The sequence below is a fragment of the Euprymna scolopes genome, chromosome 46 (assembly GCF_053919585.1).
Source record: "Euprymna scolopes isolate OS-2025 chromosome 46, ASM5391958v1, whole genome shotgun sequence".
NCBI lineage: Eukaryota > Metazoa > Mollusca > Cephalopoda > Sepiida > Sepiolidae > Euprymna > Euprymna scolopes.
Genome location: NC_136527.1, coordinates 65,731,585 through 65,803,673, shown reverse-complemented (window position 1 = coordinate 65,803,673; position 72,089 = coordinate 65,731,585). Strand labels below are relative to the sequence as shown.

General features: G+C 33.1%; 2 long non-coding RNA genes across 2 annotated transcripts; both read left to right on the top strand.

Annotated features, from left to right (window-relative positions):
• The first annotated feature begins 2,947 nt into the window (after positions 1-2,947).
• Positions 2,948-18,265, top strand: LOC145271029 (uncharacterized). Its single transcript, XR_013865661.1, has 2 exons — positions 2,948-3,042; positions 8,588-18,265. It is a non-coding gene; the product is annotated as an uncharacterized LOC145271029 (long non-coding RNA).
• A 20,746-nt stretch (positions 18,266-39,011) lies between these two features.
• LOC145271392 (uncharacterized) lies at positions 39,012-58,240 on the top strand. The gene is made up of 2 exons (XR_013865848.1): positions 39,012-39,793; positions 54,862-58,240. It is a non-coding gene; the product is annotated as an uncharacterized LOC145271392 (long non-coding RNA).
• The last annotated feature ends 13,849 nt before the right edge of the window (positions 58,241-72,089 follow it).

Sequence of the window (72,089 nt, the reverse complement as noted above, 5' to 3'; positions counted from 1 at the left end):
TATATATATATGTAATATATAATATATATGTAATATATAATATAATATGTATGTAAAATAATATGTATGTAATATAATATATATATATATGTAATATATAATATATATGTAATATAATATATATATGTAATATATATATGTAATATAATATATATATATATGTAATCTATAATATATATATGCGTAATATACATATACTATAATATATATATGTAATATAATATATATACGTAATATATATATGTAATATAATATATATACGTAATATATATATGTAATATAATATATATATGTAATATGATATATATATGTAATATAATATATATATGTAATATAATATATATATGTAATATAATATATATGTAATATAGTATATATATGTAATATGATATATATATACAAATATATATGTGTAATATATAATATATATATAATTTATGTTATATATTACACATATATATGGACCCTCATCCGGTGTTTAACAATATCAATAGTGACAGTTTTCCTCCCTTGACACTTCACTTGCTAACCATCGAATGCCACTACTTCACCCTTCCCTATCCATCTTCTGACCAGGGTCGTGTGCACCATGGTAGTGGTACAGCAAGTATCGATCAGGGCCATAACTTCCCGTCATTCCACTACGATCTTCTGCTTGGGCATCTGCTGTGAATGCACCACTATTCCTGAACTCGTGCATTTCACCACTAAATGGCCTCTCTGATTGCATTTATAACACACTGCCTGTGGCAAGAACTTTCTGCAGTCTCTTCTCATGTGTGGTCTCCCACATTTGAAGCATGCCACCCGCGCATTCGGTAGACTCCTACCCACATCCTGCTGTACCGTTGCTGTTGTCCCCCCAGACTCCATGGGCTGGGTGCTCACCAAGATCTTTGCAGTTTTGAGCAGCTCACTCACATCCAGTGTCTCCACTCCCGGGACCTGCTGCAAATGTTTCGATATCTCTTCTGGGAACCCATTAATGAATGTCATTTTGACTATGTGACTCATGGCGTGTCTCCTGATGCCCGACAACTCAACCAATTTCCTTATCTCGTTCACGTAGACATCAACAGATTTACCAGTCCACCTCTTCTTCAACTTATTAAAAACCTCCAAAGGCCCCTGTGCAAAAGCTTTGATCAGTCGACCCTTGATGGCATCTGCGTCACCTGATCTTGCTTGCTGAGCTCCAAATAGAGGGCCAGTGCGTCCACTTCTAAAAACAGTGGTATTACTGTGGCCATATCGTTCAACATTGAATCCTTGCCACAAGGTCCACTTTTTTAAGCCACGCCCCCACATCTCTGTCGCTATTAAAAGGCTTAATTATGTTGCTTAAGCCAGCGTTGGTCATCGCCGAAATAGCTTGTGCCTCCCGAGTGGGATGGATTCACCTGAAACACACAAAAGGGAATAAATCCGAGAAAGTAGAATCTCCACTCCCGTTGCATCTACTCTCCTGCCAGATCTGGAATCTCTCTCCAGCACCTAAAAATGAAGCTCGTTTTGTAGTTTCCAGCTTCACGCGCACAAGATTTTGCGAGAACGCACATAATAAAATGCTGGCCGCCATCTTTGTTTTTCCTTTTCTCGGCCTGAACTCACTCGCTGGACGCTGCACTAGGTGTGCCAGAAATTTTGTGAAAGATATTTAATAATTCCACCCCGTCTTTCCAAGCTTATAACTCCTTGAAAAATGTAATTCAAGCCTTTTTTTTTTTTAATTAAAGGAGCAAGGACCAAGGTTTCATTAAAAAAAAAAAATAAAAAACAAAGAACGTGTTTAAAAAAAAAAAGAAAAAGGTTTTAAACTTCAGACTTTACAGGTAAATTTTTTAAAAACACTACTTTTTTGTTTTCAATTTGAATATATTATTTATTGATATTTTATCTTCGATTTGTGATATATAACACTTTGGTGAGTAAATTAATTATCTACGTTTTAATAGACATTTCCAAATTGGAGGCGTGAATTAATTCGACCCCCTGTTTTTCCAAGCTTATAACTACTCGAAAAATGTAATTCAAGCCCTAATGTTTTTTTTTCAATTAAAGGAGCAAGGACCAAGATTTCATTAAAAAAAAAGAAAAGAAAAAACAAACAACGTGTTTTTCTTTTTTTAAAAAAAGGTAAATTTCTAAAAGAAACACTACTTTTTTGTCTTTTAAATTTTAATATATTGTTTATTGATCTTTTATCTTCAATTTGTGATATATGAAACTTTGGTGAGTAAATTAATTATTTACTTTTTAATAGACACTTGAAAATGGGGGGGGACGTGAATTTTAAATAAAAAAACCGTTTAGCTAAAATATTATATTCGGTTTATTGGAAAGAGCATAAAATTTCACATTGACCCTGAAAATATCGTAAAAATAGAATCATTAGAAAAATTTTGATAGATTTTTAAAAAAATATTTCTATTACTTTTAAAACAACTTTAATAGTTTATTTTGGAAGTATATTCCATAAAGAAAATAAACAACCCACTTTTAAAAGAGAAATTACGAGTTTTTTTTAATATTTTATTCGCAGTTTCGTGTTAGGAGTGTCACGCTGCACACCCACGGTAAGACTTCTGTTTTTCTTAGCAACTTCTGACCACACTGACGTTAAATAAATATTAACATAAACTGATGCAATATTCACATTTTTATATGTTCGTTCTTGTTGTTCAATTTGATTTATGAATAAATCGTTTTCTCCATACAAACACTCAGTAAAATCTTTGTTTTTATCCCAACTCATATTAAGTGATTTGATTTTTTCATTTAACAATTAGGTATGTTTTTTATTGTTAAAAAGATACTAATAGATTTTAGAAATAAAATCGTAATATGTAACTGACACGTTACGATAAAGAAGTAATAAAAAATTAGAAATCATAATAAATAAAAATAATTATTTTAATTTTCTGCGAAATTGCTTTTCCGGTCGCCATTTTAAATGTCAACTTCCACGCGTCAAACTCATCTCGTTTGAATTAACATATTTTATTATTGTTTCTTTGTTGAAAACAGATTGCCAAACAAAATGTAAGTATCATTTGAATTTAAATACTTTTAAATGTTCTTTTTTACTATAGAGGCGCGTCCAAACCATTACGTTTCCTTTTTGCTCTGATATGATTTAAAAATGAGTCAACATTCCGTGTTTGCATATAAACGAATAATGGTAATCAGAATTCTCTGCACTCCGATATATTTTTTTAATTTTTATTTCTTTTGCAATCATGTAGTTTAACTCATTCTTATCCGCAATAACATAAACCGGAAGTCTATCTACACTGTGATAGAATGATTCTCGGGTTTGTATTAATGTACACAGATTCGAAAAAGTTGTCAAAAAACAAATATAAATAGAAATGAGTCAACATTCCGCAATAACATAAACCGGAAGTCGATCTACACTGTGATCTCGTACCCGTTCGTAACAGTTCCGACTTATTTCCTTTCAGTATTGACTTTAAATATATTCACCTTTATTTATTTATGGTAATCTCCAAAAATACCGTTAGGGCTTACAACATGGCCGCCAGAAGAGTCACGTGATCCGGTTGATCCAAAACATGAATCGTGCAAATGGAAAACGCAGCCTTGAAGGCAAACTTTGACAAACAATCACAATTTGTTTGTATTTACTTTTTTGTTGATATAATGTTGTTATAAAAATAGGCAAACTTTGAGAAACAATCTTAGGTTGTTTTTAGTTAAAACAGTGTTTATAAAAAGTATTTTATTCAGAACAAACAAGTTTGTTTGTCAAAGTTTGCTTTTAATTTGCGTTTTCCGGTTTCGTAATACGGCGATTCATGTTTTGGATCAACTGGATCACGTGACTCTTCTGGCGGCCATGTTGTAAGCCCTAACGGTATTTTTGGAGATTGCCTTATTTATTTATTGTAAGTAAATATAAATTTATTACTTTTATTATTGTTTTTTTTATTGCATATTTTGAAAATATGCTGTCTTTAAATGAATGTATTGCTTTCTAAATATATATATATATATATATATATATATATATATATATATATATATATATATATATATACAAATTACAATAAGTTTACTAAGGTAATCAAAATGGTAAACTTAAAATATATTATAAATATTAAAGAGTTAATATTTACAAGTAAAGTAATCTCAACCAGATGTAAAAGCCCAATAAAACCGAAAAGGAAATAGAGCTTATAATATGAACAAAAGATTAATAAAACATGTTAAAAAACGTCTTGAAAAAGAGTTAAAAACATATTTAATTTTAAAAAGGAAGCACAAGATAAGTGGATAGTCCTTAATCCGCGGAGTTTCGAAGAAATACTCTCCTTCTCATCAGAGGGCAGGAATTAGCAAAATGCGGGATCGGATTTTGCATGTAAAAGTATTTAATGAAACTACAAGTAAATCACAGATCTTACTTGGTTAAAAAAAGGGTGAGGTAAGGGGAATAGGAGGTAAAAGAAAAATGATAAAAAGATTTCACATGAATGGATAGTCCGGTGAAGGGTAAAAAATCCAAGAATGGTAAAATCCAAACACGGTCGAATTAAAAATTTCCAATCCAACAGGTAAGTTCCAAATAGTCCAAAATGATCCAAAGGGCAGAATTCCTTGGAAAAAATCACAAATGAAATGAGTTCCAAATCATTAAAAGAAAAGTTCAAATGTGTACAGAAAAAGCACTGGAGAGAATATTTAAAACACGTCTTAATTTACTTGATTCCTCCGGCCTTGGCAGACATGTTTTAAATATTCTCTCCAGAAAAAAAAACAGTGTTGGAAGTAGAATAGACCCTTGTCAAACACTGGCATTGATAGGAAAAGCAAATGAAGATCTAGTTACTCATAAGCATTGATCAGGAAGAAAAGATCTAATGTCAACAGCTTTACCACCAATATAATAATCTCAAAGTTTATGTAGAAGTCCAGGATGCCACACTTTTTTGAATACCTTTAAAATGCCAATGTCTCTACCCTTTCTCCCTTTTTATTAATAATTTGACAGAACCATTAAGTTACAACAGAACATAGATCAGCTATTGAACGAAAACTACAAAAGCTAATAAAGAGACCCAGACTTTCCAGAATATAAACAAAGTTTCCATTAAACAGCACTGAGACAAGAAGATTGAACCATTTTGAGAGAATAGTAGAAAGTTCAAGACTACAACGTTTGTGAACAACAAACCAGGACCGAACGCCTGAGACTCGTCAACACTAACAAGAATTTCAGCAACAATATTTTGATTAATAATTACAGAATCTAGAGATTAAACAATTTCTGAATTTTGGAAAGAAACTTTGCAAGAAAATCATCACAATTCTGAGAGAATTGTTATCAAAACGACATGCAAAGAGATCAGCTCTTTGATTAGAAGTTTAAATGATGAAAGCCATTAAAAAGAGTATGAATAACATACTTGCGACTATTTGTAACACTATTATAGATCCTCCAAACATCACAAGGACCAACCTTTGGAGATAAAAGAATCATGAATACTTTGAGAATAGCTAGCCGGAGCCATACCACAAATAGGATTCCATGGAACGTCATATAGGAAGTTTTGAAGTGCATCCCAATCAGTTTTACTGGAGTTAAGCGTCTTAATATGGAATGGATGATCTATTATAGGACAGAAGAGTGAAAAAGATCAGGAAAAGATTGTTAATGGATTTCATTATCAGGAAAACGTTTAAGGAAGGTGACAATTTTTGACGAATGATGAGATAGAAATGTTCAGTCATGAATACTTTGAAAATAGCTAGCCAACTTTAAATGTTGCTTTCTTGCATACATTGTTAACTCTTCTTTAGGACTGTCAGAGAACAATCGTGAAGGAACCGATTAAAGTAATGATTATGATAGGCAAGGGTAGAAGCACCAACAGATGAAGACCACAGAGGAGAATAAGGTTTGCTTTGAAACTGATGATGAAACTGGAAGGCAAAACTCAGTAACCTCTTTAACAGCATCATCTGGAGACATACCAAAACTAGGACTCCATGGAACGTCATATAGGAAGTTGTGAAGTGCATCCAATTAGCTTTACTGGAGTTAAGCGTCTTAATATGGAATGGATTTCATTATCAGGAAAACGTTTAGGGAAGGTGACAATTTTGGACAAATGATGAGATGAAAATGTTCAGACGGATTTCATTAGCAAGGTCTGTGCGATTAGAGTGTGACAGCCTAGCAAAATGGTGAATTAGTCTCAATAATGGCAAAAATGTGATATCTGTGCTAAAAACTGAACATCAGGAAGGTTTGACTTGAAACACCTGATGTAAGAAATAATAGTGTTCTTGTATGGATCTGTAGAAAGAATAATAAGTAAAAAGGTTTGAAAAGTAACATGACTTCAAAACAAATAAACCCTGAAAGAAATAACATTTGATCATCTGAGCTTCAAACATTCTAACTAAAATGATAAACACTTTGAGATAGCAATAGAGAAAAAACATATTACTAAGCTGGCCAAAAAATGTCTACCTCTAAAATCGTATTTTCACTAACTATAAACAATTGATTTTATCTCAATAAAGAAACTTTATAATACTGCAGAGGCGGGTCAGAGAAAATAACAAAAAGAAACAAATTGGAGGCAATATGAATGGATTTTTATAATAAAATAAAATCATCCAAAAATCATAATGAGATTGACGTCCTCAAAATTCTGTTAAAGATTTGCATTGCATGATATATCATTTTGTGAAGATCACAATATACGCTTAAGTATCGGTCGATAACTGGCGCTCACAGGCATCTCTATTGAATGGCTATCAACAACGCTTTGAATCTTTATTTTACCTTAAAAATCTGAATATATCTAATAGTATCTGAATTTATATTTTGATTGAAAAATTTAAATGTTTCAAATAATATCTGGATCTTTATTTTGATTTAAAAATCTGAATGTATCAAATATAATCTGGATCTTTATCTTCATTGAAAAATTTGAATGTTTCAAATAATATCTGAATCGATTTTGATTTAAAAATCTAAATGTGTCGAATAATATTTTAATCTTTATTTTGATTTAAAAATCTGAATGTATCAAATAATATCTGAATCTTTATTTTGATTTAAAAATCTGAATGTATCAAATAATATCTGAATCTTTATTTTGATTTAAAAATCTGAATGTATCAAATAATATCTGAATCTTTATTTTGATTTAAAAATCTGAATGTATCAAATAATATCTGAATCTTTATTTTGATTTAAAAATCTGAATGTATCAAATAGTATCATGATGTTTATTTTGATTTAAAAATCTGAATGTATCAAATATTAGTCTTGTTGTTTGAGGAAGTTAAGCATTTTCAGATTGATTAATAATTCTAACGTATAAGTGAGGAACATGAAGAGATTCTGTGTCGATAATTTTGCAGTTCAGTTCTTTTGAAAATTCTTTAAACCTTGTATCATAGTACTGCTCTCAGGAAATCCAGATTCACTACGCATTTGTCATAGAGTGCAGTGATCATCTCAGCAACTTATTTATTTATTCGTTTCTTTATGCTTTATATTTTTTGTTTTCAGTGGACTTAGTGCATAAAATGCATTGTTAATGTTATTTTTTAGTGAAATACCTTTTGTTCGGGTGTCGATGATTTAATTCTATGCCAATCATTCTAATGAGGTGAGGAGTGTTTTTGAGGTCAGATATTAGCATTTAATACACAAGATTCGAGCCTTGTTATTATGAATAACTAAAGAAATGAGGCCAGAAAAGTGGCTTTTTGTGAAGTATTGGAAAATCGATTTACACATGCATCCTAATATCCTGAATAATGTAATTTAATAATATGAATTGTTATGCAAGTCTATTTTACAAACGTATATCTTCCTGTGTCGATTCGGGGTCCTGGATATGACCTTAAACTATATCCAGTGGTGAGGCCCCAGCTTGTGGGCTGTGGGGAGTGTGGAGCCACCCTTTAATTACCATTGCTCCCAGGTCCACTCTGACCCGGAGTGGTAATCCTTTTAGGGTCCCAACTATGGGTTAAATAGAAACCGACGTGAAAATAACAAATATATTCTATTAAAAAAATTTTTCTTCAAAATCTTTGGATTCCGCATTAAATAACCCGAAAAGGGTTGATATGCCGTAAAACAAAAACAACCAATCAATCCTGTGTCAATTCCTATCATACTGTTGACATTGGCAAGCTATATATCATAATCTATTTTTATTTTCTATTTGTTTACAGATAATCCAATTAGAAAATTCATTCTTAAAGATTTAAATGGATTAAATAAAACAGGATAACAAAAACAATACAAATCTGAAATGATCGAAATGCTCTAAATGTCAAAGGTGCTTAATTTTTAGAAATAATTAAAGACATAAAGATGTAATCTTAATTTACTCATCTGCCCCATCTGATCTTCCCAAATTAGAATGTACAGTTTCAACATTACAATCATTTGTATTTTAACCATAGAATCCTTTGAACATGCGACAACACTTACTGCTGTAAATATATAATTGAACACTAAGGAGAAACAATTTTGCTTGCACTTATAAATTTAATATCTTAGTCTGATAGAACTCTCATCTTTCTTTTACAGAGAAACAATTATTCTGCTAAAATGCCGAAGTTAAAGTTTGAAGAGAAAGAAATTTGTTGCGATATATGTGGAAGAGGATTTTCACAGAAAGCAAGATTAAAACAACATATGCGAATACACACTGAAGAGAAGCAATATACTTGTGAAATATGCGGTAAATCATTTTTGGAGAAAGGAAACTTAAAAATACATGTCCGGTGCCATACTGGAGAAAAGCCATATTCTTGTGATGTGTGTGAAATATCATTTTCACAGAAATCGGGCTTAAGGACACACATAAGAATACACACTGGAGAAAAACCATATTCTTGTGTTATATGTGGCAAATCATATACAACTAAACAGAATCGAACTATTCATATTCAAAGTCATACTGGAGAAAAACCATATTCTTGTGATGTGTGTGGGGCATCATTTACACAAATGGCATCCATGCAAAAACATATTCGAATACACACTGGAGAGAAACCATATTCTTGTGAAATATGCAGCAAATCATTTATCGAAAGTGGGAAATTAACTAAACATATGCAAAGTCATACTGGAGATAAACCATACGAATGTGAGGTGTGTGCGAATTCCTTTACACAGAAAGCATCATTGAATAGACACATGAAAATGCACACTGGGGAGAAACCATATTCTTGTAAAGTTTGTGGTAAAGCGTTTTGGGAAAGAGGGAAATTAAATAAACATATTGAAACTCATACTGAAGAGAAGTGAAATATTTATGATTTCTTTTAAACTTTTGTCAACTTTAAATACACATAGCAACGGACACACAAAAGTGAAACTATATTCTTTTAAAATATGCAGTAAATAGTTTTTGGAGAAAGGAAATTTAAATAAACAAGAAAATCTAGAAATGGAATGCTAGCCACAAAAGTGAAACTATATTCTTTTAAAATATGCAGTAAATAATTTCCAAAGAAAGGAAATTGAAATAAATATGAAAATATAGAAATCGAATGCTAGACACAAAAGTGAAACTATATTCTTTTAAAATATCCAGTAAATAGGTTTTGGAGAAAGGAAATTGAAATAAACATGAAAAGATAGAAATCGAATGCTAGACACAAAAGTGAAACTATATTCTTTTAAAATATACAGTAAATAGTTTTTGGAGAAAGGAAATTTTAATAAACATGACAATATAGAATGATTGAATGCTATGCGTGATTTCCCATCAGTCTATCTGTACAATGATTTTTTAGAAAATCTTGACATGAGGATACTTCTCCTTTGAAACACATCTAATGCCAAGTGATATTTACTATTTGAAATCTACATAAGACCTTCTTTGCATGAGTACACACTGACAGTAATGTGGCTCCACCTTGTATCGATTTTAATACAAATAGAAACATGTAATCTAATCTAAATACTCAACTAAAACAAATTAATTCTGATCTAAAGAAGTCAGCAGTATTTATTAAAGATATACGCAGATAAAAATTAATTGATAAAGAAATCTGGTGTTGGTGTAGGAAAGAAGTACCTGAACTAAAATTAAAAAAGGAGACAAACAATATTGTTATGAATTTTTTTACTATAATTTATATTCCTGTAGATTTTTTAATTGGTCAGAATTGTTATTTTGCATCCACCAGATTTCTCCTTATACAATTGAGACAAAAAAATCAAAGACAATGTTAACAAATATATTACCCCCTTTTCCTTTTGCATGTTACTTGCTACAATTGCCAACTCACGCACACACTATTATATGCATATGCACATTTACAAAACATAAATCAATGGCTTTCTTACTGAACCATTATATTTATTAATTATTGTATCAGATTTTTCAGATCTGTTTATAATTCACGGCTCTTAACATTTATTACTGAACTTTGTCTACATTGAAAACTATAGATATCAAATGGACATTACATTTATTGTTTTTATCAAATTTAATTAATTGAGTAAACAAGTCATCATTATGATTTTTCAGATCTGTTTATAATTTACAGCTCTTAAATAATCGACTCTGAACATTGTAGCTTACTGTCAAGAACAGCATTTGAGTTCACAATCAATATTTGCAAGATTTACAAAAGATTGTAAAACACCAAACAACTGATGAACGATCAACAAAAGCCCTATCAAATAATCAAGCATGAAACTATATATATACTGTACTTTGGGGTAGTTGCGCAAATTCCGGGGGTAATTGCACTAAGTAAAAAAAGTGCTATTTATATACATGGTTGCCAAAAGAGCACTTTTAGCTAGTTGGCGCAATTATCCCAAAGTACAGTACACATATATATATGTGTGTGTGTATGTTTGAGTATGTGTGTGTGTGTGTGTTTGAGTGTGTGTGTGTGTGTGTGTGTGTGTGTGTGTGTTTGAGTGTGTGTGTGTGTGTGTGTGTGTGTGTGTGTGTGTGTGTGCACATATACAAAGGAATTCCGAAAGTAATTTTTTTTTCATGATCATCAGAAAATCTATATTTTGGTGCTTCCCACTATTATAACTTCATAAAAATTTAATCGAATTGACCTAACATGATTAATTTAATAAAGTAATTTCACCAATGCAACCAAGCAAAAATGACAGAACACAACGAGTGAATTGACATTCAATCATTTTCAATCTGCACATGTGGACATTGGTTGTCTTTTACTTCCAATAAAAACACTATGGACTCTTGCTTTCAGGTTATTCTTATTGAAATGCAGCATTGATAAAAATAAAAGATGGATAGAAACTTGCTCAATAACTGACACAACTGCACAGTATCGCTGTCATTTCAGTTAGAAGTAGCCAATTCTAACCAAAGCAGTCGTAAATTATATTATTATCTAATCATGACTTCGTATCATCTTCAAGCAAATGGAATGATTGAGTAAGCACATATAACCTTAATGACGACTATCATCACCAGATAAAGAATCATGCATTTCTGTTAATCTTCTAGTATTTCTTTATATCCAAATAACATCCACTGATTTCTATAATAACAGATTTCATGCTAATGCACAAGTATGTGATTATTAATGGATGCATAGGAAAACAAGCACTTCAAAATAAGAGATTTAACACAGACTATGCAGTGGATACCTTAATTATTGAACTAAGATGTACATTTATAAGGATTTTTGAAAGTGTGAACTTACAACATTATAAGATTTCATGCTAATGCACAAGTATGTGATTATTAATGGATGCATAGGAAGACAAGCACTTCAAAATAAGAGATTTGACATCGTTATATCCATATAACATCCACTTATTTCTGTAATAACAGATTTCATGCTAATGCACAAGTACGTGATTATTAATGGATGCATAGGAAGACAAGCACTTAAAAATAAGAGATTTGACATCGTTATATCCAGATAACATCCACTGATTTCTGTAATAACAGATGTCATGCTAATGCACAAGTATGTGATTATTAATGGATGCATAGGAAGACAAGCACTTCAAAATAAGAGATTTGACATCGTTATATCCAGATAACATCCACTGATTTCTGTAATAACAGATTTCATGCTAATGCACAAGTACGTGATTATTAATGGATGCATAGGAAGACAAGCACTTCAAAATAAGAGATTTGACATCGTTATATCCAGATAACATCCAATGCTGCAAGTCACTACTCATTTCTGCAATAACAGATGCTAATGCACAAGTATGCAATTATTAAGAACACTTCAAAATAAGAGGTGATCGTGTAAATAGTTTAGCTGAAGAGATGTGGAAAGTGGAGACACATACTATGCAGTGGACACCTTAATTATTGAACTAAGGATCTTTGGAAGTGTGAAAGCTTTTGGTTAAGAATGAAGAGAAATAAAACATCAATAGAAGCTTCGTATACAAGCCGACTCCAAGTTTAAGAGAAACAAGTCCTCAAATCTGGAATAACCATAAAGTATAGAAAAGTAAGAGAATGTTTTTCAATCATTATTTACAAAAAAAAAGTTATCCTTTTCAATCAAAAAACAAAATCATTCACTCATATCCTAATAAGCGAATGTATTTTATTAAGGATCAATCAGTATTTACAAAGAATAATCCTTTGAAATCAAAAACAAAATATTTTTCAATTAAAAAAAAAAATTAAACACAAAAATATCACTCACCTATCCTCTCTTCCCACACTATAAAAAACTGTTTTCGCATTAAACAAGATATTATTATAATGTACTCACACTTCGAATACAATAAAATATTTATGAACATACACTGAAATGGTAAAGCTTCGAATAGAAAAGACATAAGTAATTGAATTATCATGTTTTTAAATATTCAAAATCATGATAACCCACAAGGGATCTGCCAACAAACTGGTCATTACAGGACATTTTTTGAGATACACCTGTATATATGTTTTTCAAGAAAGATAAAAATGTAAAAAAAATATTGTTTTCCTTATGTAAAGTGACCAATGTAATTTTATCTGGGTAGAGAGTTGGGTAGTAACAACGTGTATGCTTCAGCACACAAAACGACATTGCTCAAAACAATGATGTAGCTGAAGTAAACGTCACCCAGGGCGGTCTATTCAAATGTCACCCCACTAACCCCCCCCACTTCACTCTATGATATAGGAGGGGACTATTTTAACACTAAACAATAAAGTCTTAATAAAATATACTCACACTTCGAATACAGTAAAATATTTATGAACATACACTGAAATGGTAAGGCTTCGAATAGAAAAAGCATATGTAATTGAATTATCATGTTTTTGGATATTCAAAATCATGATAACCCACAGGATGCTGCTTCTTTGGGGAAAAATAACTATTTCCTTTTTATTGTATTTGCAGTTTATTTCCGTTTTAAATTTATTTTGACGTTCGCAGATACATCTGTTTGTGTGCGTGTGTCTGACTACGCGTGCGTTACAAAACAAAAGAAGCTATGTAGGTTTGGTTGTGTGCGTATCTTTTTTTATGCATGAATTTCAAAACGAAAAGGTACTAAGCTTTTGAAAATATGTTGCTGCTGTCGAAAGTTTTAGACATACATACATATATTTAATGGGATTTAGATGATAAAAAATCAAAGTAATAGCTATAATAGTAGGAGCACTAGGAACAATTCCGAAAAAACTTTGAAAAAAGACAGGGAGAAATTGGAATCAGAGGATGGTTACAAAACTACAACGACTAACGATAATGAAAACGGCTTAAATGTTAAGGAAACCCCTTGAATGCGGAGAATAATACCAGTATACAATATAATGAAGAAGCGTTATAGGGAATGAAGAACACTGTAAGTTCTAGGGATTTGCCAACAAACTGGTCATCACAGTACATTTTTTGAGATACGCCTGTATATATTTATTAATTATTGTATCAAATTTTTCAGATCTGTTTATAATTCACGGCTCTTAACATTTATTACTGAACTTTGTCTACATTGAAAACTATAGATATCAAATGGACATTACATTTATTGTTTTTATCAAATTTAATTAATTGAGTAAACAAGTCATCATTATGATTTTTCAGATCTGTTTATAATTTACAGCTCTTAAATAATCGACTCTGAACATTGTAGCTGACTGTCAAGAACAGCATTTGAGTTCACAATCAATATTTACAAGATTTACAAAAGATTGTAAAACACCAAACAACTGATGAACGATCAACAAAAGCCCTATCAAATAATAAAGCATGAAACTATATATATACTGTACTTTGGGGTAGTTGCGCAAATTCCGGGGGTAATTGCACTAAGTACAAAAAAATGCTATTTATATACATGGTTGCCAAAAGAGCACTTTTAGCTAGTTGGCGCAATTATCCCAAAGTACAGTACACATATATATATGTGTGTGTGTGTATGTTTGAGTATGTGTGTGTGTGTGTTTGAGTATGTATGTGTATGTGTGTGCGTTTGAGTGTGTGTGTGTGTGTGCACATATACAAAGGAATTCCGAAAGTAATTTTTTTTTCATGATCATCAGAAAATCTATATTTTGGTGCTTCCCACTATTATAACTTCATAAAAATTTAATCGAATTGACCTAACATGATTAATTTAATAAAGTAATTTCACCAATGCAACCAAGCAAAAATGACAGAACACAACGAGTGAATTGACATTCAATCATTTTCAATCTGCACATGTGGACATTGGTTGTCTTTTACTTCCAATAAAAACACTATGGACTCTTGCTTTCAGGTTATTCTTATTGAAATGCAGCATTGATAAAAATAAAAGATGGATAGAAACTTGCTCAATAACTGACACAACTGCACAGTATCGCTGTCATTTCAGTTAGAAGTAGCCAATTCTAACCAAAGCAGTCGTAAATTATATTATTATCTAATCATGACTTCGTATCATCTTCAAGCAAATGGAATGATTGAGTAAGCACATATAACCTTAATGACGACTATCATCACCAGATAAAGAATCATGCATTTCTGTTAATCTTCTAGTATTTCTTTATATCCAAATAACATCCACTGATTTCTATAATAACAGATTTCATGCTAATGCACAAGTATGTGATTATTAATGGATGCATAGGAAAACAAGCACTTCAAAATAAGAGATTTAACACAGACTATGCAGTGGATACCTTAATTATTGAACTAAGATGTACATTTATAAGGATTTTTGAAAGTGTGAACTTACAACATTATAAGATTTCATGCTAATGCACAAGTACGTGATTATTAATGGATGCATAGGAAGACAAGCACTTCAAAATAAGAGATTTTACATCGTTATATCCAGATAACATCCACTGATTTCTGTAATAACAGATTTCATGCTAATGCACAAGTACGTGATTATTAATGGATGCATAGGAAGACAAGCACTTCAAAATAAGAGATTTGACATCGTTATATCCAGATAATATCCACTGATTTCTGTAATAACAGATTTCATGCTAATGCACAAGTACGTGATTATTAATGGATGCATAGGAAGACAAGCACTTCAAAATAAGAGATTTGACATCGTTATATCCAGATAACATCCACTGATTTCTGTAATAACAGATTTCATGCTAATGCACAAGTACGTGATTATTAATGGATGCATAGGAAGACAAGCACTTCAAAATAAGAGATTTGACATCGTTATATCCAGATAACATCCACTGATTTCTGTAATAACAGATTTCATGCTAATGCACAAGTACGTGATTATTAATGGATGCATAGGAAGACAAGCACTTCAAAATAAGAGATTTGACATCGTTATATCCAGATAATATCCACTGATTTCTGTAATAACAGATTTCATGCTAATGCACAAGTACATGATTATTAATGGATGCATAGGAAGACAAGCACTTCAAAATAAGAGATTTGACATCGTTATATCCAGATAACATCCACTGATTTCTGTAATAACAGATTTCATGCTAATGCACAAGTACATGATTATTAATGGATGCATAGGAAGACAAGCACTTCAAAATAAGAGATTTGACATCGTTATATCCATATAACATCCACTGATTTCTGTAATAACAGATTTCATGCTAATGCACAAGTACATGATTATTAATGGATGCATAGGAAGACAAGCACTTCAAAATAAGAGATTTGACATCGTTATATCCAGATAACATCCAATGCTGCAAGTCACTACTCATTTCTGCAATAACAGGTGCTAATGCACAAGTATGCAATTATTATTAATTATTAAGAACACTTCAAAATAAGAGGTGATCATGTAAATAGTTTAGCTGAAGAGATGTGGAAATTTGACACAGACTATGCAGTGGACACCTTTGAATTATCACGTTTTTAAATATTCAAAATCATGATAACCCACAGCAAGGGATCTGCCAAGAAACTGGTCATTACAGTACATTTTTTTTAGATACACCTGTATATATGTTTTTCAAGAAAGATAAAAATGTAAAAAAAACATTGTTTTCATTATGTAAAGTGACCAATGTAATTTCTTCTGGGTAGAGAGTTGGGTAGTGACAACGAGTATGGTTCAGCACACAATACAGTCTACGCAGTGGACACCTTAATTATTTAACTTAAGGTGTACATTAATAAGGATCTTTGGAAGTGTGAAAGAGTTTGGTTTAGAATGAAGATAATTAAAACATCAATAGAACCTTTGTATACAGGCCGATTCCAAGTTTAAGAGAAACAAGTCCTCAAATCTGGAATAACCATAAAGTATAGAAAAGTAAGAGAATGTTTTTCAATCATTATTTACAAAAAAAAAGTTATCCTTTTCAATCAAAAAACAAAATCATTCACTCATATCCTAATAAGCGAATGTATTTTATTAAGGATCAATCAGTATTTACAAAGAATAATCCTTTGAAATCAAAAACAAAATATTTTTCAATTAAAAAAAAAAATTAAACACAAAAATATCACTCACCTATCCTCTCTTCCCACACTATAAAAAACTGTTTTCGCATTAAACAAGATATTATTATAATGTACTCACACTTCGAATACAATAAAATATTTATGAACATACACTGAAATGGTAAAGCTTCGAATAGAAAAGACATAAGTAATTGAATTATCATGTTTTTAAATATTCAAAATCATGATAACCCACAAGGGATCTGCCAACAAACTGGTCATTACAGGACATTTTTTGAGATACACCTGTATATATGTTTTTCAAGAAAGATAAAAATGTAAAAAAAATATTGTTTTCCTTATGTAAAGTGACCAATGTAATTTTATCTGGGTAGAGAGTTGGGTAGTAACAACGTGTATGCTTCAGCACACAAAACGACATTGCTCAAAACAATGATGTAGCTGAAGTAAACGTCACCCAGGGCGGTCTATTCAAATGTCACCCCACTACCCCCCCCACTTCACTCTATGATATAGGAGGGGACTATTTTAACACTAAACAATAAAGTCTTAATAAAATATACTCACACTTCGAATACAGTAAAATATTTATGAACATACACTGAAATGGTAAAGCTTTGAATAGAAAAAGCATATGTAATTGAATTATCATGTTTTTGGATATTCAAAATTATGATAACCCACAGGATGCTGCTTCTTTGGGGAAAAATAACTATTTCCTTTTTATTGTATTTGCAGTTTATTTCCGTTTTAAATTTATTTTGACGTTCGCAGATACATCTGTTTGTGTGCGCGTGTCTGACTACGCGTGCGTTACAAAACAAAAGAAGCTATGTAGGTTTGGCTGTGTGCGTATCTTTTTTTATGCATGAATTTCAAAACGAAAAGGTACTAAGCTTTTGAAAATATGTTGCTGCTGTCGAAAGTTTTAGACATACATACATATATTTAATGGGATTTAGATGATAAAAAATCAAAGTAATAGCTATAATAGTAGGAGCACTAGGAACAATTCCGAAAAAACTTTGAAAAAAGACAGGGAGAAATTGGAATCAGAGGATGGCTACAAAACTACAACGACTAACCATAATGAAAACGGCTTAAATGTTAAGGAAACCCCTGGAATGCGGAGAATAATACCAGTATACAATATAATGAAGAAGCGTTATAGGGAATGAAGAACACTGACGCTGCATATCTATAAGTTCTAGGGATTTGCCAACAAACTGGTCATCACAGTACATTTTTTGAGATACGCCTGTATATATTTTTTCAAGAAAGACAAAAATATAAATAAAATATTGTTTTCATTATGTAAAGTGACCAATGTAATTTCTTCTGGGCAAATTAATCCGTTAATAAATATTTAAGATTTTTCCATCGCTCTTTACATGATATAATTGTCTACTCACTCAGGCACAGACTGTCTTACACATACACACTTAAAAACACAGGACTCACATACACACTTAAAAACACAGGACTCACATACACACTTAAAAACACAGGACTCACATACACACTTAAAAACACAGGACTCACATACACACTTAAAAACACAGGACTCACATACACACTTAAAAACACAGGACTCACATACACACACAGCTTGATTCCTTTCACTGTCATCTGCTAATTCTAAACAAATTTACAAACAACTTCATTCTAATTTTAATGCTCATAACATTTTTCAATGAAATTTCTATATTAAAACATAATGCACATCTGTTGAGCATTACTTTTATTGAGAAATTTAACCAACGTGTAATTTTTGTGATTGATTCAGAAAGTTTACGATTTTCACATCCATGAATAATTCACAGCTCTTAAATAATTCACGAAGATTGCCTAATTCTTATCTCGAAATATAATAAAGAGGTGCGATTATTCTGCTCTGGACCAAAATACAGATTCCACATACAGATGTCTTAAGTCTAGCCTATTAGCCACTATCTTACATAACTTTATAAAGACTTTTCTGACATATCCAAATGTTTAAATAAAATCCTAGATTACATCCGAGGAGTTACAGCATCACTATCGCATTAACCTATAGAGGAAGTAGTTCCGATTTTTACCCCTACCACCGCCACCACTAAACATTACAGATACTGTGGTTTCATCCTCCATAAGTGATTCATAAACTCATAGCACAGCCATTAAATTCTCGTCTGCCGATTCCAAAAATAATAAATTCTCCCTGAAATCCTTTCGGCTACTCTCATTGGCTTACACCAGAAATAAACCTTTATTCCAGAATACAATCCTATACACAAAAAGCAACGATCAGAATGCTATCCAACAGGGTGTCTACAGATACATGCTTACTTAGCCACTAATAATGATGATAATAATGATAATAATAATGATAATAATAATGATAATAATAATCATGATAATAATAATAATGATAATAATAATAATAATGATAATAGTAATGATAATAATAATGATAATAATAATGATAATAACACCAACCATGTGAAAAATCTTAAACGCACAACAAAGAGAACATCTATACCACTTCAATATCAAACGTGGTCAAAATCCTATGGTATAAATAAACTACAAGAAAATCTATGACAAAATCGCTCAGGTCTGTAGGTCATTAATAATATTAAGAAAACAATAGAAGCGTAAAATAGAAAGTAAAATGACTGACGTTAAATGGGCTGGTAAACAGCAAAACGAAATAAACCAAATACAATACGCAAAAGTCTAGCTAGAATTCGTCACTGACAACTTTATCTCTCAACTTCTAGCACGTCTCCCCCCACAAACTGACCCCATTCCATTTGCATACATGTGCAGTGGAAGATGAGTTCTCGTGAGATTCCACGAGACTACACCTTATAAATCCATGGCTGCCATCTTTAATTTCTTTTTCTCTCAGATCCCATCCGAAGGTAAGTTGTATGACTGCACGACACACACACACGGAGGCGCTTTCCTCTTTGATTATTACATTCAACTCTACACTTCCCTTGGTCTCCAGACCACACATTTGACATGGTGGACGTGGCACTCCTACGAAGGGGGATTGGCTGGACTACATCTTCATTGGAGCTCTCAGAAGATGTGTCGGAACCATTAGCATCAGCATTAGAATGTACAGTCATAGAATCAGGCTGGATTTCTTTATCTTTATTGGATGTTGGAACAATCAGCGTCAGTGTTGGGGTTCACAGTTGTACCATCGCAGGGAATAGGAAGGATCCACAGGTCAGCGTTGGACGATTCACCATTACTGCTACTCGCCCTTCACAGATATCCTTCACATAGCATGGAGTACCATTGACTAGAACGGCTTGCTCTCTGATAATGCCAGTGATTCACTCACTTTGGATCGATTATTGGGAGGCTTCACGCAAACAGTGTCCCCTAACTCATACGGCTCTCGGGTTTCCTGCCGATCAGGCAGACGAGCGTCAATGTCCTTGATGCACACTCGATAGCAATGGATCGCATTGGTGGGTGCACTTGCAGAAGTCATGCTGTAATGTGATCAACCTGAGGGAGCAATTTGCCCCCATTGGAGAGATGGGTATGCTAAGATAGCTTTAATCAATCCCGGATAACAGCAGATAGTGGATATAAATGTATATTTTATTTCATTGTCAAAATAGATATATTTGCTTATTGTTTGGAAGTCGGAGAGATATATTTTGTATTGAAAATTGACAACAGAAATCTGGGAATAATAACAATTGACATTGTCTGGCTTCGATGAACTCAGAGCCAAATATCGGACTGGCAGTTGATGACCTTAGAGGTCATGAGAATTTCATAGTGACTTAAATCTCAGATTGCAAAATTAGTGATAGGGCCGAATTGCACACCTGCAAAATTTGGGGTTTCCCAATTTTGTGGCATAATTTGATTGGCTTGGAGATTTTCCACCCCGACCACACACCTTACTATATTTCGTGAGTTTCGAGGCAGTTTCCAGCGAGAGTTTGTGCGCGGAACTTGAAGTAGCCACTCCGTTCCCTGAACACGTGACCCTCCCCTAAACCCGTCTGACGCTGTCTGTGAAGAGAAGAAAGATTTGAGACTTTTAAAAACTTACTAAGAACTGAACCATATATCTGTAAAAAGACCTGTAATATATTTGTGAAGTAGAATAGACGTCACGTGTCTGTTTTTCTTTCGTCTGTGGCTTCGATGTTCGGTTTCAGCATACAGAATTCAGTGTAACAACCCTCTGAGAAGAACCAGATGATTCGAGCCGAAGTTTCCAAGACAACAAGGGTTCTAGCGAACTTCATAAGAGGGGGTGTTACAATGCCATCCTTTAGAGTTGCATTATATCTATAGACTGCCTCTGTGATCGTGCATTGTTTTCTTGCTGCGATTCTCTTCATGCTTCGATGGAACTGCTCTGCTATGCCGTTGCCACTTGGTACATATGTGAATCTGTGTGTATGCATAATTTCCTGATTTTCCACTGGAGTACCAGGTTTATACCTTTTATCACCGCATCGGGCTCTGCCAGGTTGATATGAGCAGTGTCATTTGCAGGTCGTAACCAGCAAGCATCCTCAATCACGGCACCATTCTTCTCCAACAGCACACAAATTGCCAGAGAGCTCGCATCCACCCACACATTCAGTTTGTCTCCCTGCATGCACCAGTCTCCTCAGGCAGGGTCATCCCACTTTACCCTTACGATGGTCTCCTTCACTATGCAAACCAACAGATCATCGGCTGTTTCATCATCTCTGCCTTTGGTGACTGCGATTGCCCTCCTTTTTATGATGCCTGTTGCCACACAAGTCCATCCACACACTGGTAGGTGCCCCACAAGTTTTCGACACAGGTAGAATACTGCTCGCCTCGTGAAGACATCGGGCATTTCAGGAACTGCAGTTCTGCGCCTCCATTTCAAAAGCTAAAGACATGAACGCCATTCACTAAACGTTCTGAATCCTTGCACGTCAAACCAAACTCAGCTAGTTTGGCCCTCACATGTGATGATGACACAATGTCTTTATTCACATATATCTTATTAAGGTATGCCGATGTCCCATCTTTTATTGTCTCTTCCTGTGACAACGCAGTGTTAATAATGGTCTTCATTATTTGGGGTGCCAGGTACAGCCCAAAGCCTAGTCTGGTAAGGCAGTACCTTCTGCCAGCAAACACTACCGCCTGAAATTGCCACATTGTTTCACTGATTCAGACCTGCAGGTATGTTTTTCTTAGATCCAGCAGGGACACATTGGAACCCTGCTGGCGCCACTCTCATAACTTGCTGGCACAAACGTCAGCATCTGCCGTGAACGCATCAACATACGCATTCAGTTCACGATAGTCCATCACTGGCCTCACCTTTGCTTTGTTGTGCTGAGCGACCACCATCAGCGGAATCAGCCCTTTGGGAGGTCCAAGTTTCTCATAGGGGTAGGTAGGGCATCATTCAGCCATCCTTGATCCAATCACGAAGTTCCTCTTAATATGCAGGCCTTATTTGGTCGGGCACATGGTACTGTGTTACCTCATTTCGCAGTTTGGCTGGTTCCTGGTTTTCCGACCATTTCCACTGTCCAAGCCTTTTGCTGCTGGTCAAACTCGACAATAAAGTCAGGCTGATCAATCTCAAATTTCAAAGCAGCACACACTGGAACCTTCTCCTGAAACTGTATCACCCCCGTCTGCATTATATGAGCACCACCTAGGGCTCTGATGGCATCATAGCCTAGGAGCAGGTCAAAGCTCAGCAGTTTCTCGAGTACTACCAGCGCTTTGATGTTAACTGAATTTCCAGTTTTAGTGCGAATGTTCACAGTGCCCACCCCACAACATGTCCACGTCGCTCCACTGAGGATGGTTAATCTCATTGTCTTCTTCTTCCAAGTGCGGCAGAGGCCCGCACTCACTATGGTGCAAGAGTTGAAGAGTGCTGAGCACAATGTCTCATTGACATAGACCTGAATGGTCGGAAGCGCCTCGTCTAATTTCTGTTTGGGGAAGAGGTTGATGCTGAAACCTTGTCTCTGACCCCGTTTCCCGAACAATCCCAGGCCATATGAACAGTCTTATTTATTTATTTTTTTTATAAGGTAGTCACCACTTATCAAGGCCTGGAAGCCACTCGGGGATAAGGGTTATTGCGTGTACAGTACGTTAGTGTTGGATATTTGATAAAGTGTCTTACCTAAGGAGGCAGGTCATCATGCATTTGTTTACATTGGACTTGAAGACATCCAGGTTGTAGTCAGGCAACCGGAACAGAGTTTCACAAGCGTGCACTTCTAAGAAAGAAGCTTTGTTCATGGAATCTACGTTTTGATTTTGGCACAGATAAGGAGTGGGGAAAATTTTTGACAGTGGTTTCAGCTAAGCGGGTGTTTATCGTGAAAGATTGGCGAGGGGGGACCAGAGACTGGAGTTCAGATGAGCACCTGCCATGGCAGTAAAAATAAAACAAAGACAGGCTTGCAACGTCTCTCCTGTGGGACAGAGGTTGCAGGGAAGAGAAAAGGGCATCACCCACAAGCCACAAAGCCTATTTTGTACTCTGTCAAGGCAGGATAGGTTGCATTTAGCAGCTCCTGCCCAGATGTGGCAGCAGTACTCCATCCTTGGACGTACTTGGCTTTTATACAAATAGAGAATTGCATCAGGGGTGAGATGTCTTCTGGAGCGGTAGAAGGATCCTACCATTTTTCCAACGACCTTGGCAACTGACTTGATATACATATTCCATTTCAGGTCAGGGTAAAGGTCAAGCCCAGAAGCTTATCAAAACATGGAGCTTCCCCTAAACGAGAGCCACCCATTTCAATTGATGCCAGATGGGGATCAGAGCGTTGATGATGTAAAGATAGAAGCTTGGTTTTAGATGCACTAAAAGTAACCAGCCACCTCATCCCCCACTGTACCATGCGCTCAAGATCAGAGGAGAGAGAATCTGAGAGAACTTTGTCATTTACGGCCTTTGCTGTGTTGCCAAAGATGGTCATGTCATTAGCATAGATGTCAACGAATGATTTAAGTATGTGTTTTGGGAAACCATTGATGTATACCAGGAAGAGAGTTGGGCATAGGATGGACCCATTATGGACTCTAGCATTAATACTGAGGGCCTCTGATTTCTGCCCATCAACCACTACTCTTATGAGTCTATCGGAGAGAAATGATTTTATGATCGAGAAAACATTTCCAGTTATACCGTAGCTGGAAATCTTGTGAAGTAGGCCCTTATGCCATACCTTATCGAAGGCCTTTGATATGTCAAGAGCAATTGCCCTTGAGAGGAAGCATTTGTCAAGAGATTCGCTAATCCTATGATATATAAAATTTAGCACATCTGCTTTAGATCTGGCAGAGCGGAAACCATATTGCATGTCACTAAGAAGGTTATTTCTGCTGAAGTGGTTGACTACTTCTCTATTTAATATGGATTCCAGCAACTTACTCATAACACACAGGAGACTTATTGGTCTGTACTGAGAGAGAGAGGACTTATCACCTGAGTTCTTAAATACAGGGTATACTGATGAGGCTTTCCAGGGTCTTGGGAAGCACTTCTCTTTAAGACAACGCTTAAAGAGTTTTGTAAGTATGGGGGCAAGTTCTGGGCCATTTACTTTACTGGAATCAAGGTTCTTGATTAGCTTGGCAACATCACGCACAGATATGTGTATGTTGCAGAGCATGTTGTCCGTTATAGGAGGTAATGCAGGGAGTTGATGGCCTTCATCGCATAGGGTAGAATTAGCTGCAAAGTTCCTGATGCTGACGAGATGACCTCAGGTCCATTGATGATGGTTGGGATAGAACGCACGCTTCTGTTCAGAATCCTGTATGCTATTTGCCAAAACTACTTGGATTTAACGGACTGAGCATATAGATCTCTTGCATTTTTTATTACTCTTTTGCAGCGGTTGCTCGCAGTCCTAAAGGCAGCTTTAGTCTCAGTGCATTATTACATTGGTAGCAGCGAATAGCTGTCAGTCGCCGCCGGCAGTTCCTCGCAATGTTGCCCTGGTCATTGCACCTATAACACATGACTTCACTGCGCAGGCAGGCCCCTGGGACAGTCTATCCTCATTTAATGCGCGCTGTGCAGTAGCGACTACCAGTTCTTCCATCTCATAAGTATTCTTCATCACGGTCCTGACCCGGTTTACCAGTTCATTAAGGGACAATGAAGCTATGCTTGAGCTAGCCCGCAGGAGTTGCTTTGCTCTGGTTGAGAGCCCTGCCAAAAATTTGCATGTCAAGGCCCACTTAGGCAGCCCACCAAACAACACTGTCAATTTTGTCAGCTCGGCCAAATAAACGTCGGCAGTTTCACCAGGATGCAAGGTTCTTGCCTCAAATTGTTCCCAAGCAGTGGCGGGATCGATAGCGAACGCCTTGCATAATGCCGCCTTGATCGTTTCAAAATCCTGTTTTTCCTCAGGACTAAGCTGTTGATATACTGCAAAAGCCCTGCCAGACAGACGTAGAGGAACCACATGTTCAATGTTCTTCACACTAGACAACAGGCAATGTAGTTCCACATTCTCTACCCAGTCAGGTACCGGGGTCGAGCCGTTGAATTCCTGTATTAATTTAAGGTCGAATTTGTCCCCCATTATGCCGAAATAGCTTGACGTTTAACAGCAAAACAAAATAAACCAAATACAATACGCCAAAGTCCAGCTAGAATTTGTCACTGACAACTTTATCTCTCAACTTCCAGCATGTCTCCCCCAACTGCCTCTGCCAACAGACATTTTATCAGAAAACTGACTCCATTCCATTTGCATACGTGTGCAGTGGAAGATGAGGTTTCGCGAGCTTCCACGAGACTACACCTTATAAATCCATGGCTGCCATCTTTAATTTCTCTTTCTCTCAGATCCAAAGGTAAGTTGTATGACCGCATGACACATGGAGGCGCTTTCCTCTTTGATTATTACATTCAACTCTACACTGACATATGATTAGAGAGAGAATGTTTTCAGAATGATCACCATCACCGTTTATCATATTCATGATTTACCAAAGTACATACTCAGGAAATGTAACGCCAGATAGAAGTTTACAGACACAGAACAAAGTTTAAACCACCAAATGTATATGGACGACCTGAATCTTTTTTACTAAAAGCAAAACGAAGTTATAAATGTTAATAAACATGATCAGGATATTTAGCATTAAAATGGAATTCAGAATGGAAAAATATGCATCGCTAAAGATGAAAGAGGAAAGGGGGGAACTACCCACATAAAATGAGATAAGGAAATGATACTTACAAATACTTGTTAGTTTTAGAAGCAAAGTAAATCTAGAGAAATGAAAGAGAAGTTGGAAAAGAAAACAGGAAAAACGTTAGAAGCCAAATTATATAGTAGTAATCTAGTTAAAAGAATAAACTTCTAGGCATTAACGTCGTTAATGTCGTTAATGGAGTGAATAGAGTGAAGCAATCATTCAGACAGTCTCACCATAACGGCGTAGTTTCTTCCTTCGGATCAATTAGTGTCCTGCACGCCAGGCACAAACGAACCTCTTACGTCGAGAGCTACAGTTAGCCTCACTTTCATGTCAACACCATGATATGGATTTTTGCCATATAATATTGTTGATTGGTTATTCTCATAAAGAATGTCTACTCAACTGAAACTCCTGTTAAATCACTATTAAAACGCTGCATCCATACCGCGCTTATCACTGTTATGTATTCGGTTTCAGTTGTGTATAATGCAACATAAGTTTGCCTTTCTCCAGCTAACAGCCTCTTTCGTTAATCTGAACAAGTACCGTTAGGTTGAAATGTGACCATCTAAATCAACAGCCGAGTTTGCATCTAAGAATCCCAGGAATTTGGTTACCATCTTCTTGTTATATAAACAGCCACAATCTTGTGTACATTTTAGTTAATGCAAGATATGTTTCATAGACTTCCATTGTTCAATTATAGGTTGGGGATAAAATTTTGCAACATTTTCGACAGTGTTGTAAACATTAGGAAATCATGGTCAGTCGAATTACCAAAACTAGAAAGATTTGCAGACATAAAAGCTTAATAAACTCAGATAATTCACTAGTACATAAATACCCATTTTTATTGCTCAGTGACAAACATGAAAGGTCATACAAAATTACAATACAGATACTCAGAAGAGGTTGACGGTGTCTGTATCGTAGTGGGACAAAGTTCACACCCGGGTAAACCCTTACATTTCAGTTTAGGCCAAAATCATCTCTGTCCTTTTTTCTTCCAAAGGGAAAAAAACTCACCCGGTGTCTACACAAACCGGGGCTTCTTACCCAAATTCCCTACAATACCCCTTCCCCCGTCTGTCGACCAAAATCTTCGTTCTTATTAAGAACTTTGAAGAATTTTTTATGTCTCTCAATGACTTTATAAGGACCACGATGCGGTGGTTGCAGAGAATGTACCCTGGCCATATCCCGGATAAAGACATGAGTGCATGTTTCTAACCCCTTAGGGTCTGTGTTTTGGTTTACTCCTGATGAATAATACGCCATCTTGGGTATCTTTGTTGTCAGTCGGTCGACAAACGTGATCACATCCCAAACCTTTCTTGGAACTTCAAAAAGATATTGTGCTCGTAACTGCAATGTGGTTCTATATAAAGCTTCTGCTTCTGCTTCTGCTTCTGAGCACTCCATATCCCTCTTTACTGTGGTGTGCAACCCCAACAGTATTAGTGGAAGGTGTTCAAGCCATTTTGCATTGTTAGTAAGTTTCGCCCGTAGGGAGGCTTTCAAGTTGCAATGTGATCGTTCGACCATGCCGTTTGCCTGGAGGTGATAAGCCGCAGTGTGGATGTGTCTGGTGCCCAAAAGTTTCGCTAGTTTATGGAATAAATCTGACTCAAACTGTCGGCCTCTGTCTGTTGTTATGTTTTCAGGGACACTAAATCTTGCAACTCAGCCGGTAGGAATGTCCTGGCAGCTGTGTATGTCATTGTCTGGCATATGTAGAGCTTCGAACCATTGTGAAAATCTGCCGATACATGTCAGCAGATAGCACTGACCTTCACATGTAGGAAATGGTTCAGTGATGTCAATGTGTATGTGCTTGAATCTCTCATCTGGAACCGGGAATGTACCTAGAGGAGTTTGAGTGTGACGACCGATTTTGGCTTTTTGGCACTTCACACACATGTTTTCACCCATGCTGTTACATCTGCTTTGATCTGCGGCCAGACGTATCGGTCTGTTAGTAGCGTTACTGATGCATTAGCTCACGGACGTGATAGGCCATGCACTGCCCTGAATATGTCTTTTCGTAAAGAAGCTGGGATGTATGGACGCAATTTGTTTGTGCTTGTGTCACACAACCTTTTTGTTGCTGGCAGATGCAATGAAGTTGTATTGTTTAGCAGAAGATTTTGTAAGTGGTCACCCTTCTATTGTTCGTTAGACAAGGTGTCAATATCAATGGAAGGTTCCAACAGGAAAGAATTTACTCCTCGTGATAAGGTGTCAGCTGGAATGTTGTCTGCTCCCTTGACGTGCCGTATCCGATGTAAATTGGAGGATATAATCCATTTGGTGAATCTCTCTGGGAGAATAATTGTCTGAGGAAGACTGCAAAGCGCATAACAGAGGTTTTTGTTTTGGTCTGTGAGGATATGGAATTGCTGACCTTCCAGGAGTTGGCGGAAATGGTGTATTGTGGAGAAGGCAGCTAACAGCTCTCTGAAAAATGTACTGTGGCGTTTTTCTGTCTCTGTTTATTTCCTGGAGAAGAAGGAAATAGGTTTCCAATCCATATAACATTTCGTTGTAGAACCGCTACCATACCAATTGCAGACGCATTCACTGCAAGGCACAGTTCATGGTTGAATATGAGATATTAATTTGACAATTTCTCCTGCAACATAAACTTGATCTTGTTGAATGCTCCTATTGCATGCTGTGAAAATGCAATCTCACAGCTCTTCACATTTGTCAACAAGTTTGTCAATGGCAAAAGTACTTGTGCACAGTGAGGAAGGAACCTACAGTAAAAGTTTACTAAGCCTAAGAATTGGTGCAGGTATTTCCTAGTAGGAATAAGAAAATCCTGAATGGACTTGGCTGTTTCTGGCGAAGGGGAAATTCCCTCTTCTGAGATATGGTGTCCCAAAAATGTGACTTTGGATTGACCAAAAACACATTTTAATGGGGTTAGAACTACCCCATATTGCTTCAGGCGTTCGAATACTTGGCGCACGTGATCGATGTGTTCATGTCTATTTTGCCTAGCAATGAGTATATCATCTATATATTCACAGACGAATAGCAAATTCAACAATACCTGGTCTATGAACCGTTGAAATATTTGCGCTGCATTTCGTAGCCCAAAAGGAACTCGCAAAAACTCGAACCTTCCGAATGGTGTGATGATAGCCATTTTGGGAATGTGTTTGGGCTCCACTGGCATTTGGTGATATGCTCGGATTAAGTCTAATTTCATAAAAAAACGATTATTTTAGTTCACTGCTATTATGTCCTGGATGTGTGGTACTGGGTATCCGGTTTGGTAACAGCATTCAGTGCTCTGTAGTCATCACATGCACGCCATGTATCAGGGCCTTTGCTGAATAGATGAAGTGGACATGCCCATTCGCTCTTTAAGGGGATTACTATGCCTAACTTCATCATTTGCTCAAATTCATTCCTAGCAGATGCTATCTTTTCCGGTATTAAACACCTAGGTTTGTGATGGATTGGCGGGCCTTTTGTTTCGATATAATGTGTGATGGAGTGTGGTAAAACTTCCTTATGAAAGGAGGGTACAAAAATTGAAGGGTATTCTTTCAAGAGACTCAGGAAATCATTGTCCTGGTTCGCATGCGCCACTACTGGACATAATGGAGTACCAGCCCTGTAAGATGTGTTTCTGGATCTCTTAAACACTGGTCTGTTATATCATCAACCAAGCCGAATGCTTGCAAAATCAGTACCTACATCAGCCACTATAAGAAGAGTAAATGCTCTATGCATGTCCAAATTGAGGTCCATACACCTCTCCCCAGATATGTGTATTAATGAACCATTTATGGCTCGTAATGTGAACTTACAGGGAGGAGATTTCTTGTTGGCTGCAGTCACGAGAATGAGAGACACCTGTGCCCCGCTGTCCACTAAAAAGGATGTTCCCGAGTTTTATCTACCACATACAGACGCACTGACAGTTGATGCCGTAGTCTTCTGTTGGCGTAGGCGTTTCCCCAGACTCTTAGAGCTACAGAGTGGGATACATGATTTGCTTTGTCCCCAAACATTTTGTGCTTCCAGCACATTGTCCTATTCTGTCCCTTTTCTCTGGAATGGCTCGGAGCCCCACCATGCCTTTGCTTCTCTTTTAAGGTAAGCCTTGCAATGTCCTCCGCCATTTTATTTATACGAGCTTCCAATCTCTTCTTCCCTTCCATTAATTTTGATAGCAGCTCGTCCTTCTCTGACGTCTTAACACCAGTCACTGTTGACAACTGTGTAGACATTATGTCAGCTATGTGGTCGGCTATCTCAGTCAACCGTTCGAATGGCATGGACTCATCCCGTGCAGCAATTGCCACCTTATATTCTGGTGGTATGCGCTGAAGGAAGATGTGCTTGACAATTTTTTTTATCCATCGCCCCTTCAGCCAACTTCTGCAGGCGTTTTAAAAACTGTGATGGCGTGCTATCCTCCAGACTCTCCTGCTCCAACATCTGTGAAATCCGCCTGTGCATGGAAACTGTCACAGCTGTTGTAACTCTTTCCCAAAGGATGTCCGTGGGAGGGGATATTATTAATTCTCTCACCTCAGCGATAACGCCTTGAGGTAAGATAGCTGCTACCCGACAAAACTTATTTGCTGCCTGGATATCACTTTCTAGCTAAACAATAGATAAAATATAGATAAAATACAGATCTTACTGTGCGAAAAAAAAGCCGGGTCATTTCGTATGTCCGTCGGATTTAGAATGAATGTAAACGACACCATTTCACAATTGTTTATGATTATTTTTTTCTTATTTATTTATTTATTTATTTATTATATCATTATTTTATTTTTTTAACGAGTGGTGGTCGGTCGATATAGCACACTATAGTAGTACCTATTTACAATGTCTTCCTACGGGATAGAGTTAGACACCAGGGTCGTTTTTTAATGTGGAGAAAAGGTACAAAAATTAAAAATTGTCTCAGTCGTGAAGGATTTCTCCTCCACTGAAAGAGAAAAACAAATGGAAGTGCAGCATCTGAAGAACAGATACTACACTTTGATCACACTGTAGTAGTTAGTCGTTGTCGATACATGAGAAAAGAAGCAGGCAGCGAGTGACGTAGCTGTTCTTCAGCCAATTGTGATAGTATGAACCATTACCTCCCCTTAAAGAACTCTTCAGTAAAGAAGTCTCGGATATACCTTCACTTCCTTTTGACACGGAACGGGAGTTCAATAAAAAATGGAGACCGTATTCCGCTTCTCATAAATGAATCTCATGTTTTGGTATTCTTTTACATAATGTTTCCTGGTGGCAAGCGGTGGTGTTTCCCATTTGGGAAACCTTACGAACAGGTCGTCCCTATTATATACACACGTCAGTAAAAGAAATATATAAAACAAATAAAATAAGCAAATAAATGAATAAAATTGGCCACGTTCAGACCGCATCGGAAAAATTAATACTTGACGCCAAGCTTCAAACTGTGAGTAAGCATTGTTTTTCGTGTATCGTGGTTCAAATGCGATGAAAATAAATAAATACATATATATATATACACATTACTGTCATTAAGAAAAAATACATATGTTAGGAAGTACCTATATGCGCTTCCACGTTATGTAGAATTGTTATATGCGCTTCCACGTTATGTAGAATTTATATGCGCTAGCACGTTATGTAGAATTATTATATGCGTTACCACATTATGTAGAATTGTTATATGCGCTTCCACGTTATTTAGAATTGTAATATGCGCTTCTACGTTATGTAGAATTGTTGTATACGCTTCCACGTTATGTAGAATTGTTATATACGCTTCCACTTATGTAAAATTGTTATATACGCTTCTACGTTATGGAGAATTGTTATATACGCTTCCACGTTATGGAGAATTGTTATATACGCTTCCACATTATGTAGAATTGTTATATGCTCTTCCACGTTATTTAGAATTGTTATATGCTCTTCCACGTTATGTAGAATTTTTATATGTGACCACGTTATGTAGAATTATTATATGCGCTACCACATTATGTAGAATTGTTATATGCGCTTCCACGTTATTTAGAATTGTAATATGCGCTTCTACGTTATGTAGAATTGTTGTATATGCTTCTACGTTATGTAGAATTGTTATATGCGCTTCCACGTTATGTAGAATTGTTATATGCGCTTCCACGTTATGTAGAATTGTTATATGCGCTACCACATTATGTAGAATTGTTATATGCGCTTCCACGTTATGTAGAATTGTTATATGCGCTTGCACGTTATGTAGAATTAGCAACACTGGTCTTTCTTTTGTGCAACTGCTGTATTACATGAAAGGTAGCATATAATCTAGAAACAGGTCTTTATCAAACAAGCCAGTGCGAGGTATTCTTCCAAGAAAACCAGAAGGCGCATCCGCATCATTCAAAAAAGTATTTCTGAAATTTAATCCAAAGAAACACAAACAATAGTGCAATCACGTTCCCTACAGCTTCCATTGTTACTAATTCACCATTTCTGCACTGTTTAGAGATCCAACTTGCTTTTCTTCTTTCTCTCTGATAATGTGTACACAATTTTCCACAGTTGTGCAGCCAGTTTAATCGGAATTCAAAATATTATTAGCAGATAACTTGAATCGGTTGATAACTGCTGCCAAATAATATTATAACTGATCTATATTGTAGTGATTAAAAGCAATCGCTCAAGTTAGAGAAGCAGGTTTGGATGTTCTAGCAGCTACTTTGTGCCAACCATTAAATGAGTAGAACAAGGTTTTACAGGCCTTATTTTTCATTCTGAATGACATTTAGAATGACATTTTTTTTTCAAAGTCGAAGGCAATTACCCGACATTTCTCTACACTCAAACCAGGAAATTGTTTGGATGAGTGTGTTTTAGTATTTTTAATTAAAACAATCTGCCATTTCCCGTTATAATGAATTTTTCTGTTTTATCCATTGACTTCACAAGCGACACAATCATAATAATGTGACATGGTCGATGTTGAAGTTCGTAGAGGAGTACCAATAGTGAATTAGAGGAGTACCAGCAGTGAATTCAACAGCGACCCATTTCATCACATCGATGCAGGCTTGGATTTACTTTGCTTGTGTGTGGAATGTGATTCACACAGAATCCCCACCCACCCCGCCACAGATGACTTCACAATACGTAATGTGGCACGGTTGATGTTGAAGTTATATGATATTTTTCGTAAAGGAGCACCAATAGTGAATTAGACAGCAACTCATCTTTTGAAAATACTTCTGAGGCAACTAAAATAGAACAGATATAATGAAGATAAGAGTAATGTTCTTGCCTAAAATTAGAGGACTACTTAGTTTTTAGTTAATAATGAAGTCAACGAAAGGAAGACTCATTTTAACATTTAATAAACAACTTTATTTGTTATCTTCGTTATTAGTGGTAGTAGAATAGTACGAGAGAGAAACGAGTTCGTAGGTTGAAGTGTTCTCGTGGAGATAGAATTCATATATTGCCAGCGTGTTGAAGGAGAGAATAGTTCAGTCCACGCGTGCTTATAGCTAGTAGTCGCTGGAACAAAGGAAGCTGATTTAAGGTGAAAGAGGGCAAAGTCTTCAGTGTGTTAATGAGTTGGCGAGCGTGAGTGTGAGTTGTATGTTCTTTAACATGACAAAGAATGTTCATTTGGGTACAGCACGTGGAAATAAATGTGAGTTTGAAAAGAGCCATCGTTAGCTTGTAGTGCTCAGGTTCAGTCTGTGGCTTTTGCCCCAGGCTTATGTCACTTCCCGACAGGGTCAGGATCAAAGAGGGTAAATAGTTTCAGATTTCGCCTTTTATATACTCTGTCACGTGATAGAGAACTGGTTTGTGATTGGAAAAGCCAGGGAGAAAATGGATTTCAAATCTCGAGTCGTGAGAAGTAATTCCTGCCTGTATGTAGCGAGTGTCGGCTGGTACAATTTTTTTTTCAACAAACAAACTGATGTTTCCACTAATGTAAAAAGTTAACAAAAGAGCAAACAACAGAAGAGATGGAAATTATAAGAATATCCGCGAGGAGGTGATACTATGGCATCTCATGAGTTTTTGGTGTTATTCCAACTTTTCATTTAATGATCTGCAAAACACTTTTTTCACACTCAAACTCTCAAATATTAAACCGGCGTCAATTGGCCAGAGACATTTGGTGAAGTGTGAATTAATGTGATATCAGAGGTTTGTGGGGTTTCTGTTAAATAGTATACACGTTTTAGTTCATCTTAACCCTCTATTCATTTTACCTCAATCTCCCCCTATTTTGTTAAAAAATCAAACAATTCTGAAATAAAAAGTATTTTTAAGTAAAAACATTTTGGTACTTCTCTACCATTGTTCCTACTTCAATATGGGTGATTCCAATTTAGTGTGGAACCTGCTTTACTTCATGTAGAAGCAGGTTCATGAAACTGGATATGATCACAAAACCGCCAATCACCAGTAACCCTATGCCGATCCAAATACAGGTGTGCATACCCAACAAATCGAAAGCAAGATGGAGATTTTGAAGAAAAAGGCGAGGAGTTTCACATCATCTACTCCAGTTGCAGAAGAGAGTGGCACAAAATTATGATTATTTATAGCTTTAGTATCGTACTATTGAGCTATTAAAGAAACCTGGGGGAACTCTGCTGGTGTGTTTTCGAAAGAAGATCAAGATAACTTTGTAGCAATCTTAAGCGACATAAAACAAGTTTTGTTAATGTTTTTTTACTAAATTAGTGACAATTAATTTTTTTTTACTAAAGTAGGGACAATTAATTATTTTTTTTACTAAAGTAGGGACAATTAATTATTTTTTTTACTAAATTAGTGACAATTGATCAATTTTTTTACTAAATTAGCAATTAATTTTGTTTTTACTAAATTAGTGACAATTATTTTTTTACTAAATTAGTAACAATTAATTTTTTTACTAAGTTAGTGACAATTAATATTTTTCACTAAATAAGTGACAATTACTTATTTTTTTACTAAATTAGTGACAATTAAAAAATTTTTACTAAATTAGTACAATTAATTTTTTTTACTTTTACTAAATTAGTGATAATTAATTATTTTTTTTACTAAATTAGTGACAATCATTATTTTTCTTTTATTATATTAGTGACAATTATTTTTTTTTTACTAAATTAGTGACGATCCCAAATTTACTGGTGATCAGTCGCCTCAAAAAAGCTGTATCTTGTATGTTGGTTTTAAGCTTTGTTAAATTACATTTTGTCAGTTTGTTTTTCTGCTAACAAAGTTGAATTTAATTATTTTATTTTTCCATTAATAAATATTTTTATTTTTTCCATTAATTTAGTTTTCATTAATAAATATTTTTGAATTTTTCATTATTTTATTTTTCATTCATAAATATTTTTAATTTTAGCAATTTTTTTATTTTTCATTAATAAATATTTTTACCTTTTCCATTATTTTATTTTTAATTTAATAAATATATTAATAATTTTTTCATTATTTTATTTTCGTTGATAAAGATTTTAAAATTTTTTCATTATTTTATTTTTAATGTATTTTTCATTAATAAATATTTTTAAGTTTTTGATTAATTTATTTTTCATTTATAAATATGTTTTATTATTTCATTGTTTTATTTTTCATTAATAAATATTTTTCCATTATATTATTTTTCATTAATAAATATTATTAATTTTGCCATTATTTTATTTTTCATTAATAAATATTTTTTATTTTTTCATTATTTTATTTTTCATTCATAAATATTTTATTTTTTCATTATTTTATTTTTCATTAATAAATATTTTTATTGTTTCCATTTTTTATTTTTTATTCATAAATATTATAAATTTTTTCATTACTTTGAGTTACACCAAACATCGTTTTTAGATAGAACCCTAAAAAAAAAAAACAAAAAAAAAACGAGCGCATGCATGAATAAAAAAGTAAAATTCTTAAAAAAGAAAGAAAATGGATTCCTGTGAAAGTTTTAGCTACACCTACTATAACACAATTATTGAGTTTGGGGAAAATAAACAAGCAACCCAAAAATTCTTAAATGCACATGGTCTGCCCTACATGTGAATCAACGTATTTTTTTAGGAAAGAAAAAAAATTAGGGGTTCTGCAAAAAGACACTTGTAGAATTCACCCCTGCCTTACAATCAAAAAAGAGAAAATATTGCAACTTCAGTGTCAGTGACGAAAAGGGGACATTTATGGAACACTCCGGAATTCCATACTGGAGAGAACTTGAATGCCTTAAGGAGAGAACTTGAATGCCTACTAGATGCTGTCCTCGAGTATCTAAGGTCTCTCTGTACAGGGGTTTGTCAGAACAACCTGGCATGAGAATACTTTTCCCTAGAAATAAATCCTAACCAAATATTCAAAATCACATAGTATTTGCTGCCCAAATAAGATCTCCTCACTATGGCTAACTCACATAAGCTTTTACGAGGAATGGTGCACCTTATCCAAGTGATGTTACATCAAGTAACAGCACAAAGCTGGATAATCCACCAGACTTGATAAATTCCTGTCCTGGAATCCATTAAGACCAAGAGACTGAAACGAAAGTTATACTACAACAGATTGTAATAAACAAGCGTATGGTTGCAAGAAAAATACAAACGATTGAGTGAAGTTAAATATTTTTTTTTATTTCTCACCAAATTATGGCGTCGTCGTTATGATGGCTGGTCGGGCGTTGAGATAAACTCGTCAATGATCAAAGTTTTTGGTTTAGCTGTGAAGGCACAAATTTGGCTTAACGTGTGCGGCGATCCTTAGTAGCTAATGTTGCTAGCATGGGGTTGGTGAGTGGTGGTGATTTGGTATCAGCAAGAGAAGGAAAGATTAGATTTGTAACAAGATTGTGGGTGACATGGCAGCGGCGGGCAGTTCTGGCGGTCTGTGTGTGTAGTAAGTTCTGCGTCTGGTGTCGCTAGCTAGGGGTCAGCTGCTGACGGAAGAGCACGCCACGCTAAGGCTGATCTCTCTGTTGTCGAAAAAGGCTGGTAATTTTATAGTCATGAAGCGGACGTAATAGTAGTCACAGAGTTTTTTTTTTTATCGCTGCCCTGAGTTTCGCTTTTTGTTTGTGTTTGTTTTTCGTGCTTTAATGTGTTGTAGAGAATTGTCTGTTTGGTGTATGTGTGCATGTGTTATATCAATTTAAAGCTAATAAAATTGTGAATATAATCTAGTCGGTGTTGTGCGGGTGCAGTGTTTTGTGAATTATATATCCGTGTTTATATGCTATAGGAGTTGCGTTTACTGTGATGTTTGTGTTTTGTATTTTGGTTTGTTCTTTTGCTGTGGGGCTTTCTCTGGCGGGTTTCTTTGTTGAAGTAAGGTGCGAATTATTCTAATTATGTGTGTATCTAAAGAAATGGGATTTGAAGTTGTCATGTGTATTTATTGTGTTCATTTGCGTTGTAACGACGAACAGATCTGTCCTAGCGGCGCCATTATTGTTGCTGTCGTTGCCCTTGGTGGTTTCCGGTTTGTTCATGGAAATATGGAGGGATATGCGGTATAACAAATATGAAAATGGTTAATTGGGGAGAGGAAAACTATGTTCTCAATTTCTTTACTAACTCAGTGTTTGAGAAATAAAGAACTTAAATGGAACATTCGAATATCTATGTATCTCATATAGAGTTCAAGTGTTAGCCCCAGCTTGTGGGTCCCTTGATTTCTGAGAACTTCGACTGAAGTAAAATAAAACGAAACCTCAATCAGCACTGCAACTGTACTCACTATGTAATAAATCACTCAGAAAATTTGTGGACCCTCAAGACCCCAATATCCACACACAAAATATTGAGCGCTTGTGGAGAGACATCAAAGGGTGGCATTTGGGCAGCAGTACTTTGCCCGATTTCTCTTCATTAAAAGTAAGAAAGACACAAGCAAATTGTTACATCATTTTTTTACACAAGCCGGAATGTTATACAGGAATCTATTCGAGAAATAAAAGCAATAACGACAGTAAAGAAAGCAATCTTATCTACAATATTGTTTTTTGTTTTAAAATTTAAACTTCTTCTTTTTGGTTCCCCGCCAAAGGACGGTGACCTGTAAATTCACCCTTGTCTGTTCGTCTGTTTGTCCGTTCGGCTGTCTGCACTTTTCTCAATAACTACGCCTTGGAATTTAAAAAAATTTTGCGCAAACATTAAACATGATATGAGTAAAAAAGTAACAGAATGGATTTTCCAGGAAAACTCTGGTTGCTCCCATAGAAGTGCCTCTCGGGTTAAAATGGCTAAAATTGACACTTTTGTGCTTATTAAAAAAATTGATGCGTTGGATTTTTATGAAACTTTTTGAAAAGTTGTAACTAACTGATTTCTGTATAATTTTTTTGTCTATACTTTGCGATAACTCTTGGGTGTGACCCAGGTGCTCTTTTAGGGCTAATAAAAACACTCTATTTTGGGGAATATTTTATCATGTTTGTCCAAAAATTTTCTGTGTATGTCTATTTAGCATAGTGCTGAAGGCAAATTAAAATATGTTAAAACCTTGGGGACTTTTAGGGATAAATGGGGGGGGGGGGGCAATCATTTCTTTTTTTGTATGGTGCAGAATTCAAAAGTACACAGGCTAAGGCTTAAAACTGCACCGTTTGTACATTTTCACCAGGATTTGACGTACCCTGGGGACTTTGGTGGCTAAATGGGGAGGGGGGCAAATGCTGAACTTAGTCATTTTTTATAGCTTGTTTGCTGTGCATGTGCACTCACGGGGGAGCATGCACACTTTATTTATTCTATTTTAAATTCTTTACATTGGTTTTCGTTTTAATTGTTTCGCTTTGTTTTCAAATTTCATATTCGTTCTTTTTTTTCTTAGTTTTTACTAAGTTATTAAAAATGAAATCATTATGAAAAACTGAAAAAAAACAAAACAAAAAAAAAACACTGTGTACTGTAAGAAAATAAAAATAAAAAAAAGAAGATTGCTTACTTGGTGGCGCCGGCCTCGAGGGCGGAATTCTAATCTGAGTGGTTGAGAGGACGAGTCTCTTATAGACTTGGAGGAGTAGGGGGAGGCACAATTCTTCTGTTATAAAAGAATTGTGTCTCTGACTAGTACCAGTTCTGTTAAATGACTTACTGGTGAACGGTTGGCACAACTTAGTTACTCGCTGCTCGCCGTACTACAATACTTGTTACTCGACCCAGTAGGGGGGGGGGGGTCCGGGTCGCATAGGGCATCCTTTGCAACCTCTCGGAGCTTACGCTATCACCGGGTAATCTACGTTACCCTCTAAACAGTTTTTTTTTTTTCACAGTACTGTAAATAATAAGAAGGGACTTTCATGGAATACACCGCCGACACCGGCGATGCTTTTACTCAGCAGGAAGCGCAAGGCAAAATGAAATAGATTTCTTGATGATCATCGCCAATTCAATATATAAACTGTGAAGCAAACATATGTGTATGCGGAGGAAATGGGATCGCCTATTGCATTGTGAGTAATAACGATTATACCTACTTCCGCCATCACACCTTCGTCTTAACACGCCTAATTCGAAATGAATGATTTAGGCAATCTCTGTTAAAGATTGCAAAACACACACACACACACACACACACACACACACACACACACACACACAAAAAAAAAGAAAAACAAACAAAAAACCGAAAGAATTAGCTTTAAAAAAGATTTAATCTTTTGTTTATTTAACATAATCTTGTTTTACGTTTTCATGCAAACATTTCAACCACAACAAAACGTTATAAAAATGTAAGTATAATTTTATCTCATCACAGCTCATTTTTAGAGTTTCAGAAATTTAATTCCAGTTAATTTTGTTTTACAATGCAATGCATTGATGCAATATTTCTTTTTTTTTTTTTTAACACAGAATAAATATTTGATTTAAATTTATTTTTATTTTTTTCAGTAATAATTTCCTTTTACTACAAACAAAATTATTGTTTTTTCATCCTGAACTTTTAAAACCAAAATACGTATTGCTGTATTAGGAAAAGTTGAAAGGTATTTTGTTTTAAGGTTATAATTTTAAAATTATTTTGAAAACTATCGATTATTCAGATATTACCTAATCGATTACTTTTCATTCTTGATTTTCATACACGGAGATTGTTATTTCCAACCTTCATTTTTCTTGGTTCCACCTATTACACCGACCTTATAAAAATAAGGCATGTTTTATCAAGCAATCTGGAAAAGCAATTAGAAAGAATGATGGTACTAGTGCACTTATTGATCCTTGCGGAAATAATAACATTAGTTAGAAAGCCATTCTTAACATGGGGAGGGTGTTTTGTAACTAATCTGTACGTTACCAACCTTACAATTTTATAAAACCAGATATCGTAAAAACTTTAATTAAACTTGAAAATACTATTTAAAAAATAGTGCGGATCAATAAGTGCATTAGCACCACAATGATAATATTGATATTGATAAATGTAATCGTAAACTCGTAGCATTTTCTTGAACTATTAAAATATGTATATTTAAAAATAAAATATTAAAATATGTGTATTATAAAATATTAAAATATCTATACATATAAATACAAAATATTAAAATATCTATACATATGAATATTAAAATATTAAAATATCAATACATATAAATATAAAAATATTAAAATATCTATACATATAAATATAAAATATTAAAATATCTATACATATAAATATAAAAATATTAAAATATCTATACATATAAATATAAAAATATTAAAATATCTATACATATAAATATAAAATATTAAAATATCTATACATATAAATATAAAAATATTAAAATATCTATACATATAAATATGTACAGATACTACAATAAATAATAACCAAATTTGGAAGTTCAATCTTCCTAACAAAAGATTTCACGGAATAATATCAATTATTGTTTTGTAAAACAAAGGTAAAGACGTTTTATTTGGATTCATCAGATAACTGTTCTCATCTTCAGTGTCATTTTCACAACGTTTCGGTCGATATAACCTACAACCTTCTCCATGTGTTTTTTGTCAAACCGAGGAACATTTCTGTCGATCTTGGTAAGTTGGACAAAATTTTGACTGGAACTCTTTATTTACTTGATGAGGATAGCATGTTCTGTGAAGAAAAAGATTAATGATTGCTCGAGAAGAGAAGGATCGGCGCGCACTTACCTTGAATACTAACCAAGTATTGTTGCTGTTGTTATCCACCCTTTTAAAGTTATTTTGTGCTCCGGATCATGTGATAATTAATCATCTGATCCTTCCATTATATAAGAGGGGAGATTCCCTTTATTTTCTCTTTCTTTCACCACAAGTTGATTTGATTGCCGGCGATTGAACGTAAATCTTTTTCACTTTCATCTGGCGAGATACTACAAGACGGTTACGTCGCGGAAGTGGGGCAATTCTTCCGCAACCTAAGGTAAGTGCTTTTGCTTCCTTCTCGATCTAAGTGGTCATTGATTCTTTTCGGGAAATTAATTTTTTCACAGCTCTTGTTTCATTAGCCATGACTAGATAGAGATTCTAAGTAATTTACAATTGTATTTTTCAGTCATCCCTCACTGAGAAATGAAAAGAATATGACTTTTACAATTGCTTTTTCCAAGTATTCTAATCACTGCACCACGGATCCTTGCAGATAGTTCTAGTATGAATTTTGTGAGCCTTAAACCTATTTTATTTTTAGTTATTAATATCACTATTTATTATTAATTATATATATATTATTGTTTCCATATTACTATATATATATTATCTATTATAATTAACGAATCCCATATCATGTTAAATTCTATACTAGGAATTGACTGTCTCTCAGCATACGTGCTGCTTCTTTGAGTTGTTTTACACCCCACCCTGCTTCTTTGTCTATAATTTTTTCTTTGTTCCATAATGGTATCACTTTTCCTAGAAGATATGGTCAGCTATACCCGATTGTTCAATCTCTCAACGTATTATGGCTTTTCGATGTTCTTCTAACTGTACTTTAGTGGCCGACATGTATCACGTTTGTATAGTTTTCCACATTTACATGGGATCTCATATAAACAGTTCTTAGTCATGATTTTTTGTCTATGGGGGGCTTTACTTGCATAAGCTCTTTCCAGAGAGTTGAATGGCTTCAGAATATTGTACTGATGTCATATGGATTACATATTCTTTAAAGTTTCTCTGACAAGCCCTTCAAGTATGGTCAACGAACTGTAGTGAATTGCTGAGTGGTGTCATTTAGTGTCTGGTCCAGATCTCTAGGAAGTTGATTTCCATTGGTAAACATTTTGAACATGACACTCAATGTGAGAATAGTAGTCCGATGAATCCAAATAATGCAAATAACCAATCCTAATCTAAAAAAAACAGAAACGTAATGATAAAGACATTTCATCCAATCCTTCAACAAATTGTGGAAATTGTAGGAAGGAGAAATTCATTTATACCCGACAAATATGTTCTCTAACCAATTTTTACAAATATGTTGTCTAACTAATTTTTACAAATATGTTGTCTAACCAAATTTTATAAATATGGTATCTAACCAATTTTTATAAATATGTTAACTAACCAATTTTTATACATATGTTATCTAACCAATTTTTATAAATATGTTGCCTAACCAATTTTTACAAATATGTTGTCTAACCAATTTTGACAAATATTTTGTCTAACCAATTTTGACAAATATTTTGTCTAACCAATTTTTACAAATGTGTGGTCTAACCAATTTTTACAACTGTGTTGTCTAACCAATTTTTACAAATGTGTTGTCTAACCAATTTTTACAAATGTGTTGTCTAACCAATTTTTACAAATGTGTCGTCTAATCAATTTTTATAAATAAAGCTAAACAATTTTTATCATCACAAAAACAAGTCTTGAATTGGATCAAATTATTTTTTTGTTATTTAGTTTACAGTTTTCTGTCGTTAGAAGTGACATAAAACAGATAAGCCAAATACCCTCATACAATTAAAATCTGTATTCTTTATGGAAAACATAGGACAAAATGCAACTTACTGACCTGCATGTACACTGTATTTATTTGATATACATATTGTATTTTTTATTAGATAAAAAAGAAAATCAAATGTAGAAAGTTCTCTACAATTCAATTCTTCCCACACCAACTCCTCCTAATAGAATTTGCCACACTAACTCTTTCTGACTCACTTTGCCACATCTCAACTCCTTTTAATGCAATTTGCCACACTGATGCCTCATAACCTGCAAGAGTGCATTCTTGTACTCCAAGGGTTTCCAGTAAGATTATCTATACACTGTTTTCATATGCTTCCACGCATGCCAATCACACTTATCTCGCATGGTATTCCATTACTTTATGTCACACTTATCTGGCACGGTATTCCATTACTTTGTGTGGCCTACTGATTTTCATCACTTATGAGTGGTGAAATGTCTCATATTAGGTTGGTGCAAAAATAATGTCGTTTTTGACGTTCAACTTCAAAAGATCATAACTCCTTTCATAATAAACTTTATTAATTGAAATAAGAACCATTAGAATCGACACATTTTTGCCAACAAGAAACAAGTTTATTTATTGCATTAGCATAGAAATATTGAGTTCTGGAAGTGATGAAGCCATTGAAGGTCGATTCGGTATCATCTTAGCTTTTGAAGCATTTTTTGCACAGGAAGTTCTCGAGATGCTTGAAAAAGTGATAATCAGTGGGAGAGAGGTCTGGTCAATATGGGGGATGAGGCAAAATCTCGGAGCCCAATTCATTCAACTTCTGCAGGGTCAGTTGAGCAACATGTGGGCGAGCATTGTCATGGAAGAGAATTGGTCCCTCCATATTGACCAATCTTGGGCATATACATTGGAGCTTCTGGTGCATTTCATGAATCGTAATTGATTCCAGAAGTTGTGATGGATGAGACCGGCCGCAGACCACCACCAAACGGTCACCATAATCTTTTTTGGTGCAATTTCGGCTTTTGGAAGTGTTGTAGAGCTTCTCCAGCACCCAACCACTGTGCTGAACATCGCTGGTTGTCCTAGGATCCACTTCTCATCACACGTCACAATCTGCTCAAGAAATGGGTTGTTTTTTTGTACAGAAAGAGCATAGAAGATACCTCAAAATGACAATTTTCTTGATTATCTTCGATTCATGCAGCACCCATTTATCCAACCTTTTTGACTTCTCTATTTGCTTTAAATGGCAAACGACTGTTAAATGGTCGACCTCGTTCAAAGCAACTTCCATGTGGTTTTGCAAGGATTGGCTTCAATTAAGGCTTTCACATGTTCCTTATCAACTGCAGTCAGCTGGCTTCATCTTCGAGGCTTTTGTCACCATTGCAAAATTTCTTGAACCACCATTCTGCCACACATTTGTTCCTGAGCCAAATGCATCATTGATATCACAAGCTGTCTCGGCAGCTTTTCAGCCTAGTTTGAACTGGAACAAGAAAATTGTGCGGATTTGAATTTTGTCCATGCTGTCAAAAAGCTTGCAAAAAATGAAGAGATTGAGAACAGTAATGAATAACACGATTCAATAGAGCGAAAAACTTGTTTCAAAATGATAACATGGCTATACATATCAATGAATTAATTTAGAAATTATAGATAAAAGTAACATATGTGAGAAAACGATATTGTTTTTGCACCAACCTTATACATCTTTCAGGTAGATTCTTAACCCAGACAATATCTTGTCATGTGTGAATTAGAAAATGTATCAGGCACAAATGCGACATCTAACCATCACCTGTCTATACTCTAAACAAGAATCTCATTAGTTGTGTTAGCTAGGGTGGTCGAGGCTGGTTTATCATATTTGGCATAATATTGTGCCAGTATACTGCATCTATAATCAGCATTACTATCCGCTTTTCCTGATGGTACGTGGACATACCGAAATCATACATGTACACCTCATATCCAAGCAAACAGCAAATATCTTTAAAAATGCTGTACCATTGTCCATAAGCAGCCCATTTATCGGCCCCCATTCACAAAGCATTATTTCAAACTGTTTGAAGATGCTAGCAGGGTCTTGGTGAGGCATGGTCTTTCAGATGGCACAATGACTGTGGTAGCAATCTATAAATATCAGGTAAAACCAATTTTCAAAATAAGTTACATTCATCACAATCCTGCTTCAGTTTTCCATATCACACCTGCGAGATTTCCAAAGATTCAAGTTGTCTGGCATCCTCAATCACATTTCAGTTTCAGATCTCCCTATCAATCATACCTCCGCTTTCTATATCCCTAGGTCGGTCAGTTTTAAAAAAGTGTAGTGTTCTTTTTAAACTAGGGTGCCCGCTATATCAGTGGATGGTCTGTATCTGCAGAACATTTCAGTCTTTGGCCTAATACACACAGGTTCTGTCAATATATGGACTTCATGCAGCTATCACTGTGGTACTCTTGTATTCTGTTTTGCTTGATTATCATGAGATTTGATCAGCTTCACATTGAGCTGCAGTTCATATTCAGAGACCAACTTTTGGAGTGACGTAAGATGCTGATAAACATTTTCGCCTTTCATTATAGTGCAAGGTTTACACTTCCCAGCACATCATCACATCATCACGCTCATGTTTGTGGATGTTATTTCTTCCTCTGCTGATCAGCACCAGTATGCATCTTCACAAACCATCGCTCTTAACAACGGCTCTAGTGGCTGAGTTTGCCTTTCATTTTACAAAAGCTGTGATAACACATGCCAACCACATACTGGGAAATATTAAATGCCTATGAGAGAGAACTTGAATGTTTACTAGACACTGTTCTCGAGTGTCTAAGATTTCTCTGTAAAGGGATTTGTGGCATGAGGATTATTTTACTTATAAGTAAACTCGACTAAATATTCAAAATCACATTGTATTCACAGCTCAAATAAGATCTCAGTTTGGCTTACATGTAACAGCTTATTTGTTGAATAGTGCAATTTCTCCAAGTGATGTTGCTTTTAGTAAAAACACTAACTAGCATCAGTAAAACATAGAGACTAAAATATTTTTATTATATATTTAACTGGTCAATTAGTAAAAGGAAAATTAATATTCTTATCTTCTTTAAGTGTTTTAGATGTAAGCGAGAATATAAAGGGATTTTCGAATATCTATGTTACAGAGATCAAATGTTAGCACCTAGGAAGTGGCCCCTTGAATTCTGAGTAATTTGACTGAAGTAAAATGAAACAAAAGTAAGAAATGCACAGTCAGCTTTCAGCACACTGAAAAGACAATGTGTCGCGTTAGATTATTAGGGACTACCAGCAATTCACTTCCATGGCACTAGAAAAGTTTCCCTTGCTCCTACTAATCGTATTCCTAACATGTGTGTCTGTTACCAGCTGTTCTAGAACATTACTGTCTAGATAAAACTGCTCCAAATATTCTTTGACAAATAACAAATCCTAATCTAAAAAAAAACAGAAACGTAATGATAAAGACATTTCATCCAATCCTTCAACAAATTGTGGAAATTGTAGGAAGGAGAAATTCATTTATACCCGACAAATATGTTCTCTAACCAATTTTTACAAATATGTTGTCTAACCAATTTTTATAAATATGGTATCTAACCAATTTTTATAAATATGTTGCCTAACCAATTTTTACAAATATGTTGTCTAACCAATTTTGACAAATATTTTGAAGCATTTTTTGCACAGGAAGTTGTCGAGATGCTTGAAAAAGTGATAATCAGTGGGAGAGAGGTCTGGTGAATATGGGGGATGAGGCAGAATCTCGTAGCCCAATTCATTCAACTTCTGCAGGGTCAGTTGAGCAACATGTGGGCGAGCATTGTCATGGAGGAGAATTGGTTCCTCCATATTGACCAATCTTGGGCATATACATTGGAGCTTCTGGTGCATTTCATGAATCGTAATTGATTCCAGAAGTTGTGATGGATGAGACCAGCCGCAGACCACCACCAAACAGTCACCATAACCTTTTTTGGTGCAATTTCGGCTTTTGGAAGTGTTGTGGAGCTTCTCCAGCACCCAACCACTGTGCTGAACATCGCTGGTTGTCCTAGGATCCACTTCTCATCACACGTCACAATCTGCTCAAGAAAGGGGTTGTTTTTTTCTACAGAAAGAGCATAGAAGATACCTCAAAATGACAATTTTCTTGATTATCTTCGATTCATGCAGCACCCATTTATCCAACCTTTTGGACTTCTCTATTTGCTTTAAATGGCAAACGACTGTTAAATGGTCGACCTCGTTCAAAGCAACTTCCATGTGGTTTTGCAAGGATTGGCTTCAATTAAGGCTTTCACATGTTCGTTATCAACTGCAGTCGGCAGGCTTCATCTTCGAGGCTTTTGTCACCATTGCAAAATTTCTTGAACCACCATTCTGCCACACATTTGTTCCTGGGCCAAATGCATCATTGATATCACAAGCTGTCTCGGCAGCTTTTCAGCCTAGTTTGAACTGGAACAAGAAAATTGTGCGGATTTGAATTTTGTCCATGCTGTCAAAAAGCTTGCAAAAAATGAAGAGATTGAGAACAGTAATGAATAACACGATTCAATAGAGCGAAAAACTCATTTCAAAATGATAACATGGCTATACACATACCAATGAATTAATTTAGAAATCATAGATAAAAGTAACATATGTGAGAAAACGATATTGTTTTTGCACCAACCTTATACATCTTTCAGGTAGATTCTTAACCCAGACAATATCTTGTCATGTGTGAATTAGAAACTGTATCAGGCACAAATGCTACATCTAACCCTCACCTGTCTATACTCTAAACAAGAATCTCATTAGTTGTGTTAGCTAGGGTGGTCGAGGCTGGTTTATCATATTTGGCATAATATTGTGCCAGTATACTGCATCTATAATCAGCATTACTATCCGCTTTTCCTGATGGTACGTGGACACACCAAAATCATTTCCATATCACACCTGCGAGATTTCCAAAGATTAAAGTTGTCTGGCATCCTCAATCACATTTCAGTTTCAGATCTCTCTATCAATCATACCTCCGCTTTCTATATCCCTAGGTCGGTCAGTTTTAAAAAAGTGTAGTGTTCTTTTCAAACTAGGGTGTCCGCTATATCAGTGGATGGTCTGTATCTGCAGAACATTTCAGTCTTTGGCCTAATGCACACAGGTTCTGTCAATATATGGACTTCATGCAGCTATCACTGTGGTATTCTTGTATTCTGTTTCGCTTGATTATCATGAGATTTGATCAGCTTCACATTGAGCTGCAGTTCATATTCAGAGACCAACTTTTGGAGTGACGTAAGATGCTGATAAACATTTTCGCCTTTCATTATAGTGCAAGGTTTACACTTCCCAGCACATCATCACATCATCACGCTCATGTTTGTGGATGTTTTTTCTTCCTCTGCTAATCAGTACCAGTGTGCATCTTCACAAACCATCGCTCTTAACAACGGCTCTAGTGGCTGAGTTTGCCTTTCATTTTACAAAAGCTGTGATAACACATGCCAACCACATACTGGGAAATATTAAATGCCTATGAGAGAGAACTTGAATGTTTACTAGACACTGTTCTCGAGTGTCTAAGATTTCTCTGTAAAGGGATTTGTGGCATGAGGATTATTTTACTTATAAGTAAACTCGACTAAATATTCAAAATCACATTGTATTCACAGCTCAAATAAGATCTCAGTTTGGCTTACATGTAACAGCTTATTTGTTGAATAGTGCAATTTCTCCAAGTGATGTTGCTTTTAGTAAAAACACTAACTAGCATCAGTAAAACATAGAGACTAAAATATTTTTATTATATATTTAACTGGTCAATTAGTAAAAGGAAAATTAATATTCTTATCTTCTTTAAGTGTTTTAGATGTAAGCGAGAATATAAAGGGATTTTCGAATATCTATGTTACAGAGATCAAATGTTAGCACCTAGGAAGTGGCCCCTTGAATTCTGAGTAATTTGACTGAAGTAAAATGAAACAAAAGTAAGAAATGCACAGTCAGCTTTCAGCATACTGAAAAGACAATGTGTCGCGTTAGATTATTAGGGACTACCAGCAATTCACTTCCATGGCACTAGAAAAGTTTCCCTTGCTCCTACTAATCGTATTCCTAACATGTGTGCCTGTTACCAGCTGTTCTAGAACATTACTGTCTAGATAAAACTGCTCCAAATATTCTTTGACATGAACTGCAAAACACGTGTTGATGGGGGGGGGGGCAAGATGGTCTGTTTATGTTATAGACGATTCCATCCTCATGTTAAATGAATTGAATGGTAAGTAATTGAGAAGCAAAAGATAATGATGAGTGAAAGAATGTAGATGTACATAAATATACATGAGAAATGATAAGGATATAGATAGTAAGAATAAGAGTTTGTTGAGAAATGAGTAACGTTACTTGTGATTGATGAGAGGTTAAGGGCGCTTGCTGGGTGGCCATTCCAACCAGAGCGGTTCTTGGTTACATATTGACTGGTTGAGAGTTCAGCAGAAAAGAGAGAGAAATATAAGAAACAGGAAGTCATGTGTCTGTGTCACTCTCCGGTTATCAGAGTTCAAAAGTGACAATCGAGTTAGCCTGGGAGTTTCTAGTAGCAAAATATTGTTGATATAAGCAAAGATGCATCAATGATCTCATCCTGGCTTAGAATATCAGTAACAATGGCTTAAAGACATTGAGGCCAAATAATAGGCAGGTAAGAAAATGTCTTTGTCCCTTGATTTCTATTATTTGAAACAAATGAACTTGGCAACATGTACTCGCAGTTTAGTTCCATTGCATACGTCTTAGTTCCTGAGATACATCTAGTACTGCAATGTTTGACTTTGCTATATATGTGTCAATATATTCGTTTAGTTCCCAATAATCCATAACCTGTTTATTTTCCTGCAAAATAGCTATGAGATGAATTAGACCATTTGGAGGTTTGAGTTTATCTTGCAGATATGGAAGTATCCAGGCATTTTAATCCCCAGCTGTTGTTCCTGATCATACTTTGCTCGAATTTGTGCAAAAGCTGGATAATCCGCAAGTCTGTTCTTTCAATATAATTGTAGATTCATTGACAGCCCATTTCCATCTCTGTGTAGTCTTGTCGCACTCTATGTTGAAATCACGTTTATGGTAATGGAAGCACAACTTATTCGATTGCACTTCATCTGTACAGCACCAGTTACAGCCACTTTTCCCAAATTTTAATATGTCTGCAAACACATCTTTCACAGTCATATGAACTGCCAGACAAATGAACCATCAGAATGATACACTCGATACACTTTACTCGACCCAATCCGTGTCAGAACTTCGACATAATTTGATTCACTGTAACACAGCTCCTCTTAATGCAGTTAACTGCACCAACTCATTGTAGTTCAATTTAGTTCACGTGTTACGAAAGATCTACCATGCTACACTTTATATCTCACAAGTCAACCTTATATTGCACATGGGTGAGTGAAATCTTTTCCAGCATTTCCTTACATCCTTGTTTGGTTGTTTTTTTCTTAATTTTTCCAAGTATTATTATTTTTTTAATTCAGCCAGACAAATAAATATTTTTTGTCATAAATTGGTTCATTTTATGTAGACAAAATCTTTTTTTCATATTATATTTTGCCTTCCGATGTGGTTTGTTATACCTTTTGTTTCTTGATCTATGAAAGAATGATTCACTCTGAAATGGCTGCAAACAATTTTCCTGTGCATATTTTTCTCATATACTCTTATTATGTTCTTTTGTTTTCTTTTCTGTTTTTCTTTTAAAGAAAAACATAAGACGAAATTAAACTCACTGATGCATATGCACTGCGATTATCCCATACACATTGTATTTTCTGTAATTTTTCTTATTTTTCTTCATGTTTTCTAAATATTAAAATATTTTTTTGTTTTTACTTTAGTAATGTGGAAAATAATATGATTTTTATATTTTTTTAATGTAAACAATTTTGTTGCCATGGTTTGTAGTAGACTTTATTGCTGGCCATCCTTGCTGATCACCTCTTTCTTTTAGTGTCAAAACTGAATGTCGCTGAACTGGCGACTGACGTCACTTTATTTGAACAGAACTTATTCCTTCACCATTTATTCCTAAATGATACCTACTTAAACACTTCTTTTTGAAAAAGATTACATGCAGTCTAAAAGGATATATAATATAAAAATGACAGAAGATTATTAGTTTATTTTGATGTCAGGTTTTATACCCAGATGCATCATCTTACATAGGTTGTCTTGATTGAGACAGAATCAGATATCACAGCTGAGAAAAAATCACTTTGTTGCATGCGTTATAGCAAACTAGGTTCATTGTGTCATTATTCTGGTAACCAAGTGGCAGACTCATACGATGAGGAAGTATAGTTCAGCTTAATGATAGGAAGTGCACCATCTTATCGTTATCTTCCCCTTTGTTGTTCTGAGGATTACTTATTGAAAATGTTACTTATTGAAAATGTTACTGAGTTTGTTACTTATTGAAAATGTTACTGAGTTTGTTACTTATTGAAAATGTTACTGAGTTTGTTACTTATTGAAAATGTTACTTATTGAAAATATTACTTATTGAAAATGTTACTTATTGAAAATATTACTTATTGAAAATGTTACTTATTGAAAATGTTACTGAGTTTGTTACTTATTGAAAATGTTACTTATTGAAAATATTACTTATTGAAAATATTACTTATTGAAAATATTACTTATTGAAAATATTACTGAGTTTGTTACTTATTGAAAATGTTACTTATTGAAAATATTACTGAGTTTGTTACTTATTGAAAATATTACTTATTGAAAATGTTACTTATTTAAAATATTATTTATTGAAAATATTACTTATTGAAAATATTACTTATTGAAAATGTTACTTATTGAAAATGTTACTGAGTTTGTTACTTATTGAAAATATTACTTATTGAAATGTTACTGAGTTTGTTACTTATTGAAAATGTCACTCAGTGAAGAATGTTACTGAGTTTGCTCTGGGATCTTTTTGTACATTTTGAGAATGACCCTTTTACTGTAGCCCCTATTCTGTGGGGATGAGACAGATTGCTCTTAGCCTAAAGTGTGGGACCTATTTGATTAGAGACTCTATTTACGACCGTGTCTTAGACTAGTCATGTAGCAGTCTTGGCAATATTCTCAATGTTGCCTGTGAATGTTAAGCTGAGATAAGGTTTTATTTTTCATTGTAATCATTGGTGGAAAATGGTTGTTGTAATTGTTACAGGAAAAGAGTATAATCTTAATAGCATTAATGACAACTATCACAGTACGCTTTAATTAAAGACTGAAGATCATTTTCTGGGGTTTCTGCCATTGACTTCAATATGTGTACAACTGTTTTCCTCGTGTTTTTTATAGACTGGTATCATCAGCAAATATACCCATCTCAGACACAATTTCATCGTTCATGAATATCAGAAATAATAAAGGTCAACCCATCGACCCATAGGACACAACTATATAAATATCGTTTTTGAGAACCCATTCATGCCAGACCTTATCAAATGCTTTGGATATATCAAGGGTTATATGCTCTTTCTTCTTCTACCTTATCTAGTGTATGATATATGCATTCAGCGATGATGATAAATATATCTGCTGTTCCTGATATTCATAAATGACCTCCCCGACAAAATTGCCTCTGAGATGGGTATATATGCTGATGACACCACACTCTATAGCAGGCACGACAGGAAAACAAATGAACATATATCTAAAGTAATGGCAGAAACACTAGAGGATGACCTCCAATCAGTAGTGGAATGGAGACAAAAATGGATGGTAACGTTCAATGCCACCAAGACAAAACTGGTTTCATTCAATAATTACAAGAAACCTTCTCTACCACCTATAGCAATGGCTAACGACTCTTTATCTGAGAGTACGTCTCTCAAGCTCCTTGGCCTAACGTTCACAGGAAATATGAGTTGGAACAATTACATCGAGGGCATTGCCAGGGCCGCTGCGAGGAAGGTGGGCTCTCTCTACCGTGCTAGAAAACTTCTAACACCCGAAAGTATCCTGTACCTCTATAAGGCCACTATTCGCCCATGTATGGAGTATTGCTGTCATATTTGGGCCGGTGCATCGGCTACTAGTCTCTCGCTCCTTGACAGGGTTCAAAAGAGAGTCGCAAATCTGATAGGCCCTAAACTGGCATCTAAACTTCAGCCTCTGTCCCATCGTCGAAACGTTGCATCCCTCTGCCTGTTCTACAAGTATTATAATGGTGAATGCTCTGAAGAACTGCAAGCACTTGTGCCCTCACGACGTGAACACCCTCGACAGACCCGACGAGCTGCAAAATCCCACCCCCACACTGTAGAGATCCCTAGATGTAAAAGATCTTTCTACTCCAGTAGTTTCTTCCCCAGAACTGCTAGACTTTGGAATTCCATTCCAGGTCACTGCTTCCCCAACTGTACTGACATGCATAAGTTCAAGTGCAACGTGAACCAACATCTCGCTGCCCTAATCCCTACATAGTACCCCAGTAGATGTTTCCCCTGATAGTAGCCCCCTACACCAAAGTGGCAATGTGCCTTGTTTGGGGTGAAAATGTAATTAAAAAAAAATTAAAAAAAATATCTGAAAAAGAATGTGCTTTTCTAAATCCACACTGTTTATCAGAAAAAAAAAGCTTAGCTGTTACAAAATAGATTAGTTTGATTGTTGATTTAAGACTTAGAGATTTTAAAGAAGTGAGGAGATTAATGGGACCATAACTTAATGCATCAGTTATTCTACAAGAATTCTTATATACAGGTACAGTGGAGGCAATTTTTCAGCTATCAGGAAGCAAGACATTTGTTGAAAAGTTTGGAGAAGGCATTTTTTAATTAGTATGGTAGGGATGAGATCAGGCTTAAATGCATTAGAGCTGTGGGGTTAAAATTTCACGAATATGAGGTGTGATCAACGCGTGTGGATTTTGTCCACAAAAAAATTGGAAAGTGTGGCTTGAGATCTGTAGCAGAATTGGTGGTCCACTGCTGGACAAGCATGTCAGCATTCTCTCTTGCTGTACAATCAGACCCATGATTGTTGCTGTACAATCGGACCCATGGTTGTTGCTGTACAATCGGACCCATGGTTGTTGCTGTACAATCGGGCCCATGGTTGTTGCTGTACAATCGGACCCATGGTTGTTGCTGTACAATCGGGCCCATGGTTGTTGCTGTACAATCGGGCCCATGGTTGTTGCTGTACAATCGGACCCATGATTGTTGCTGTACAATCGGACCCATGATTGTTGCTGTACAATCGGACCCATGGTTGTTGCTGTACAATCGGGCCCATGATTGTTGCTGTACAATCGGGCCCATTGTTGCTGTTTTTGTTGTTTGTTGGATGATTAGAAATTGTTGATTTTCATCATTCAGGTCATTATTATAAATTTTCCAGTTAAAAAGTTTCCAAATTTTTTTACTGATGAAAAATTATTAAACTTTATAATTAGACGTTTCTGTAAACATTGTATTCATTTTGCATTTTCATTTTTCACTTTAATACAATTTTTTATAATTCTAAATGTGCATAGCTGAAAATTTGCATCATATGAAGGATCATCTACTATTACAACATTTCTAAAAGAAACTGATTCATTAATGACCCACATGTAATTTAAGGATACTGAAAAAAACGTATACCCTAAATTATTTTTGTCACAAAAGATAACTTTCTAGCAATCACATATGTATGTAAATAAAGCATTTATTAATAATTGTTGGATATAAAATTGACTTTTAGTTTGTCACAAAATAATAAGTATACAGTTTAGTTAATTTAATGTAATCTTAGTTATTCTTTAGCAAAACAATGAATTATTTCATATTTTGTTATGTTTTATGTATTTACAGATAAAATGGCTCAGTTAATTTAAAAGAAACTGTTTTCCTGAAAATTCAGTGGATCTTTATTTTTCAAAATATTTCAACTAAACACATGGCTAAACACAATCAAGAGAAACAACTTTTGTGTGGATCATTATTTAATGCTAAATCTAATTTGAATATTGACACGCATGAAAAGGAACACTTTTTATGTGAAGTATGCAGATCTTCATTTTCTAGAAAATCAAGTTTGATTGAACACAATTGTATACACAATGTGGAGAAACCATTTTTCTGTAGAATATGTGGATGTTCATTTTCTCAAAAATCCAAAGTCAACAGTCATATGCGTACACATACTGGAGAGAAACCATTTTCATGTGAAATATGCGGATGTTCATTTTCTTTTTCATCAAATTTGACGAGGCACGTCCGTATACACACTGGGGAAAAATCATTTTCTTGTGAAACATGTGGATCTTTATTTTCTCAAAAATCACATTTGATTGAACACTATCGTATACACACTGGTGAGAAACCATTTTCATGTGAGATGTGTGAATATTCCTGTTCTCGCAACTCACAGTTAAAGGACCACATGCGTGTACATACTGGGGAAAAATCATTTTGCTGTGAAATATGCGGGACATCCTTTTCTGATAAATCAACTCTTAAACTCCACAGATCTATACACACTAAAGAAAAAACATTTTCCTGTAAAATATGTGGCATTTCTTTTACTTATAAATCAAATTTAATTATTCATAATCGTGTACATACTGGAGAGAGACCTTTCTCGTGTGAGATTTGTGGATCTTCATTTTCTTCGTCATCAAATTTGATAAGACACGTTCGTATACACACTGGAGAGAAATTTTCTTGTAAAACATGTGGATCATTATTTTCTCAAAAATCACATCTGATTGACCACAATCGAACACACAATGGTGAGAAATCATTTTCATGTTTAATATGCGGATATTCTTGTTCCCGCAATTCACATCTTAACAGTCACATGCGTACACATACTGGGGAGAAACCATTCTCATGTGAAATTTGTGAATCTTCTTTTTCTAAGAAATCAAATTTGAATCGTCACATGCATAGACATACTAAGAGTAATTTGGAGAGAACTTGAATTTCTACTAAACACACTCCTCACGTGTTAAAAATCTTTCAGGAAAAGCTGGCATGTGAATAATTTTTGTTACAAGTAAACCCAGACTTAATATAATATTCCAAATAACATGCTATTTGCTGCCTAAATAAAATCTGCTCAGAATGGCTAAGCCATACTGATTTTTACAAGGAATGGTGCACCTTCTTTGAGTGTTGTTACCTCAAGTAACTGCACAATATTGAATACTTTATCAGACGAGATAATTTTTTGTTCTGGAATCCAATATGACCAAGAGAATGCAAGAAAGACATACTAGAAAATGTTAAATGTTGGGGAGAGAAAAAATAATGTTCTCAACTTTTTTTTACAAATTCAACTTTAGACATGTAAAAGAGAATTTAATTGAACACTCGAATGTAGCTCACATAGAGATTAAATTTTTGGGCCCTTTGATTTGTGCAAACTTCAGCTGAAGTAAAATGAAACAAAAAAGGAGCTATTAAACAGCATAGTGACATGAGACAAGAAAGTGAAAAAAACAACCTTATAAATTATAATGCTGGGAAAGACATGAAAAGGAAACTGGAATCTCAAGAACGTTTTCATCTTTCCAGTGATTATAAAATTAACTGGAAAAAAATATCAAAAACTACCTTGCTAATATACCTGATGAACCACGAGCAAGAGATATAGAAACAATTGCATTTTAACGTATGGTTTGAATCATAAACATGCATTTTTCCGTTGAAATATGACAGTGTTTTAATACAAGAACGTGTCATCACTAGCATTGAACTATCAGTCGTTAAAAATACAACTCCACATAGCTAACTATGGAGGTTAAGTTTACTATGGAAAGATGACAAATAGACAAATGGATGATGCTGGACTGCTTACTGTTTATTGCGTGAACTCTTAATAGTTTTACGTTTATTACAATAAAACTTATTGATTAACTGTGTGTTTCTTTCAGTCTTTACCATTTGGGATTATTAATGCATTTATTGGCATCCTGATTTCACGACAAAACAGTTGTCAAATGGAAGATTCAAAACAACTTACGAAATTACAATAGTTGATGAAAAAACTCATGAAGGAGAACAACAAGACTCACGTTTATTTTTTTACTTGGGAGTTATTACTTATCATGGATTGAAGGCCACTCGAGGATAAGGGATAATGAATGTAAGGTGATTAAGAATGGCAATACAATGGTATAGCAATTATGTTGAAAGATTTGACAAGCAACGATGAATAAAATATTCATATGAGTAGATAATATTGACATTGGAAAGTTTTTCACTTTTTTTTTTGTTTTAAAACGAGTTTATAAAGAATTTTCAAGTGATTTTTATATAAAACCTATTTCCTCTGCACTCTTTGACTGGTGATAGAATAGTAATTCTGCTACATAATAAATTTAGATATATTATAAAACATGTATATTACTTTTAGGTGTGTGGTGTGTTGCTTGAATTTGAAATATTAATATTTTTGAAACTTATCAATCATTTGTGTTACAATATTCATATTTTTATAAAAGCAACAAAAAACACTAAAATAATTGGTGTGCATGAATGGCAGAAAACTCATGCAGAGTCATAGTTTTAAAAGCGGATTTTTCATAATTATTTTTAGGTTTCCGATTACTTGTTGATTGTATTTGAAATATAAAAGTCTCAAGTTAATTTCCAAAAAGAGAAAAATATTTTACATGTGAAAAAAGAATTATGAAAAATATTTTACATGTGAAAAAAGAATTATGAAAAATATTTTACAGGTGAAAAAAAGTTATAATGAAAAATATTTTCACAGCGACATTTGAAAACTGACAAGCACAGTTAAATTTTGAAGTTAAATAAATTCATTATAAAAATCCCTTCAACGATACATATTAGTTTCCTTAAATTATTTCAAAGATAATAGGTATAAAACCTAAGATATTGAATTAAATTAAAAAAAACACCTTGTTTGTACAAAAAATCGCTTAATTAGCCCCCAAAAGCTGGAGATTTGGATTCCACGTAACCAAAACAGGTGAAAAGTCGTCTAGTATGAGTTATATGGAAGTGCAAAATGTCAGAAAGTCAAAAGGCTATCTGAAAATGACGTCAGGTTGTTGAAGGGAGGTAGGGGTGTAAAACCAATCGGTTTTCTTTTTTTCTCAACCATGTATCTATACATTCCTATCGTGAACATTTGTATAATTTTACCATTTTTTTAAAATTTAATTATCTTTGTGTTCCGGCTTTGAAATAATAAAAAAAATATGATTATATAAAATTATGTCACGCCGAAGATTACGTGTTTATTCATGCAAAGAAAATATTAGAATTTAAAATTAAAATTACGTTAAAAATTGACATTCATTTTGAAGGTACTTATTTTTTGCAATTATAAATTATTTTGATTTAAAATATTAAATAAACAACGCTTAATTCAATGATAATATAGTTTGAGAAATTAATCTTCTTCGAGTTATATCAAATTCATTAATACAGACTTTATTGGCTTTTTTGTAATGTTCCTGTAATTTTTTTTTCAGTTTTACGATTTACGATGCTTTATTTTCAGAAAAAAAATAATAAAAAAATAATTTTTAGTACTGAAAACCATAACTTTAATAAAGGTATTTTTGTGTAAACGAAATAATACATTTCCAGTAAGATTTACATAAAAATAATGAGTTCATTATATTCCGTAATTATTATTTAATAAATACTGAAATTTTCATCAACGTTGGTTAACAACGTTGATGAAAAATTTTTTCCTGTTTTTTTTAAATGAATTTTTACGTAATGTGAGGAGTAATAATGTTCATACATGTCATCGACATTCAGTTTGCACATATGCATCACAATAACACGAAACAAATCTTAATTATCTGTGTTTTGTTTTCAATTAAAATAAATGTTTTTTTTTTAGATTTTGTAAAATAATTAGAATTTCAAAAACAAATAACAGAAGGTTTTATTGTTTTTTTTCTTCAGCAATAAATGAAAAGTGAACCTTTGAACAAAAATAAATTATTTTTTTCAAGCAAACTTTTCAATGAACAATCTCGCTGAGAGAAAATTGCTATCTTGAAATACAAACTCGTGTAATAAATAAAAATAATCATTAAAATTTCTAAATAGATTAGAACACTAATCTGCCTACCCTCTCTTCTGAGTGCAAGTCTTCAAAATTTTTCTCTAAAAACTACATTCCATAATCGCAACAAAAAAAATAAAAATGACGAATTTTAATAAAATTTTGTGGCTCTTCTATTTACACCTTAGCTTTTAAAGAAAATAATATTTATATCTGAAATAATAATGATGATAATAATAAATGAAAATAAACAAAATAGCACAAAAAACTTATGTCCTTAAGTGTTAAGTTAAAAAATTAGTAGTATGCCAACAATCACGCAAATTCCCCCAGTATTTTCGTTGTAAAAATCTAAAATTCACAATTGCAAAAAAAAAAAAAAGACATTTTGCGGTCCTGGATATGACCTTAAACTATATCCAGTGATTAGGCCCCAGCTGTCGGGCTTTGGGGAGTGTTGAGTCACCCTTTAATTTCCACTGCTCCCAGGTCCACTCTGACCCGGAGCAGTAGTACCTCCCAACTATGGGTTAAAGAGAAACCGACTTGAAAGCAACAAATATATTCTATTAAAATGTTTTTCTTCAAAATCTTTGGATTCGGCATTAAATAACCTGAGAAGGGTTGATATGCCGTCAAACAAAAACAACCAACCTTAACATTTAAAGAAAAAATATAACAGTTCATAAAAAGAAAAGGAAACTGTTTTACGGTTGTTGAATGATGGAACAGAAATTTAAATTTCGTTCCATTTTAAATTTGATACAGTTTTACATTATATCCAACTCATCGTTCACATTCGACATGTCAAATTTTATAAGTTTTTGGATAAACAAGGTTGGGGGAGGTCTATTCCGAAAGCCGTTCTTAACATGGGGAAAGTTGAAGTGTTTATTCATTGTAAACATACCGGAAAACCTATAAAAGTCGGCATTTCCACTGTGAACGGTGAGTTGGACTTATATCAAAATATACAAACAAAGGTTTACCAAATTGAGGTTTTTTGTTTAAAAATTAAAATATTTCGTTTTAATAAAAATTTATTTTTCTAAAAAAAATCTTTCGATTGCTGAATCTTAGTCTTTCAATTACTTTCGTTTTTTTTGGGGGGGCACAATAAAAAAGAAAAAGATTAAAACAGAACGAAATTTAAATTTCTCTTCCATTTTTACAACAACCGTAAAACAGAGCATTCTCCGCAAGTTTTACTAAAGAAAATAAACAAAATAGTACAACAAAACTTATTTATTTACGTGGTAGGTTCACCATGCAAATTCTTCCGGTATTTTTCTTGTAAAAGAGCAGGTGATTTCCCAAATAGCCAACAACACAACACAAGGGAGAAACTGAGGTAAATGTTTATTTCAACTGTAACACAACGCCGACCATTCTAGTTTGTGATTTTAGCAGGTTCTTGCGGTCGCTGACAACGAATCTGCTATTAAAACCTGTCGCAAATTTACCATTTGCATGGTATTAACGCCTGAACCCTGCGCCATTTAACCACCTTCGTTAACACGTGAGCGGTTCTTACTGAAATGTACATTCGTGTGTGCATGCACGTAGTCATGTGACGGTTCACAAGGTGCATAAATACATCATGGACATTTTAAATCACATATAATAAAAAAAATAATTTTCACCTCATTTAATAGTAAAAATAATTCATTTTCACGAGCGGTTTACAAAAACGTATTTTTATATTTTTAGGGATTTCTTTGGAAGGGGATAGAACTTGTATAGTTTTTAACAGATGCACCTCACAAATGTAAACAAAATTTTTGTGAAATATTAAACAATTTTTCTGCTCGGTTTATGTTGGCACGTTACTTTCGGAAAAATGGCCAATTAAACTGCAGAAGCAGTCTATACAAGTTCTATACTTGAATCCACCCTGAAAAAAAAGAACGAAAAACATGAAAATGTTTTTGTAAACCGCTCGTGAAAACTTAATCTTTTAGATCAATAAAAACTGTAACAACACAAAAAATGAACCACCTTTTCGTTTTTCTTTTTTTTAACTTTCTAATAGCGCAAAATAGTTCCAGGGTTCAGAAGTTAATACCATGCAAACAGTAAATTTGCGACAGGTTTAAATGCTAGATTCATTTTCAGCGGCTTCGATAACCTCTAAAAACACAAACTAGAATGGTTGTCGGCGTTGTGTTACAGTTGAAATAAACATTTACTGAAACGGAATGAATAAATACACCACAAATGGAGGGAAGCAAAGGTTGGGTAAGTTACTCTTCCTTCTATCTGGATAGAGTTTTTGGTAATGTCCAAGATCAGTGTTTGGAAAAAATAAAGTTACTGAAAGTGGATACTGTTGATTTTGTAACTCAACTGAATGGAACTGAGTCAAGACAACAAACGAAACCATTTATTTAAAAATATTTAGTTTTAACACTTCTTGTTATATTAAAAAAAGTTAAAACACTTCTTGTATTTATTTAAAAATATTATTTTAGTTTTAACACTTCTTGTTATATTAAAAAAAAAGGTAATACACTTCTTATATTGTCAAATAATAAAACAAACATTTTATTCGGAAAATTGATTTAGTTTTAACACTTGTCTTATGGCGAAACAAAAACAACTTACTCATCAACTTAATCTCACCAACTATCTTTAAACACATCTCAGATACCGACTGCGACAGTACAGCCATGGATGTTCTAGAAGGAGCCTTCATCCAGGTCAAAAATAGTATTTTTCCGGCACCTACTAGCTACTCCTCGACAGTAACTCGATGAAAGCATAGACTATTACATCCAGGTTTAAAAAAAAAAAAACTTGCCAAGGGCTACAAGTTCCGAGCAGTTACAGAAATACAGGTTAGTAATAAATATATCAGAAACGCCTTTATCAAATTATATTCGACAAAGAAAATAGGCCACTAAATTTTAAAACTATTTATGACTACACTCGAGACAGCTCCAAATTAATTAGCGTTTTACTCCCAACATTACTCCTCGGTAAATGCAACTATTTGGACCGATGAGATTCAGTCTATAGATGACAGAGAACATTTAGTAGCCGCCGTCTCACGACAACAATGTTCCTTTTGTGGGAACCAGAGACATAACAGGAGTAAGTGTCTGGCTCAGAATTCTATCCGTAAAAATTGTAAAAAGAAAGGACATTTTACTCGAGTCTATAAATCGCCTCCTGCTGTTGGTATCAATCCCGGTCAGTCTATCTTTGGTTCTTCTCTCCGGACATATAATATCTCGGAGTGTCTTAATTGCTTGACGTTATGTAGAAAAATCAAGAGGAAATCTTTCAATATACTCGTTGACACAGGGAGCTCCGAAAATTTTATTTACCCCGACAAGGTTAAAAATCTTGGATTAACTATCTCTTGAAATAAGGAAATAATTTTCATGGCTTACAGTTCGTATCCGTCGACAACCCTAGAACATTGTACAGTATCCCTTCGCCGTAATAAAAGAGAGTAACTAACGTAATGTCAAGCTATCCATCATGCTGTGATGTCATTCTTGGGTATAATTTTCTACGCCAACTTTCAGGAGTAAAAATATCTTTCGGGGAATCGCTCCCACCCTTTTCCTTTATTGTCTGTGGGCTGACGGCCGTGGATAATATCCCTTATCCTTCTCTTTTTGCTAATCTGACTGCCATCCGATAGACATGCAATGCATATTATAACGAAGCTATACATTTGCTGGTACTGGCATTAATTGAAACCGCATTATATGAAAACTATTCATAAACGCAAAAAAAGTTTGTGCAAATAAGCGAGAGAAAAAAATTAAAAAATAAACGGATAAATTAAAAGTCAAGTATTAAATAAAAAGCAGATTAAAAGTAATGGAGAGGTTAAATATTATGAAAATGAAATAATGACAGGCGACAATGTTTTAATAAGAAGAATCCGAAATTATACTGTCGACTGGTAGATTCAAATTAAAGTCCAAACTTTGTGCACTGATCCAAAATAATGAATGTTTCAATTAATGATAGAACCAACAAATTCATAGATTATTCATAGATTCGCTATAATATTCATTTACTAATATTTTTCCATTTTTATTCCAAACGAAAAAAATATTAGGGCGAGAAAGCCTTAGAAGATTCCCAGAAACCTTTTTTAAAGCTAGGAAGAGGTCGAAAACCAAGTAAGACTTTGGGAGGGAGGACAAAAAGGAAGCATTCAAAGAAGAATTTTGAAGAAGAAAAACTGGCTCTGATTCTGAGAAAGATTTTGTCTACTGTGCAAAAAAGAAGTTTTAATGTATGTCATTTTTATATCTTGTTTGTTTGCCTCGCCTTTCGTCTTAGCTTTATTGAGAAACAGCCAAGGGCTTGTTATTGGTCCACCGACTTAGTCGGATAGGGACCTTAGAATTCACCCTCGTCCATTCGTCCGTTCGGTCCCCAAATTCTCAAAAACTACACATTATATCTTTCTGAAATTTTGCATGAAGTTACAACTACCCAAAGGAAGAAAATGTAACATCCTCGGATTTTTTATAAAAATTCTGGTTGCGTTCTCAGGAGGTCAGAAGGAGTCAAAATGGCCCAAAATAGCATTTTTAGGAGTTTTTCGACCATTAGGTTTTGCTGAAACTTACCCAAAACCAAGATTACATGAATATATACATCTGGAAACGTAATATTTAATCCTGGGAAAATTCTGGTTGCGCCCTAGGTAGTCCAAAGCGGTCAAAATTGCCAAAAATACCACTTTCCAGAACATAGAATCTTTTCCGACCATTAGATTTTGCTTAAAAAAATAGGCCAAAGCCAGACCACGTACATATACATCTGGAAACGTAATATTTGACACTGGAAAAATTCTGGGGCTTGAGCCCCAGGGTGTTGTAGGGATGAAAAACACACATTTTGGGGCTAATTTTTACTTTTCTAAAATTCATAATTGTGTATAAATTGGGGTTTTAAATGTTACCGAATTAAAAAAAAAAAAATAAGGCATCGTTTGTCATGAAACGATGTCATTTGCCTGTTTTAGCCCAATGTTTCACATCAGGCCAGGGGTTTAAATGAGCAAAATAGGTAACAGTTCTACGACTGATTTTTTGGCTAACTGTACGAAGGAAGTATCTCTTGTAGACTCGATTTTACAAATATTGATTATATATTCGTAGATTGAACTTTAATACGTGCAATTGGTTTATAATATAAGGTTACAAACAAGTAAGCAGGTGATTCATTTTTTTAAAGTGCCTTCTACACATGAAGATCTGACCATTTTCTAAATATATCCTCATGGGAAGGCAAGTAAACAAGATCATGTCAATTCGGATTTGTTTTACAATCCACAGAGATTCGAAAAATTGGTCAAAAACGAATATATAACAAAAAAAAAACGTTAGAATAATCAAGACATAAAGGACCATTTCAATATAAATTTATAGGAAAAACTGATCCTCTACTTAAAGTTCTTAAATATTCTTGGGGTTGGTCACATGTAATCGTCTAAAAAAGCAGAATCTCATTTTTGCAGATGATAAGTAAGGGTCCTCGTCTACTTTTAAATATAGATACACTTTATTTTTTTTTTCTTTTAATTCGCCAAACATCTTAAATGTTTTTCCTATAAATTTTGCCTGCTCTACTCTGAATATTCAAAAACATTTTCTCCAAACTTGCAAGATTTTTATCTTGTGTTGGAGCTATATGAATTTAGGAAAACTCGTCCATGGAAAACTCGTCCATTTTTGCTAAGTAGGAAAACTCGACCATTATTGAATAAATATCGATTGAAAACACATTTTATGGCCGTTCTTGAAGGAGATATTGTTTTAAAAAAGACTACGCCCCCATAATATTTAAATATATTTTTTATTTGTTTACTGTTGTTTTAAAAAGGATAAAAGTGATTTTCTAAGTGTTTGTTTTCTACCTAGCTAATTAAGTTGGTTTAACTTATTTTAAAGCGTTTATTCAGTAAAACAAAAGAGACTACAGACCACATACTATCATAATATATTTTTTTATATTTATACTTATTTACCGTTGTTTTAAAAGTGCAAAATCGATTTTTCTACCTAGCTAGCTAAATTGTTAGTGATTTAACTTATTTTAAAGCGTTTATTCAGTAAAAAAAAACTAGTAGTGCCGAGGGTTACGTGAGAACAAGAAATAATATCCGACATGAGGGGATCACATCTTAGGGGTTTTGATAATCGCTCAAAAATAGAGAAAAAAAACAACTAATTCTAAACTGATAGGGTTAATTAGTAATTAACCTATACCGTTATTTTATTTTACAGATCAATAGGTACCTCCAATGCACGCCACAGTTTTACCCCCCGGTATGTAACACGATGTAACTGTAAATTTATTATTATCATTCTAACTTTTTTTTTACTATTTAAAAGAAGCTTCAAATAAACTGCTAATATATTTTTAAATTTTTTACAGCTTACAAAAATAATGAAAATGCGAGACAAAAATCGTGTTTACATTATCGACGCTTTAAAACAACCTTCCTATGTAGTAACATGTTTTAAGCCGTTGACACACCTATGATTTAAAAATCTAGCAAAAATCAACTAATAGTCATATTTACCTGAAATTTTCGATATTTATTCATTATTAAATAAACTTACATATTAAAAGTAGTTTTTTTTAATATATTAGAGGATTTTTTAGGTGTTCTACCCCCCCCCAATATTTCATGTTACGAAAACTGAAAAAAATAAATGTGGGTCGATAAAAAGTTTAACATTTTTTAAAGCTGGAAAGGTGAAATAAATAAAAAATAGTTATATAGTTATATATATATATATATATATATATATATATATGTAAAATCCCATCATTGTTTTTCACTTACCTCAATGTTGTAAATTAAATTGGACATAAAATCACTAATATTATGCTAAAAACATAAAATGAACAATTTTTCTTGATTTTTTCTCGGTAACATAATTATTTGAATTACAACAACAACAAAAAACGAATTCTAAAAAATAATTATTTTTAAAAAGCTTTAAATGATATTAAATTCAAATATTACGCGATATGAAGTTTAAACCGATTTTTATATAACAGGTTTCCAATATTAAAAAAAATATATTCATATAATATAATATATGACTCTTGAAAAATAAAAATTGCCAAAAGAAAAATCGATTTGATTATTTAAAATGACGGGTTGAAATCAAAACTTGCGCTTTTTTTCGAAAAAATACGGAAGCTTGTAAGGATAAGCATTTGTAGATATCAACAGAACAGGTCTGTCTAGTTCGTTATCAAAAATCTACTTGCTTTACAAAAGGTAAATCTTATATTATTTTTTATACATTTTTATTGTTCATTATTTTATTGTATATTTTATTTATTCAGAAATTTCTGATAAATTCATCATTTAATGCATAAATTTGGAATTTTTTGCGAGCCTTTTTCTTATATCTTCAAATCATTAACACGGACTAGTTGTCGTAATATATGAGAAATTACTTTTTTGTGAACTTATGCAGCATGCATAAACCGTTCTAAATTAATAACGATAGTAAAATAACGTTATTTGCAAATAAGTTTTATAATGCTCTTCCATAGAAATTACAATAAACACACGAACTGATGACGTCGTGTTTTTTGTTTAGTTTGATGACAACAGTTTGGAGGTACCTACAGATCAATCGTGGATTATTTTCAATTAAAATAGCGTTTTGTACAATAACGATAAGTAATACATTTCGTCTTCGTTTTAAAATCCAAATAATTCTTTACATTTGCCACAAGTTTCAATCAATTACAAAACATTGGATCGAAAGAAAAAGGTTAGAAGTTTGTCAAATGAAAAACGGAAGTATATTTACATTTAAAATAAACCCCTTTCCTAAAAAACGATATTTTACATTTTTTTTTTTGGGGGGGGGGGTCTTGCTTCTTGCTATCGACCATCCTTCCCTCCTCCTCCTCCCAAAGGAATCAGTCGGGGAACCATATAGTTTTTGGCTTGTTTATAAAAAGAATAGTTTCCGATTGTTTTTTTTATTATTATTATTATCGTTGTGTACAACGATATTTCTTTCCATGGCCGTTTAGCAACATTTCAGTGTTTTTTCGGGTTTGTATTACTGTACACATAGATTCAAAAAAGTTGTCAAAAAAAACAAATATATAACAAATAAATGTTATCAAAGGCAAGATAAGTTACTTTTCTACCTAACTGGATATAATTTTTCGTGTTTTTATTTAACATGTTTATTCAGCTCGAAAAGCATACAGTGTTTACCGATGTATTGGAAAATTCAAAATGACTGCCGACTCTCTCTTTTACACGGTAAGTTCGGGAAAAGGTGTTATAAATAATAAACTAGACAAAATATTATTAAAAAAACACAGAATATATGTCAAGTTATGTCACGGTAACATATAATGAGCGAATTTCTAACAGTATTTTGTCTAGTTTATTATTTATTACACCTTTTTCCGAACTTACCGTGTTAAAGAGAGAGTCGGCCGTCATTTTGAATTTTCCAATACATCGGTAAACACTGTATGCTTTTCGAGCTGAATAAACATGTTAAATAAAAACACGAAAATTATATCCAGTTTGGTAGAAAAGTAATTTATCTTACCTTTGATAACATTTATTTGTTATATATTTGTTTTTTTGACAACTTTTTCGAATCTATGTGTACAGTAATACAACCCCGTTTTTTTTTTGTTTTTTTTTAATTGCGTTTTTATAATTAATTACTTCGTTTTACTTTGGTTAACATTGTTAGGGAAATAAAAGCAGCCAACTATTTTATGTGAATAAAACCGAATTAAATCGCAAAAAGACAACCATTTTCACTCGTTTTTGTGTGCATTTATTTTCTCCCCTTTTTCCTTTCTTTCACCTTTGTTACACAAAAGTCAAATTTTGTTAACGACAACAAAATGTCGACGCCAATTCCTCCGGGATAAATAAAAACACAAAAAAAAAAAAAAAAAAAAAAATTACAATCAAAAATGTTTTTTAAAAAAATCCATTTTATTCGAATTTCAAGTCCGAAATCAACTTTTAAAAAATCTCTGAAAAATAATTTTCAGTTTTCTAATGTTATTTAAACAGTAATTAGTAAATAAACTCATAAGATACATAATAAAAAATGTACATACATTTTTTTACAAAATAATCCATAATAAACTAAACTAAAAAAAGCAATTTACAATATGAAAAAAACAAAAACAAAAAACATCTTGAACATATAAACATGAATAAGGCTGCTTCTCACCAAATTACGAACCACGTTCTTTTGAGTTGGACTTAAAATATTAATTCCGGATTAATGTAATATTCGAGATGCATTTGAGCGAGTTTTAATTAGAATGAGAATAGTTGATTAAAAGGTTGTTGTGTAAACTAAGACAATTCTAGAACAAGAAAGAAGTGTTAGATAAAGCACATTCTAGAAAACATTAAAAGGGAAATAACTCTTTTCCTTTTATTAGCTTGTTTGTTTTTAAGATACTTGGAGATTAGAGTTATGTCCCTTAGCCATTACAAATCGTAGGCATTTCGGATTAACACGTATGGAGCGCTTTTCAATTAAGACGTTTTCACGTAGAAGTAACTTTCTACACTCGCAAACGGGAATAAATATTACTTGAATAAATAATTCAGAAGAATATTTCGTGTTATTAATACTGTAACATTTTTAGTGTAATTTTTTCATGTAATATTTCAATATTTTTACATGTAATATTTCAATATTTTTTCATGTAATATTTCAATATTTTTTCATGTAATATTTCAATATTTTTTCATATAATATTTCAATATTTTTTGCATGTAATATTTCAATATTTTGTGCGGGTAATATTTCAATATTTTGTGCGGGTAATATTTCAATATTTTTTGCATGTAATATTTCAATATTTTTACATATTTCAATATTTTTTTAATGTAATATTTCAATATTTTTACATGTAATATTTCAATATGTTTACATATTTCAATATTTTCATGTAATATTTCAATATTTTTACATGTAATATTTCAATATTTTTGCATGTAATATTTCAATATTTTTACATGTAATATTTCAATATTTTTTGCATGTAATATTTCAATATTTTTACATATTTCAATATTTTTTTAATGTAATATTTCAATATTTTTACATGTAATATTTCAATATGTTTACATATTTCAATATTTTCATGTAATATTTCAATATTTTTACATGTAATATTTCAATATTTTTGCATGTAATATTTCAATATTTTTACATGTAATATTTCAATATTTTTACATGTAATATTTCAATATTTTTACATGTAATATTTCAATATTTTTTCATGTAATATTTCAATATTTTTTCATGTAATATTTCAATATTTTTTGCATGTAATATTTCAATATTTTTTCATGTAATATTTCAATATTTTTACATGTAATATTTCAATATTTTTGCATGTAATATTTCAATATTTTTACATGTAATATTTCAATATTTTTTCATGTAATATTTCAATATTTTTACATGTAATATTTCAATATTTTTACATGTAATATTTCAATATTTTTTCATGTAATATTTCAATATTTTTACATGTAATATTTCAATATTTTTGCATGTAATATTTCAATATTTTTACATGTAATATTTCAATATTTTTTCATGTAATATTTCAATATTTTCACATGTAATATTTCAATATTTTTACATGTAATATTTCAATATTTTTTCATGTAATATTTCAATATTTTTACATGTAATATTTCAATATTTTTGCATGTAATATTTCAATATTTTTTCATGTAATATTTCAATATTTTTGCATGTAATATTTCAATATTTTTTGCATGTAATATTTCAATATTTTTACATATTTCAATATTTTTTTAATGTAATATTTCAATATTTTTACATGTAATATTTCAATATGTTTACATATTTCAATATTTTCATGTAATATTTCAATATTTTTACATGTAATATTTCAATATTTTTGCATGTAATATTTCAATATTTTTACATGTAATATTTCAATATTTTTTCATGTAATATTTCAATATTTTTACATGTAATATTTCAATATTTTTACATGTAATATTTCAATATTTTTTCATGTAATATTTCAATATTTTTACATGTAATATTTCAATATTTTTGCATGTAATATTTCAATATTTTTTCATGTAATATTTCAATATTTTTGCATGTAATATTTCAATATTTTTACATGTAATATTTCAATATTTTTACATGTAATATTTCAATATTTTTTCATGTAATATTTCAATATTTTTACATGTAATATTTCAATATTTTTGCATGTAATATTTCAATATTTTTACATGTAATATTTCAATATTTTTACATGTAATATTTCAATATTTTTTCATGTAATATTTCAATATTTTTTCATGTAATATTTCAATATTTTTGCATGTAATATTTCAATATTTTTACATGTAATATTTCAATATTTTTACATGTAATATTTCAATATTTTTACATGTAATATTTCAATATTTTTACATGTAATATTTCAATATTTTTTCATGTAATATTTCAATATTTTCACATGTAATATTTCAATATTTTTACATGTAATATTTCAATATTTTTACATATTTCAATATTTTTGCATGTAATATTTCAATATTTTTACATGTAATATTTCAATATTTTTACATGTAATATTTCAATATGTTTACATATTTCAATATTTTTTGCATGTAATATTTCAATATTTTGTGCGGGTAATATTTCAATATTTTTTCATGTAATATTTCAATATTTTTGCATATTTCAATATTATTTCATGTAATATTTCAATATTTTTACATGTAATATTTCAATATTTTTACATGTAATATTTCAATATTTTTACATATTTCAATATTTTTGCATGTAATTTTTCAATATTTTTACATGTAATATTTCAATATTTTTACATGTAATATTTCAATATGTTTACATATTTCAATATTTTTTGCATGTAATATTTCAATATTTTGTGCGGGTAATATTTCAATATTTTTTCATGTAATATTTCAATATTTTTTCATGTAATATTTCAATATTTTTTCATATAATATTTCAATATTTTTTCATATAATATTTCAATATTTTTTGCATGTAATATTTCAATATTTTTTGCAGGTAATATTTCAATATTTTTTGCATGTAATATTTCAATATTTTTACATATTTCAATATTTTTTCATGTAAAATTTCAATATTTTTACATGTAATATTTCAATATTTTTACATATTTCAATATTTTTTCATGTAATATTTCAATATTTTTACATTTAATATTTCAATATTTTTTACATGTAATATTTCAATATTTTTACATGTAATATTTCAATATGTTTACATATTTCAATATTTTTGCATGTAATATTTCAATATTTTTACATGTAATATTTCAATATTTTTTCATGTAATATTTCAATATTTTTTGCAGGTAATATTTCAATATTTTTTGCATGTAATATTTCAATATTTTTACATGTAATATTTCAATATTTTTACATATTTCAATATTTTTTCATGTAATATTTCAATATTTTTACATGTAATATTTCAATATTTTTACATGTAATATTTCAATATTTTTTCATGTAATATTTCAATATTTATACATTTAATATTTCAATATTTTTACATGTAATATTTCAATATGTTTACATATTTCAATATTTTTTCATGTAATATTTCAATATTTTTTGCATGTAATATTTCAATATTTTGTGCGGGTAATATTTCAATATTTTTTCATGTAATATTTCAATATTTTTTGCATGTAATATTTCAATATGTTTACATATTTCAATATTTTTCATGTAATATTTCAATATTTTTACATGTAATATTTCAATATGTTTACATATTTCAATATTTTTTCATGTAATATTTCAATATTTTTTGCAGGTAATATTTCAATATTTTTTGCAGGTAATATTTCAATATTTTTTCATGTAATATTTCAATATTTTTTCATGTAATATTTCAATATTTTTTCATATAATATTTCAATATTTTTTGCATGTAATATTTCAATATTTTTTGCAGCTAATATTTCAATATTTTTT